Raw genomic sequence first — 65,805 nt, 5'->3', positions numbered from 1 at the left:
AATAACTTTATTGAAAATAGAATATGTTTTTGTTTACAAACTATGAGTTTTAGGACATAAAACCCAACAGCATGGTGTCAGCTCTCCACCGCCCTGGGCTATGTGGCCTAAGCGAGCTACCCTGTGGCACATGCATGTCTCAGGTTAGAGCGAGTGTTTCGAGACAAGTATCCCAGACGACTTCCTTTAAAATGGGTCTTTCAAGGATAGTACCAGACAGCATGGGTGTATCGATTTTACGCCCAAACCCGTTTAGAGATTGAATTATGCACCCACTATCGAGTACGGAGTCCATAAATGACATGACATGGTCACAAGAGGGTCAATGTCTAAGGACCAGGCTGACTTGATGACTCCAAAAACATGGGTAAATTTTTTGCGAAATAAAACAAACAATATTTAAAACATAATATTCATTAAAACTAAATAGTTTTCATACATGAGTAATTAAAACTAGACACAATAGTTAAAACATAAAATAAGGAACGACACAAAACATTTTAAAACAAAAAGGGTTGAAGGACGACGGGTGAGGCTTGTCTATGGCACCTGCTCTAGAGTCCGCTCCCGACCTTGACCAGCTTTTTATTACCTAAAAAAAAATGGAAAATAAGAAATGGGTACAAAGACTCAGTAAGTAGCCTACCTGTAAGCTCTTAATCGTGTCCTTGATATACTAGAGTACCACATTCTTTCTTGTTTTGTTCCGGTTTTTTGTTGTAAGTACTTAGGCCTCTTAGTTCTGTTCTTGACTTGGGGTTCTTATCATGATCTATCCTGAGGACCTTGGTCCTTGGTCCTTGGATTTTGAAACCTTGGTTATCCTCTAAGGGTCATAGTACTATGGTTCATTTTCTTGGTTCTTATCCTTAGAACTTGGATCTTGATCCATATTCTAGTCCTTGATCTTCATCTTGTTCTTGTTACTTTCTAGGTTCTTGTTATGTTCTTGATTCGTTCTCCAAGACACAACCCCTAGGATTTATGGTACTAGTCATGAACTTGACAACCTGTGTTCAAGGCTTCATGCATTCCAAAGCGACACAGTCTTAACCTACATCCAAGATTTCATACGTTTCAAGTGACGTAGTCTGAACCTGCATCTTAGGCTTGCTCTTCGATACGGTCTGAAAACCTATGTCAAAAGCTTCATGCATTCCAAGTGACATAGTCTTAAAACCTACTGTCAAGGCTTCATGCATTCCAAGTAGCGTAGCTTAAGTCATGAAGATGTTGTACTGTGGGAGGTCTTAGGAGGTTCTTGATTCGTGGCTAAGATAACTTACTCTCTTCTAATTTCATTGTGGCCCTAGATTACTCCCCATGATAGACCATAAAGATCATGTGATCAGTGCATACATGAACATGGCATCCTACAAATCTTTGGGTAACCATAACATGGTGCAGGGCATCTCATCTAGGTGGGGAAACATGAGGCAAAAAATGACACCCTGCAATGAAAACATGGTGCAGGGCATCCCACCTCGAAGAGGAAAACATGGGCCTCTGAAGCACCGCGTGGTGGGAGGTCATGGGTCACAATTGAACATGATTAGAGTAGCATTTTAAGTTTTTGAGTTTGAGGACCTTGATCCCTTATCCTTGAGTGGTACCTAGCATTTTTCTTACTTTGGTTGTTATGGTGCATATGTGGTATTGTTCTTCGTTTTCAATCTTTTAAGTTTCTAAGGTTCATAATTCCTTAAAGCATAAGTTGTAACGTGCATTCATAAACGTATGGACCCATCACAACAACAAAGTTATTCTAGAAGGTCATAGAGTCACGATGAATTCTGGAGAGGGTTCTAGAAGAGTCTTGAGGTGTTTTTTGTGTCCTAACATGGTTTAAGTTCCAAATTTAGTCTACTCAACTTGAAATCTCAAACATATCTTCATGTCCTTAAGAATAGACTTTATAGAAAGTAACAGGTCATTGAAGCCCCTTGAAATATCATAAATAGTCTTAAAGGCATTTTGGTAATCTGAAATTTTTATGGAAAAATCCATAATTGTTTTAAAAAAAATTTCATTTCTCGTTGGTCATTTTTTCTTTTTGATTACCTTGAAATTCCTTCTAGATATAAGGAAAAATTCTTTAAAATTTGAAAAAAATAACATTTTCATCCTTTTGACTTACCTTTTTTTTTCCAATCATTCTCCAACAATCTTATATCCTTAAAATTAAATCTTTCTTTGTATCTTTGGGTCTGACATGAGTGGCTTATTTTTGTATAGCTGATTTCGTTCATTTTTTGTTGTTACACAATGCCTTGATAGAGCTCGAATAGATAGATGTTTGGGATGCTCTAATGTTATGAACGACACATGGGTCTATCCTCGATGACATGACCGAGTGAACTTTGATGCCCGACAATACGCTGTGACTTAGGATGGCGTCAAGACACATAGGCCATGTTAATTGGGAACCAAGATGATGTTGGACGTGACGATGCACATGAGAGACCTTGGCCCCGAATAAAGGCAAGGTTGAGTCGAATGACTTGGTCTAGTATAGAGGCAAGTTGGTTGTGTCGTACATGATTGAACGTGCACGCGTAGGTGTTGTGTGTGACTGAACAAGCTTGATTTTTGTTCAATTGATGTTCGGTTGGCGAAGACAAATCTTGCCTAAGGTTCAACGAAGTCACAAAGTCGATCGAAAAATGAATATGGGGCCTAAATTTCCCTTATGACAGGTCGTGAGAGTGTCAAGATCATGATGCCACACGACTGAAAAAGTAGGATCGTGACACTAAGCATAGGGGACCTCAACCAATCTGACTCGTAACCCATCAAATGTATTTTATTCCATGTTTTTAGTTTAGATCACAAATATTCTTAAACTTTATATTTTATCACAAATATTTTCATTAATAGTTTTTAACAATACTTTTAATCTAAAAAAAAGATGTTTTACGTTTAATTTTGGATGGAAAGTATTATTCCTCTGTTTCATATATACCAATTGAACTTTTAAAGTGTTTCAATAATATGGATAAATTTAAAAAAAAAAGAATTAAAATTTAAGAGTGTTTATGAATACTTTTCAAACATGGTACTAATAGTTATTTTCATATACTAATGGTAAAGGTACTTTTGGACTTTTAAAAAAAAGTTATAAAAGCATTGATATAACTTTGGAAAGATCAAATATATTTTTGAAACACTTTTGAAAGTTAAAGATTATTTTTTTAAATCATCTTGAAAGAGGGTATATTTAAAACAATCTATTAACAATTTTCATCTACAACCAACAATAAGGATTCCAAATTGAATCATCAACCACACGATTCAAGGATGTGTAGGATGGAACACCACTTGAATCAAAGAAATTAACATCTCTGTATATCTCTATATATTTGAAACAAACAAAGTATTAACTGTTTCATCTACGATAAAGATTTTTTTTAAAAAAAAATTGTTTGATGTTTAAGAGTTTTTTTTATGAAGGTACTCTTCAAGATTTTTTTTTTTTTTTACCGGTGGAAAAACTTTTGAATTTTTTAAATTTAATCTTTAATATTTTAAAATTATGAAATTTATCTTTAATAGACTTCATCCATATAGTACTTCAAAATTTATCTTTAATAGACTTCATCCCTATAGATACAATTTGTGTTTTGTAACTATTGTTGTAGGCAAACTCTATGAGAGGTAGGTGACTCCTCCCAAGAAGTCCATGGCACATGCCCCACCATGTTCTCTAGGATCTAATTCAATTGTTTGGTTTATCCTTCAGTTTGAGGATGAAAGGTCATACTAAACTTCAACTACATCCCAAGTGCCTTCTACAAACTCTTTCAAAGTCGAGATGTGAACCTCGCATCTTGATTTGACACTATTGAAACTGGTATTTCTTAGAGTCGAACAGTCTTTTCCATTTATAATTGAACCCACTTCTCTACTGGGTATGTTGTCTTGCCGGATGAAATGGGCCGACTTAGTTAATCTATCAATGATGACCCATATAGTAATGAACATTTTCTTTGTCTTTAGTAACTCCAATATAGTCCATAGTGACATATTCACACTTCCGTTGGGGCACACTTACAGATTGCAATAGTCTTAAAGGTCCATGTTTTGGTGCCTTGATCTTCTGGCAAGTCAAGCATCGACTTACATATTCTGCAATGACCCATTCCATCCCTTTCCCAATTAAAGTCCTGATACATTTAAGGTTTTAGAGCATCAAACCACCAAGATCCACCATAGAGCCAATGGTTGATGAGGGCATCCCAACTTATATGCCGAAAGCATAATGACCTAGATGGATCAAAGAGATTAGGAAATGGAAGCTAAGCGCACCTAGAACCTTGAGAAAACTCTGATAGTTGACTTACAATCTTGGATAGAAGTGAGATTGGTAAATGGACATATGAGCTTGAGAGGACTTGATTGACTCAAGCTATGCAATTGGCTAATTCTAGGTCAAAAATAGAACACATATTCGTAAGAAACATTAAATATTAAATAAGAGAAGATTCGATGAGATTATACTAGTACATTGCATATTGAATATTTTTGTACTTATTCTTGCCTTATACCAGCCGATGAGAGGACTATTAGATCTGTCTCTTATGTTGTCTTTTGTTTAAATTTTTATTTTTTGGACTTCGAAATATTTTACAAACATTTTTATATTAACTCCCACGAATTTATTTTGTACGTTTTTAAGCGTAAAAATAATAGTGTTTTGATTTCTTGCATTTTGTCGCCCGTTTTAAGCATGAAAACTTTTATGGTTTTTTTATTTTTTTTTTATTTTTACATAGACTTTATATAAAGTCTATGATCCTTATACTAACATTTATTAACAGTAAAGAAATAAATTATAAATAAATAAATAAATAAAATAAAATAAAAAAAGTTAAATTTTTTTTTTTTGACCTTTTAATAAAATAAAAAAATACTTTATTCTTCAAACCAAAGTGTTGGGTCGTTTGGTAATTCAATAAAGAAGAATTTGAAGAGAACCGTCTATAAAAAAATACAGCTAAAAAAAAATTATACTATCAATATAGGGATGAAATCAGTCTATCTACATCTCATAGAACATCTCCAAATCCGTTAATTTAGTCTTTAATGTTTTAAAATTACGAAATTTATCTTTAATAAACTTTAAGAATCTTAATTAGGTCCCTTTGTTAAAAAAAAATTAAAAAAAAAATTGTTTTGTAACTAAAAGTTGGAGTGCCATTTAATTATTATTTTATTTACATATTTGGGAATATGAACATGTTAGTGTTTTGGGTTACTTTATTCACTTCTTCTAATATGTCAATAAATTATGTCCACATCTCTAAATATATTTAATTTACAAATAATTTAATAATATATTATCTGACATTCATTTTCAAAATTGAAGCGGGTAAATATTAGAAAATAAATGGTTAATTAAATTCCTTTAAAATAATGAGGATTAAATGGAAAAACATGTTTGAGGACTCAAAACATATACTAACTAATTATATCTGTAACAAAATATATTATTTATGCTTACAGAGAATGTGAAAAAGAAATTAAAAAAAAAAAAAATCTCAGTCAACATGAAAATGAATCGCCCACCGTGGGGCTCGAACCCACGACCACAAGGTTAAGAGCCTTGCGCTCTACCAACTGAGCTAGACGGGCTTATTTTCTAAATTGGACTTTTATTTTATATATAACCTATTTTTAACAATTTCCATAGGCACTAAGCTAACGTGGATGTTAGTACCTATTGTGCGGTACTTGTGTCCAATGTCATTTTTATTCTACTTTTTTTTTTCTTCTAACAATTTATAGTTCAATATTTATATCACAGGTAGGTTTAGATATTGCTTTACTAATATATACCACATACGAGTTTAACGACGATATCAATTGAAGAAGAAAAGTATAAATTCGGTCTAAAAATCTTTAACTTATATGTATGTATACCTAATAAACTTAATCTTTTTCGACACCGTGACAAAGAAACCCTTGTTATCTTGAAAACAACAATGGTGTAAAAACTAAACATTATTTTGAAAGTAAAAAAACCTTATAACTTTTTAGAAGTGAGCGATCCATTAACAACATTACAAAGAAGGTTCCATCATTTTGAAACAAATTTAACATTTTTTTTTTTTTTTTTACACCTCGTTTCTTTCATTGCTTATAAGCAATACAGCTCTTCTCACAAATATATGAATGCGTGTGCAAAAATTCAAAATGTCATAGAGAAAAGTAATATTTGTGACCTCCCATATCAGTTGGAGAGGAGAACGAAACATTTTTTTTTATAAAGGTGTAGAAACTTCTCCTTAGCCGACGGAAACAATCCTTATAAGGGGTGTAGAAACCTCGAAACATTTTTTATAAGGGTGTAAAAACCTCTCCGTATAAGACACGTTTTAAAAACTTTGAAGAAAAGGTTGACACAAAAGTTTTTCAACGGGTAGAAGATAATTTCTAAAAAAGACCCACTAAAAAGGGAGTATGATGGGGGCTATTNAAAAAAAAAAAAAAAAAAAAAAAGGTTAAAAAGGTGGCAAGACTTTAAACAGGGGATGTCCTCGTTAGAATTTGGTTTGATTCTCCACCTAGCTTAAGCTCTCACCCAATTGTAAGGACTCATAGTTGATGATCTGAGTCAGGTTTGCTACAAATTGGCAGACCATGAACACATAAAACACTTCATTGGGACTTGGGTGTTAAAAATATCAATTATTGTAAGAATCAATGGAGACGAGTGACATGATTACAATTGAAAGAGGTATTATAATATGAATACTAAATGACAGACAAGTATTGGTGTTTGAGTCCATGGTTAAATGTGACATTAATAGTATTGCTTCCATAAAGAGGGGTATTCAGAACTTGGTCTACACCGAAGACCATCCCCTGAATAGTGATTAAAGAGAGAGCTTGGGGCATTCTTGTTAGTATAGTTAACTCTACAAATGAAAGAACTCTCGTGTTTTTGAGTACCAAATTTTTGGAATTTCTAAACGTGCTTTCAAAAGACCATCTAAGGGGTACTTCCTTCCGAGTGGATTTCAATATCAGAACAATGAACAATAGAAGAATTGAAAAAAACAAATTTTAAAACAAAAAATTGATGCGACAAATGGATTGTATATATAGTTTTGAAAAATGATGAAAATAATAGAAAGGGGGAAGAGTGGGAAAAGCATTAAAGGCGGCGTGGAAAGCGATCGCACAACTTCCGCATCACTTTCCCGCTCTACGCCAAATGGGACCCACACGCTTACTTTCCCTTTATTATCTTTTTCCATTTTTCCTTTTTTCTTTTCTTTTCCCAATTTTTGTTCGACATTTATGTTTTGCTTACGTCATCTCCCATCTCCTAACTTCCCACATTTTTTTCTTACCCTCCTCCCCCATCTATTTCTCATTAAATATCAATATTTTCTTACTTCCAACAACAATTGAATTCCAACCTAAACCTTTCAAAATCAAATTAATTATATGCATTATTATCGTAAGACACAACCAGCATTTAAAGGGTTAACAATGTCTAAAACAAGTACCAACATCCTTATACCATAAAAAGTTACTTGTTAAACAGAAATTTTTAATGGTCCAAAAAAAAATGAAGATAATAATAAAAGGTATAAAAGATGGAAAAACAACCTTAAAAATTGAGACATTGGAGAAATAGCCACTAAGTTTAAAAAAATTGAAAAACTAGCCTTAAACAAGAAAGAAAGAAGCAATTTTGGTGAAGGAATGGAAGGTAAAAAGTGAAACGGCCTAAGATGATACTTTTGTCNAAAGCACAACCTTTTGCAAAAAAAAAAAAAAAAAAAAAAAAACTTCCTCTCAATCTACATAATAATTATTATGGAGTCGGGGATTGAGTAGACTTGTATCGAGCCAATTAAAGAAAGTAAATTTGGGTGAGATGGTAGACCATTTTTCTATAAATTCCAAAATCATAATCAATGGTTCTTATCTTGTTTAATTTTTTTATAAATTTCTTTTTAACTTTCATTAATGAACCAAATTAAGATATGAACTAGAGAAGGAAGAACTAAGAAGCGAGTTACATAAAAGAAAATTAAAAAAAAAATGATGATTTATGTTGGTTTCGAACCTGCGCCTTAAAAAGAAGCAAAAGAATTAAAAATAAAAGAGGGTCTCCTAGCCGAATAAGAGCCCAGGACACGCGGGAGAATAAGTTGAGCATAAAAAGTGCAGCTGCCAAGACTCAAAGGTTTGAAAAAAATGGAAAGGATGTTGCCGGCTAGTCTCTCCTGCACTTCAATCTGAAGAAAATGGATAGAAACAAAAGCTTGTGGGTTGGGGCTTCAACCCACGCTCCCAAAGCTCACACACATGCATCGATGTTGCATGTCATGAGTATGCTTGTCCATAGCGTATTGTCGGTGATGACGTGTCAGATGTCATTGTCATGCTTGTACTGAGCATGTTGTCCATGACCACATGTCCATTTCAAACCTCTTCTATTTTCATTCATGTTGGTTGTGTTGTCTGTGGTAGTGTGTTAGATGTCCTTGTCATGCTTGTCTAGAGCGTGTTATCCATGATCACATGTCTATTTCAAACCCCTTCTACTTTCATTCATATAGAATAGGTCTTCACTACTCTTATTATATCAATTTGGGGGGTCTTTACTAGAGGTTAGTTTATCTCCTAAATCTCGTAATTAATTAATTATTATTATTTTACTTACAATTTAATATTTTCCCTCGTATAAAAATCCAAGGTTATTAAGTATGTGTTTGACATACAAGAGGATCATGTTCAAGTAATAACTTAAAAGTGTACATTATATGACCTACTTTATACTCGTTACAAATGATTTAATCCAAATTGTTCATGGGGAGACATGTACGTGGGTTCTCTTATGCAATGAGTTTGTATAAAATTGAACCAATAAATATTTAATTTCTCTTTATAAATCCGTTAATTGAAAAGTTGATTAGAATGTTATTATCTATTGATCTAGAATTTTAAATTACCGAAATCATTTAAGTATCAAAGAAGAATTTTGGGGTTTAGATGATTGTTTGCTTTTGCTATTGAAAATGAGATATGTACTGTAGGTAATTAATTGAATTCTCTCTATTTTAGCATACAAAAGTGTACTGAGAATGAGGACTATATTATTGAATTATTTCCATGTGTTGAACATGTATAAGTGTAATGAGATAAGAATAGGGCACTAGAGTTAAAGACAATTTTATAGTGATTTAAGTCAGGACTTTTAGACCGAGCTCTAGGATAGTAAGTGGCGATCAAAGGTCAAGACCTTAGTGCTCCCAAAACCATATTAATCCCATAAGCTAATTTAGAGAGTCAGGGAGATTAGAGTTCAAATTTTAAACTACCTAGACAACTTAAAAACCTAGTTAACCTCTAAGACACCTCGGAAAGATTAAGAAAGCTTGTCAGGCCTAGTAGCCGTGTGAACAGTATCACTAGAGCTTTCACCTCCTATTTCGTCTAGTACATTATTAGCTTTATCAATAATCTAGATGCACTATATAGGTGCAATCTAGTACATCAAATCGAATAACACTTCTGCCAAACAATAAGTATATTGGTATAGTATTGTCAAGCTTGACCAAGTCAAATTTGAAAAAGCATCGAGACAAATAGGTGTCATTGTCTTGTAGAAATAACCTAGGGCCTTTGTTCAACAAGGGCTTTAGACCGTAAACTTGTTCTTAGATGAGATGAAAGACCACACAAGTAAACTCACTAACTGATCGACACACAGGGTCACTTCCCCAAACTTTTAGATTCCAGGGTGGTTTCTATGAAAGGGTCAATAATTAACCTTACACAGAGATATTTAGAGAGAGATGTCATACTGTCGTATAATACATGTTGAGGTCACATCCACTCAGGATACCAATCAGTCACTACTAAGACATGGTAAGCTAACTGGCCGCATCCATAGTGTCCCCAGAATAAGGTACTCAGTCTTGANGAACTTGATCCACTCTTATGTCTCTACATATAGTTCAAGTAATCATACTATAGCCAGAGTGTTCTTAGTTTATTGGATTTAGATTAATGATCGTAAAGTTCACTTTATTCAATAACAATCTTTAGTGAATAAATAACAATAATAACTTTATTGAAAATAGAATATGTTTTTGTTTACAAACTATGAGTTTTAGGACATTAAACCCAACAGCATGGTGTCAGCTCTCCACCACCCCTGGGCTATGTGGCCTAAGCGAGCTACCCTGTGGCACATGCATGTCTCTGGTTAGGGCGAGTGTTTCGAGACAAGTATCCTAGACGACTTCCTTTAAAATTGGTCTTTCAATAATAGTACCAGACAACATGGGTGTATCGATTTTACGCCCAAACCCGTGTTAGAGATTGAACTATGCACCCACTATCCAGTACGGAGTCCATAAATGACATGACATGGTCACAAGAGGGTCAATGTCTAAGGACCGGGCTGACTTGATGACTCCAAAAACATGGGTAAATTTTTTGCGAAATAAAACAAACCGTATTTAAAACATAATATTCATTAAAACTAAATAGTTTTCATACATGAGTAATTAAAACTAGACACAATAGTTCAAACATAAAATAAGGAACGACACAAAACATTTTAAAACAAAAAGGGTTGAAGGACGACGGGTGAGGCTTGTCTATGGCACCTGCTCTAGAGTCCGCTCCCGACCTTGACCAGCTTTTTATTACCTGAAAAAAAAATGGAAAATAAGAAATGAGTACAAAGACTCAGTAAGTAGCCTACCTGTAAGCTCTTAATCGTATCCTTGATATACTAGAGTACCACATTCTTTCTTGTTTTGTTCCGGTTTTTTGTTGTAAGTACTTAGGCCTCTTAGTTCTGTTCTTGACTTGGGGTTCTTATCGTGATCTATCCTGAGGACCTTGGTCCTTGGTCCTTGGATTTTGAAACCTTGGTTATCCTCTAAGGGTCATAGTACTATGGTTCTTGATTCTTGGTTCTTATCCTTAGAACTTGGATCTTGATCCATATTCTAGTCCTTGATCTTCATCTTGTTCTTGTTACTTTCTAGGTTCTTGTTATGTTCTTGATTCGTTCTCCAAGACACAACCCCTAGGATTTACGGTACTAGTCATGAACTTGACAACCTGTGTTCAAGGCTTCATGCATTCCAAGCGACACAGTCTTAACCTACATCCAAGACTTCATGCGTTTCAAGTGACGTAGTCTGAACCTGCATCTTAGGCTTGCTCTTCGATACGGTCTGAAAACCTATGTCAAAAGCTTCATGCGTTCCAAGTGGCATAGTCTTAAAATCTACTGTCAATGCTTCATGCATTCCAAGTAGCGTAGCTTAAGTCATGAAGATGTTGTACCGTGGGAGGTCTTAGGTGGTTCTTGATTCGTGGCTAAGATAACTTACTCTCTTCTAATTTCATTGTGGCCCTAGATTACTCTCCATGATAGACCATAAAGATCATGTGATCAGTGCATACATGAACATGGCATCCTACAAATCTTTGGGTAACCATAACATGGTGCAGGGCATCTCATCTAGGCGGGGGAAACATGAGGCAAAAAATGACACCCTGCAATGAAAACATGGTGCAGGGCATCCCACCTCGAAGAGGTCGAAAATATGGACCTCTGAAGCACCGCGTGGTGGGAGGTCATGGGTCACAATTGGACATGATTAGAGTAGCATTTTAAGTTTTTGAGTTTGAGGACCTTGATCCCTTATCCTTGAGTGGTACCTAGCATTCTTCTTACTTTGGTAGTTATGGTGCCTATGTCGTATTGTTCTTGGTTTTCAATCTTTTAAGTTTCTAAGGTTCATAATTTCTTAAAGCATAAGTTGTAACGTGCATTCATAAACGTATGGACCCATCACAACAATAAAGTTATTCTAGAAGGTCATAGAGTCACGATGAATTCTGGAGAGGGTTCTAGAAGAGTCTTGAGGTGTTTTTTGGGTTCTAACTTGGTTTAAGTTCCAAATTTAGTCTACTCAACTTGAAATCTCAAACATATCTTCATGTCCTTAAGAATAGACCTTATAGAAAGTAACACGTCATTGAAGCACGTATAGACCTTGAAATATCATAAATAGTCTTGAAGGCATTTTGGTAATCTGAAATTTTTATGGAAAAATCCATAATTGTTCTAAAAAAATTTCATTTCTGGTTGGTCATTTTTTTTTCTCGATTACCTTGAAATTCCTTCTAGATATAAGGAAAAATTCTTTAAAATTTGAAAAAAATGACATTTTCATCCTTAAAATTAAATCTTTCTTTGGATCTTTGGGTCTGACATGGATGGCTTATTTTTGTGTAGCTGATTTCCTTCATTTTTGGTTGTTACACAATGCCTTGATAGAGCCCGAATAGATAGATGTTTGGGATGCTCTAATGTTATGAACGACACATGGGTCTATCCTCGATGACATGACCGAGTGAACTTTGATGGCCGACAATACGCTGTGACTTAGGATGGCGTCAAGACACATAGGCCATGTTAATTGGGAACCAAGATGATGTTGGACGTGACGATGCACATGAGAGACCTTGGCCCCGAATAAAGGCAAGGTTGAGTCGAATGATTTGGTCTAGTGTAGAGGCAAGTTGGTTGTGTCGTACATGATTGAACGTGCATGCGTAGGTGGTGTGTGGGACTGAACAAGCTTGGATTTTGTTCAATTGATGTTCGGTTGGCGAAGACAAATCTTGCCTAAGGTTCAACGAAGTCACAAAGTCGATCGAAAAATGAAATGGGGCCTAAATTTCCCTTATGACGGGTCGTGAGAGTGTCAAGATCATGATGCCACACGACTGAAAAAGTAGGATCGTGACACTAAGCGTAGGGGACCTCAACCGATCTGACTCGTAACCCATCAAATGTATTTTATTCCATGTTTTTAGTTTAGATCACAAATATTCTTAAACTTTATATTTTATCACAAATATTTTCATTAATAGTTTTTAACAACACTTTTAATCTTAAAAAAAAGATGTTTTATGTTTAATTTTGGATGGAAAGTATTATTACTTTGTTTCATATATATATACCAATTGAACTTTTAAAGTGTTTCAATAATATGGATAAATTTTTAAAAAAATTTGAAATTTAAGAGCACGGAAAGTTCATGAATACTTTTCAAACATAGTACTAATAGTTATTTTCATGTACTAATGGTAAGGATACTTTTGAACTTTAAAAAAAAAAATTATAAAAGCATTGATATAATTTTGGAAAGATCAAGTATATTTTTGAAACACTTTTGAAAGTTATTATTTTTTAAATCATCTTGAAAGAGGGTATATTTGAAACAATCTATTAACAATTTTCATCTACAACCAACAATAAGGATTCCAAATTGAATCATCAACCACACGATTCAAGGATGTGTAGGATGGAACTCCACTTGAATCAAAGAAATTAACATCTCTATATCTTTATATATTTGAAACAAAGTATTAACTGTTTCCATCTACGACTGAGGATGAAGATATTTTAAAAAATAAATAAAAAAAAAAATTGATGTTTAAGAGTTTTTTTATGAAGGTACTCTTCAAGATTTTTTTTTTCTTTTTTTGAACGAGTGGAAAAACTTTTGAAAGTTCACGTGTATTTTTATTATTTTTTTAATTTAATCTTTAATATTTTAAAATTATGAAATTTATCTTTAATAGACTTCATCCATATAGATACAATTTGTATTTTGTAACTATGGTTGTAGGCAAACTGTATGAGAGGTAGGTGCTCCTCCCAAGCAAGAAGTCCATGGCACATGCCCCACCATGTTCTCTAGGATCTAATTCAATTGTTTGGTTTATCCTTCCGTTTGAGGGTGAAAGGTCATACTAAACTTCAACTACGTCTCAAGTGCCTTCTACAAACTCTTTCAAAGTCGAGAGGTGAACCTCGCATCTTGGTTTGACACTATTGAAACTGGTATTTCTTAGAGTCGAACAGTCTTTTCCATTCATAATTGAACCCACTTCTCTACTGGGTATGTTGTCTTGCCGGATGAAATGGGCCGACTTAGTTAATCTATCGATGATGACCCATATAGTAATGAACCTTTTCTTTGCCTTTAGTAACTCCAATATAGTCCATAGTGATATATTTACACTTTCGTTGGGGCACACTTACGGGTTGCAATAGTCTTAAAGGTCCATGTCTTGGTGCCTTGATCTTCTGGCAAGTCAAGCATCGACTTACCATTCTTCAATGACTCATTCCATCCCTTTCCCAATTAAAGTCCTTATACATTTGGGTGTTTTATAAGTTGATGGTATAGGGTGAGTCATGGGCCTTAGTCAATAATTCCTCTAAAACCTTCGTTTGATCCACCATAGAGTTAATGGTTGATGAGGGCATCCCAACTTATATGCTGAAAGCATAATGACCTAGATGGATTAAAGAGATAAGGAAATGGAAGCTAAGCGCACCCAGAACCTTGAGAAAACTCTGATAGTTGACTTACAATCTTGGATAGAAGTGAGATTGGTAAATGGACATATGAGCTTGAGAAGACTTGATTGACTCAAGCTATGCAATTGGCTAATTCTAGGTCAAGAATAGAACACATATTCGTAAGAAACATTAAATATTAAATAAGAGAAAGATTCAATGAGATTATACTAGTACGTTCCATATTGAATATTTTTGTACTTATTCTTGCCTTATACCAACCGCTACTTATTCTTGCCTTATACCAACAGCTGAGAGGACTTTAGATCTGTCTCTTATGTTGTCTTTTGTTTAAGTTTTTATTTTTTGGACTACGAAATATTTTACAAACATTTTTATATTAACTCCCATGAATTTATTTTGTACATTTTAAGCGTAAGAATAATAGTGTTTCAATTTCTTCCATTTTGTCACCGGTTTTAAGCATGAAAACTTTTACGGCTTTTTTTTTTTATTTTTTACATAGACTTTATATAAAGTCTATGATTCAAAGTCTTAAAAAAGGAATTGTTATACTAACATTTATTAACTGTAAAAGAANAAAAAAAAAAAAAAAAAAAAAAAAAAAAAAAAAAAACTTTATTCTTCAAACGAAAGTGGTTGGGTCATTTCGTAATTCAACAAAAAAGAATTTGAAGAGAACTCGTCAATAAAAAATATAGCTAAAAAAAATTGTACGGTCAATATATGGATGAAATCAGTTTATCTACATCTCATAGAACATCTCAAAACCCATTAATTTCNATCCGTTAATTTAGTCTTTAATGTTTTAAAATTACGAAATTTATCTTTAATAAACTTTAAGAATCTTAATTAGGTCCCTTTGTTAAAAAAAAATTAAAAAAAAAATTGTTTTGTAACTAAAAGTTGGAGTGCCATTTAATTATTATTTTATTTACATATTTGGGAATATGAAGATGTTAGTGTTTTGGGTTACTTTATTCCCTTCTTCTAATATGTCAATAAATTATGTCCACATCTCTAAATATATTTAATTTACAAATAATTTATCTGACATTCATTTTCAAAATTGAAGCGGGTAAATATTAAAAAATAAATGGTTAATTAAATTCCTTTAAAATAATGAGGATTAAATGGAAAAACATGTTTAAGGACTCAAAACATATACTAACTAATAATATCTGTAACAAAATATATTATTTATGCCTACTGAAAAAGAAAATTAAAAAAAAAAAAAAAAATTCTCAGACAACATGAAAATGAATCGCCCACCGTGGGGCTCGAACCCACGACCACAAGGTTAAGAGCCTTGCGCTCTACCAACTGAGCTAGACGGGCTTATTTGCTAAATTGGACTTTTATTTTATATATAAACTATTTTTGACAATTTCCATAGTTCTTATTGAGCACTAAGCTAACGTGGATGTTAGTACCTCTTGTGCGGTACTTGTGTCCAATGTCATTTTTATTCTTTACTTTTTTTTTTTTTTCTAACAATTTATAGTTCAATATTTATATCACAGGTAGGTTTAGATATTGCTTTACTGATAAATATAAGATAGCACATATGAGTTTAATGATATCAATTGAAGAAGAAATTCGGTCTCAAAATCTTAAACTTATATGTATGTATACATCATAAACGTAATCTTTTTCAACACCGTGACAAAGAAATCATTGTTATATTGAAAACAACACTGGTGTAATTTCAAGTTAGGAAGAAAAATGAAACATTATTTTGAAAGTAAAAATGTGCTGCCACGTATATAAATATAAACCTTATAACTTCTTAGAAGGAGCTATCCATTACCGTCATTAGTAGCATTTACAAAAATATAAAACGAAAAAAGTAAACCTTATAACTTTTTAGAAGTGAGTGATCCATTAACAACATTACAACAAGGTTCCATCATTTTGAAACAAATTTAACATGTTTTTTTTTTACACCTTGTTTCTTTCATTGCTTAATAAGCAATAGAGCTCTTCTCACAAATATTTGTTGGCTCTATTCTAACCTCTTAATATTTCTTAAGATGAATGCGTGTGCAAAAATTCAAAATGTCATAGAGAAAAGTAATATTTGTGACATCTCACCTGAGTTGGAGAGGAGAACGAAACATTTTTTATAAGGGTGTGGAAACTTCTCCACATAGCTTAAGCTCTGACCCAATTGTAAGGACTCATAGTCGATGATGTGAGTCGGGTTTGCTACAAATTGGCAGACCATGGACACATAAAACACTTGATTGGGAGTTGGGTGTTAAAAATATGAATCATTGTAAGAATGAATGGAAAGAGGTATATTTGTTTTAAGTATTATAATATGAATACTAAAAGATGGATTAAAAGAGAGAGGTTGAAGCATTGTTGTTAGTATAATTAACTCTACAAATGAAAGAGTACCAAATTTTTGGAATTTCTAAACGTGCTTTGAAAAGACCATCTAAGGGGTACTTCCTTGGGAGTGGATTTCAATATTGATATTGAACGATGACAATAGAAGAATCGAAAAAAAACAAATTTTAAAACAAAAAAAAATTGATGCGACACTGAGAGGAAATGGGTTATATATAGTTTTGAAAAATGATGAAAATAATAGAAAGGGGGGAAGAGTGGGAAAAGCATTAAAGGCGGCGTGGAAAGCGATCGCACAACTCCGCATCACTTTCCCGCTCTAAGCCAAATGGGACCCACACGCTTACTTTCCCGCTCTAAGATAATAATCTTTTTCCATTTTTCCTTTTTTTGTTTTCTTTTCCCAATTTTTGTTCGACATTTATGTTTTGCTTACGTCATCTCCCACATTTTTTTCTTACCCTCCTCCCCCATCTATTTCTCATTAAATATCAATATTGCCACTCCCTTTCTCTCTAACCAATATTTTCTTACTTCAACAACAATTGAATTCCAATTAAAGAAAGTAAATTTGGGTAAGATGGCCGACCATTTTTCTATAAATTCCAATTTCTTTTTAACTTTCATTAATGAACCAAATTAAGATATGAACCAGAGAAGAAGAACTAAGAAGCGAGTTACATACAAGAAAATTAAAAAAAGCTTTCCAACCTGTCCATTTCAATTGTAGACTTCTATGTTGCATGTCATGAGTATGCTTGTCCATAGCATATTGTCGATTGTCATGCTTGTACTGAGCATGTTGTCCATGACCACATGTCCATTTCAAACCTCTTCTATTTTCATTCATGTTGGTTGTGTTGTCTGTGGTAGTGTGTTAGATGTCCTTCTCATGCTTGTCTAGAGCGTGTTATCCATGATCACATCTCCATTTCAAACCCCTTCTACTTTCATTCATATAGATTAGGTCTTCACTACTCTTATTATATCAATTTGGGGGGTCTTTACTAGAGCTTAGTTTATCTCCTAAATCTCGTAATTAATTATTTATTATTATTTTACTTACAATTTAATATTTTCCTTCGTATAAAAATCCAAGGTTATTAAGTATGTGTTTGACATACAAGAGGATCATGTTCAAGTAATAACTTAAAGAGTGTACAGTATATGACCTACTTTGTAATCGTTATAAATGATTTAATCCAAATTGTTCATAGGGAGACATGTACGTGGGTTCTCTTATGCAATGAGTTTGTATAAAATTGAACTAAGAAATATTTAATTTATCTTTATAAATCCGTTAATTGAAAAGTAAGTATCAAAGAAGAATTTTGGGGTTTAGATGATTGTTTGTTTTTAAAAATTGTCCTTTTTTTTTTTTTTTTTGGATATTGCTTTCGAAAAAAATACTGTGAAGGAAGCCCTAGAGAAAAAATTCTTGGGATTTAGATGAGATTTCAGAATTGTATGTCTCATTTTGCTATTGAAAATGAGATATGTACTCAGGTAATTAATTGAATTCTCTCTATTTTAGCATACAAAAGTGTACTGAGAAGGAGGACTATATTTTAGGCGATTTGATTGAATTATTTCCATGTGTTGAACATGCATAAGTGTAATGAGATAAGAATAGGGCACTAGAGTTAAGACAATTTCATAGTGATTTAGGTCAGGACTTTTAGACCGAGTTCTAGGATAGTAAGTGGCGATCAAAGGTCAAGACCCTAGTGCTCCCAAAACCATATTAATCCCATGAGCTAATTTAGAGAGTCAGGGAGATTAGAGTTCAAGTTTTAAACTACCTAGACAACCTAAAAACCTAGTTAACCTCTAAGACACCTCGGAAAGATTAAGAAAGTTTGTCAGGCCTAGTAGCAGTGTGAACAGTATCACTGGAGCTTTCGCCTCCTATTTCGTCTAGTACATTATTACCTTTATCAATAATCTAGATGCACTATATAGGTGCAATCTAGTACATCAAATCGAATAACACTTCTGCAAAACAATAAGTATATTGGTATAGTATTGTCAAGCTTGACCAAGTGAAATTTGAAAAAGCATCGAGACAAATAGGTGTCATTGTCTTGTAGAAATAACCTAGGGCCTTTGTTCAACAAGGGCTTTAGACTGTAAACTTGTTCTTAGATGAGATGAAAGACCACACAAGTAAACTCACTAACGGATCGACACACGAGGTCACTTCACCAAACTTTTAGATTCCAGGGTGGTTTCTATGAAAGAGTCAATAATTAACCTTACACAGAGATATTTAGAGAGAGACGTCATACTGTCGTATAATACATGTTGAGGTCACATTCACCCAGGATACCAATCAGTCACTACTAAGACATGGTAAGCTAACATTAAACCTAAAAAGCAATAAGGTTGGTTCACATGTGGTCGAGTAAACATCTTTATTTTCATTATTCATTTCCCATTTTATTATACTTTCATTATTAAAAAATAAAATAAAATATTTCCTACCAAATTCATTGTTGCATTGTTTTAAAAAAAAAATTAAATTAAATTAAATTAAAATTTGGGTTAGATTATAAAAAGGGGGAAAAAAAAGGCATGTAAAGGAATCTTAAATATAAAAGGCAAGAAAGAAAAGAAAGTGTTAAAAAGGCTTTATTTAGTAACATAATAATAATAAATAAATAAATAAAAAGGGTAACAGAAAAATTGGTGTTATTGATATATCCATTGAATTTAAAACAAATTGCCTTCTAAGTTCATTAATATTCCTTTAAATATTTAATTTATTCCCTACAATATCACATAGCAAAGGAAGACAACCAAGTTTAATCAAACGGTTGACTTAATTAATACATAAAAGAAAAAGAAAAGGAAAAAGAAAAGGAAAAAGAAAAAGAAAAAGAAAAAGAAAAAGAAAAAGAAAAAGAAAATGGGTACTTTTTAGGCTTTTAGAGAAGAGCGCTTGTTTCTCTGTTTATTTCCAGCCTCCTCTTCAAACCCTTTCAATGAGTTTTGGATTTTATTTGATTTCACCCATTTCAAACATGAGTTCCGCTACTCACCATCTCCTCTCCGCCCCACATTTCAAGGATCTCGCCATTAAACTCTTCGGCCGCACCATCCCTTTGCCGGAATCCAACATTTCCGCCGCCCTGCAAAATCTCGTATCTATTTTCATTCGCTCTCTTCTTTCTTTCTGCCTTTAATCTCATTGTTTTACTTATTTGTTTCTGTGGGACATCTCTCCTATGAATGTATTCAATCTTAACTTCATTTTGTTTCCATTTCTCCATCTTCATTTCTTCATTTCTCCCTGTTTCCTTTCCTTGTCTTTTCCCTTATTTGGAAACATTGTATTCAGGATGGTTGCAACCATTTCAAAGAAGGTGAGCACTGTGTGTCGGGTGCAGAAGACTCCAGGTCCAGCGTTTTAGTACGCGATGATGAACAAAAGCAAGCCTCGAAGGAGGAGGAAGTGCATTTCAAAGAGCAGCAGGGAGATGGTAATGAGGAGAGAGTTTTGAAGAAGCCAGACAAGATCATTCCTTGTCCTAGATGTAACAGTTTACAAACTAAGTTCTGTTACTTCAACAACTACAATGTCAATCAACCTAGGCATTTCTGCAAGAACTGCCAAAGATATTGGACTGCTGGTGGCACCATCAGAAACCTTCCTATCGGTGCAGGACGACGAAGGAACAAGCAATTGCCATCTCAATACCGACCTATAATACTATCATCCTCCGAGGGACTTGCGACATCTCGGTTCGAACCATCGGATTCGACGAATCACCATCAATTGATATCAGGCCTTCAGTCTCCTGCTTTCAGGCCTTCCAATGCCAATGCCACTCTTCTGAAGTTTGGACCTGAAGCACCACTTTGTGAATCCATGGAGACCGTGCTCAGTCTTGGAGACCAGAAGAGGTCCATTCAGATTGGCTCTGCATATAGCAGAGACAGTCCTGATGAACCATCCTCCTGTGGATCCTCCTCCATGACAACGAATGAATTCCCTAAAACTGTCGTCGACAGGGAAGCAGCCAGACTGTCGGGTTCGAGTAATGAGAACACTTCACCGAACACGGTTCGTTGTTACCCCGTTCCACAATTGGTTTTTCCATTGAATCAGGGTGGGAACGGTATAGTTTCATCAGCAATGGCTAAAGGTTCAGATGGCACGAGTATATCCAATCCAGTTCAATGGCTTCCTGCGACAATGCTGGCAGTTCCAGGCTATTGCACGCCTAGCCTTCCATTACAATTTGTGGCAGCATCATATTGGGGCTGCACGCCTGTATGGACCGCAGCTGGTGTCCATGCATCTCAAACATCCGCAGCTACCATCGGCAGCTGCGCCACGAGTTCATCACCGACACTCGGAAAGCATTCGAGAGATGCAAGTAGCAGCTTGACAGAGGAAGAGGAATCAGAGAAATACGTGGTGGTACCAAAGACAGTACGGGTTGATAAGGTGAGCGAAGGGTCGAGGAGTCCAATATGGACGACATTTGAAACTACAGAAAGTAATGCAGATGGCAAAGAGCATTACAGGGAGGCTCCTCATCTCTTGGAAACAAAAACTGGAAGCTTTTACTTGTAGATTTTCCTTCAGACCACATAGAATGTAATTCTTTTTTTTCGTGACTGTTTTAAAGCTGTTCATATAATTCTGAAAGCCTTGCCAGAAATTTGGTACATATGATGTTTTTGGGTCACACAGTTAAGAGAATTAATCTTCCATTCTTCCATTGCCTCTGGCATCATCTGAGATCAGTAATTCTAGTTTGGTGCTTCCATGTTGTACCATGATTCAATTTGGTTTATAATTATGGATATCAATATTGAGGTTGGAAGGGGTTGCGAGGCAAGCAACCAAACAGATTGGAAGATGTTATTACTCCTTTAATTTAGAAGTGGGGTTTGTTGTGAGAGGGTGTTGGGAAGGTAGCACAACATTCAAGGAAACATTTACTCCTTTCAACGTTACATCATTATTATTATTTTTTTATCAACTCTAACACGTTTGAACATTATTATTTTCAAATTTATAGATTAACCTGGTGTCATCAAGTTCACCTTTAGAAAAAAAAGAAAAAAAAAAAAGAAAAAAAAAAAGAGGGTTTTTGGTTGAAGCAATAGAAAAAGGTAAATAAAAGGTTGTTTGGCTTCCCCAAAATTGTGATGATGGGAATGCTTCCTTTTTTATGAGAAGTGACTCAATTCTCCTCTCCATTACTGCCTCCAAAAGCTAATTAGTATATCTTTAGCAACCTTTACAAAAACATGACCAACAAAAAGAGGTCAAAAAGTTTTTGCTTTTCCTTTTTCTTTTTTTGCTTTCTAAAACTCAAATCAACCGTTCTTGGTAAGCAATCTTTATTGGTTCGAACATGATATTTGTTAACGTCCATGATCTTAACATACCAATATTACTTCATATCTTAAATTTTATATCAATCGATCTCTAACGGATGTTTATCCTTTTTTTCTTTTTTTCTTTTTTCTTTTTTTCTTTGTCTTTTCTTTATATGTATATGGAAGTAAAGGGAAGAATAAAATTTAAAAAGTGATATACAGAAAGGAAAATAATGGAGAGATAGATGGAAAAGGAAAAAAGGAAAATGTGTTACAAAGTTGGAAAGAGAAAAGAAAGAGATAAAAAGGAAGGGAAGTTAAAAAGAGAGAAAAGCGGAGGGGCTAAACTTTTTATTCATACATTTAAACAAAAATAAAAAGACAAAAAAAGAATTCAAATTTCAATAAAATTGTTCGATTTGTAATTAAATATTGAGAACTAATCTCACGGACTATAGAAGGAAAAAGTGTAAAAAAAATTAAAATATTAAAAAAAATGGAATTTGATAAAATGGCTCGAGTTGGCTTGAGGTAGCTTGAATCAAATATAAAAAAAAATCATAAAATTGTACCATAGTTTTTGAGGGAAGGTTCATGTATTTCTCGACAAACTCCTACGTAAGCATTTGGAGAGGCCTTAAAGTTTTGAGCAGATCTCTTATATGAATTTTAGTGCTTGAGGTACAAGTTTTCCAACAATTTTATTCTTTAAACTCACGTAGCATGCTTTGCCTATGTAGCGTAATGACTAGTGTACTAAGTTAAGGCGCTCACTCATAGAGTTATGGTGGGACAATATGTTATCTGCTAATATGAACATCAACCATGGAAGGTTAGCTCATGGACACTCCCATAGAACCATAAAGACACCCTAGTTTAAGGTGAGTGCCCTCGGTGTGTCGACCAACTATTGTGTTAATCTATGCGATCACACTACCCCTCTGTTTAGGAGACCCTTGGAAATTTTCACAATTTTGGGGATCCTAATCGTCCCTACACACTTCCTTAACAAGCTTAGCCTAGCTTGATTGCACTAATATTAGAGTGAAATTGGTAGAGACCCTAATGACACCATTTATACTATTAATAGCCTAAAGAGATACCTTAATCAATTCTTGGATGTTGTGGAGGTTTATTAGGTCCTTAGGAGCATCTAGGAGGTTTAATTCTCATCTCAGGTTTCCAAGACACCGAGGACTAGCTCCTTGGGACTACTCAAATTTTTAGGTGCACTCAAGTCTAGACCTTCGCTGCTCACATTCCTGGGGTGCACAATCTACTAAAAACATACTAACCTAAGTCAACATGTAAACTACTCTAGTTGTAGCGCTCTAATCTTAACTTGGTTATCTCATGGATGCGTGTTAGAGAGATATTCATATCGATCATCTAAAGTATGGAACACTATGTATGAATGAATAGATATGTTTTATGTGCTTTAGGTGATTGATAGGAATATCTTCCTAGTAAAAAATGCATGAGATAATCAAGTTCAGATTAGGACTCCACAACTAGAGCGACTTACATGTTAACCTAGATCAGAACGTTCAAGTAGACCTAGCACCCTAGAATCGTGAGTGATGATTAGAGTTTTAGACCTAAGTGTACCCAAGGATTGGTTTAGCCCAAGGGGCTAACTCCAAGTGTTTTGAGAAACATGAGATATAGACTAAACTGCCTAGGCACCCCAAAGGACTTAATCAACCTCCACGACATCTAAGTAGGATTAAGGAAGCTTATTGGAACTCTCAAACCACTTGAGTTACTAATGAGTGTAGGATCAGGACAAGGTTGACACCACGATCTCGTTAAACTTGTCCTAAAGAGAAACTAGGGACTACATAGGTAGTTAGCTCGACGAAGACTCTTATTAAATGTAGAGACAAGTCAAGGCAAATGTCATGACTCCGTAAATCGATCTTGGAAGAAAATAAATACTACATGGGTAGTTGTGAAGGAAAGTGCTTCTATTGAATACAGAAACGGGTCAAGGCCAACGCCGTGACTTCGTAAGTTGGTATTGGAAGAGACTAGGGGCTACACAGATAGTTGTCAAGGAGAGCGCCTGTATTGGGTAGAGGGACGAGTTGAGGCTGACACTGCGATGCAGTAAATCAATCTTGAAAGGGGACTAGGGAGTATACAAGTAGATGACTCATGATGAATCATTTGGAACTTCAAGACCTACACAAAAACTCAGATAATTGTAGGAAAGGGCTTGAACTTCCTAGAGTCTAGAGGAAAGTCATTGAAAATCTACTAGGAATTGGATGTGATCCGAGCCTATTTTATTTTATTTTTTTTTTTTGTCAGGTATCGGTCGAGGTAGGAGAGTATTTGAGAGCTAAGTGGTCACAAAGAAGTGTCAACTCGAGGCGTAAGTTAGTTTGTACTTTTGTGGGTCGTCATTTATATTCATCTGTATCTCACTCTCATTCACTGTTTGTAATAAACTTGAACAATACATATTTTGCATGGTTTGTGTTTTGTATTTTGTTTTGACAACAATGGCGTATGTTTTTAATTCTCATTTTTGTACTTTTACTTTCAACTTAATTTCTACTTTTAGTTGCTTTCGTCTTTTCTTTTAGTCACAATCTCAAATTCAAAGTCTCGAAAATTGGACAGTGATAAACCATTCATTTGAAGATGACAAGTACACTAGAAAACACATGGTTGAATATCCATTTGTGAATTTTGAAAGTCTTAATGTGAAATATATATATATTTTTTCATTTTAAATAAATCTATAGTGATTGGGTAGGAATTACTTTACAATCACATTTTTTTTTTAATAATCCCCCTCTAAACAGATTATTTAGAAAATAATTATTAACAAATTTAATTATTTAAATTATTATCTATTTGGTTTCTAAATTTAAATTATTAAATTATTAAACCCTAAACTTTCAATTTCGTTTTTGGTAAGTTTTTTTTTTTTAAATTTAAAAATGGTTGAATAAAATTGAAAGTTAAATACGTTAAAAAAAGGTGATAGTCAGTTGGGTTTCAACCATTTTAGGCCCAAACGAGAACAAGTCAAACTAATCAAATTTTATGAATAAAAATAAAACCAACCTGCAATAAGCTTTAGAGACGATTGGTTTGGTTTCTGTATGGGTTTGGTTCTTCGGTTTTGGGCTTAACGTTTATTTATTTGAACTTAGGAAATCGTTTTTGGGCCCAGAAAAGCCCAGTTCTGCAAAACATGTGTTCAAATAGTGAAACGTGACGATGAGGTTGCTACCACAGCACGACTAATGGCGTTATTGAGACTAAGGCCGATGAGGCGTTGTGATGATTCAATGGCCGACGGAGGGGCATTTGTGATGCTACAATCATTGACATAACGATCAAATTGTTGCACAATAGAACTTTAAACGAACGAAGTTGTTGTATGTAACTGACCAATAACGAAGTTAATTAAAAAAAAAAAAAAGAAGGAAAGAGAATTAGGTTTTAGAGATTTCTAGTTGATTTTAACTAAAATGAATGACATAAAATTACACGCCTACAAATTTATTGATAGTTTTTAAAATTAAAAAATTAAAATCTAAAATGATATTTATATATAGAAGTTGGTTGAGAAAGTAGTTAAAAGAAAAGTCAGGAATGCAAGTGGCAGGTTTGAGCTAGAAGACAGAAATAAAGAAAGAACACTGCACGTGAATGCTTAGATGTTGACGCGTGGCATTTCTTTACCGACCATTTTTTAATGTCGGCCAGATCGCGGGGTTGTGTAATAAAAAAAGAAACAATAAATAAATATGGGCCCTTCCACCTTCCCAAAACGTCGGCAAACGAATCATGTCCACGCGGCAAGGTATGAGTGGCCAAAAAATGATGAAACTTTCTTTATTGCTCAAATCATATTTTAAAAAAAAAATAGTTAAATTAGAAAGTCTCCTAAAATGAAATAATTANAAAAAAAAAAAAAAAAAAAAAAAAAAAAAAAAAAAAAAAAAAAAAAAAAAAAAAAAAAAGTGTTGAAAGGTACGGTGTAGGAGTAGTGGGAGACGCGGTATTGGCGCGTAAACATGTAAGAAAAAGAATCGCAATTATTAAAGCGATATAAAACGTCAAAATCAAGGATATTGGATAAGTGAATTTATTCGTTAATAAATATTATTTTGTGGTCCAAGGGATTGTGGTTGGGGATCTATAAATAAGGCTCCTCCTTCCCATTCAAGTTATTGGATGTAGCAAAGAAAGAAAGCAGAGCATCATGTCAGGGATCATGGAGAAAATAGGCGAGAAGCTCCACATCGGAGGAGACCACAAGGGGGAGCACAAGGGCGAGCACCACGAGAAGGACAAGCACGAGCACGAGAAGGACAAGCACGAGCACGAGAAGAAGCACGGCGAGAAGTCGGAGCACCATGGGGAAGGGCACAAGGAAGGGCTGATGGAGAAGATCAAGGACAAGATCCATGGGGGGGATCATCATGATGAGAAGGGTGAGAAGAAGAAGAAGAAGGAGAAGAAGAAGAAGGGCGAGCACCACGAGGGCGGCCACAGCAGCAGCAGCGACAGCGACAGCGACTGATCTGATCCTCTGTTTCTGCGTCTGTGTGTCTGTGTGTCTGTGTGTCTGTGTGTCTCTCTCTAGTTTCCTTTCAATAACATCAATATCTAATCTTTGTGTTTCTCCGGACTTGGTATTATCCACTGCGCTCTATTATATAATAAAACCCTCCTCATCTTTCTAATTTTGCTTTTATCTTCACCAAAGATTTGAGGAGATGATTTAAGGTGAGGAATTAAGGAGAACCCAAAGATTTGAGGAAATTTGAGAAACAAACAAAAGTGGACGAGAAATTCAACACTATTACCCATCGTTCATTAAAGAGGCCTTTTGTTCATTAAAGAGGGGGCAAAACTTTTCTATAACTCTTCTTCCCTTCCATTTATTGGAACCACATCTACAACTTTGTTCTTGCACTTTTAATATGATGAGGCTTGTAAAACCGTGAAACCATATAAATCCCCACTTTGCTTTAATTCAATTAAGCTTTGCTTACCTGCCTATGCAAGATTATGAATTGTTCATGAATTTATGTTTCATACATGATTCATATATAATCAAGTTCAATGTATTGAAGCATATTAACAATTTTAAAACTCTAACTAAGCTTCATTGGAAGGGTAACAAAAGTATGGAATAGGAACGATTACAATAGACAAATAGTGATTCATATAACTTGATGAAAGCATGGATGGATGATTATGAGCATGTTAGGAATGCATGAATATGTTGATTGATTATCTTCCCCATATCATGTATGGTATTATGTTTTATGAGATGATCAACTAACCTTTATTTGTGACCTAATCTAGATAAGGACAACGGTCATATTATTAGATAAAAGAATTTGAGATCTCGAGTAGTACTTGAGATGAGTAGTATATAAAAGTGTAGATCTCAAGTAGTACTTGAGATGAGTACTAGATCTTCAGTAGTACTTAATATGAGTATTGTATGAGAATTATAGTATATAAAAGTGTAGATCTCAAGTAGTACTTGAGATGAATACTAGATCTTGAGTAGTACTTAATATGAGTATTGTATGAGAATTATGATCTCCAGTAATATCAATGAGTACTATAAAAGAGTATTAGTGTCCAAAAATAGTCGAACTCTAAGAATACATGATATGCGTATACTACTACAAGGAGAATGGAGATAGCTAAGGTCTTCTAACTTAGTAATCTAATGACTAGATTATATGATTATATTTACATTTAAGTGTTCCATAGCTTATTCTTAATCTTAATCGTGTCCTTCATAGTATATTGTTTCTGTATGATATGAACAACATGATTGAGGAAAATGATGGGTTTAGTAGCTTATTTTTAATAATAATAATAAAAAAATACATTGAGATGGAGTCGAGATAGAAAAGTTAATTTTATAACATGAAATTCACTCATTCCCATATATGGTAAATAGATGAGTAGTTCTGTCCATGATGATTTCAGAACTTAAACAATGGGGTCATACTCTCTCATTAACTCAAGAGAGACTTAGCTTACGGTTTAGTTGTAAACAAATTGTCCATTAGATGGTAAATGATACTTCAAGCGTAAGATGTAATTACATAGGTATAACACAATTTTGACGTAGCTGTAATTACACAACTCATACCGGAGCGACTTACTTGTAATGACTAAACCCAAAATATTTTATAATGGATAAGAGTATAATTACAAACAAACTTAAAGTTGATTTCATTGTAGGAATGAAATGCTACTAGCGATTGAGATATTTGTTGGTGATGAAAATGTGATGGAGCTCGAAAACTATGAAGCAATAGAGTTTTTGGTGTATATTTCATTACATATAAATTGATTTTAAGTGTATTTTTTAAATATGTTTGTAGGTAATATTCTTTAAATTTTAAATAAACATTTCTTGTATGAACCAAAAAATACTTTTAAAATTATAACCATATTTTCGAATGTCAAAATAAACCTGTAATTAGAGGTAACACGGTTAAATAAAAAGTAAAATAAATAAATAAAACATGTTAATTAATAAAAAATAACTGATTCCATCTCTTCACTAACCTCTCAAGACTTTTCTTCTAACAAACTTCAACTAACTCCTTTTCAAATATTCACAATTCTTCTTTTAAAATAAACTTGTATGAGTAATTCCAACAAAGCAGCAGAATAATAAGGTTTTCAAGTTTAAGCAGATTTAGATTTAGATGTAAGGAGAGATTTCATTCGCAATAGGCTAGTAATTNAAGGAGCTTCCATCACATTTCAACTTAAAATCCACACATGCTTATTGGAAGGGCAAAAACAACAAAGAGCCACACTAAAATTTTAAAAAAAAAAAAAAAAAAAAACTTGTGAACAACATAGAAAACAAGAAACAAACAGAGAAAGGGAAAAACAAGAAACAAACAGAGAAAGGGAAGATGAGGAAAATATTAAGGGAAGATGAGGAAAGTATTAAATTGTTAGTCACATATAACTGACATATATAAACATTCAAAGACTACAAAGTCTTTAACGTCCCCATGAAGTCTAACATAAATGTTATTGCAAAATTTTGTTAGGCTCATATGGGTTGAATTGAATTTTGAAAGGCAAAATCAAACTTTAATTAAGGATAAATTGGTGACACCAATTTTGTAACGCTAAAAAAAAAAAAAGGTCAAAGTTAGAGGGGCAAAAGGTGCATTTTCCTCCTCAGCCCATTATAGGGGTCTTGGGGATTCTCCACGAAAAAACTGTGAGAAAGAAAGTTGAGAGAAAACTTGAGAGGGAAAAGTAAATCGCCAAAGTCCTTGTTGGAGAATCACCAGCGAAATTCATCCTCTACCGAGACTTGCACTATGGAGCTTCTTCTTGGAGAGAAGAAAGACTCATGTTGTTGAGGTTCCATCTTCTGTCAAGATCCGAGAGAAATCCGCAAGGTAAGATCTCGAACGTTACTCTTCAGATCTGAGATCTTTGTTTGGGAATAGAGTGTTAGAGTTTACTATCTTCATCTAGGGAAGATCCACCGCTGATTTTGTAAGAAAATCGGACGAAACGTTGAGATATGAGAATCTTTTCAAGAACGGTAAGAATGTTATCGGACCTCTTTCCGACGCTCATAACTCATTGTATGATTAAGTAAAAATCAAGAAAAAAAATATTGGCACGTAGGTTATAGTATGATCTAAAACTTTGTTGAAGAAGTCATTACGGTTTGAATTAGGAATCGAGAGATAGAAAAATGAGAAGAATGTTGGAAAACTAATCGGAAACCTCGTTTTTCTGCTAGGAGGAGAGAGAAGGCGACGGCGTGCCATGTATCAATCTGCAAGAAGTTCGCGTGCGCCAATAACCACCGGACAAGCGTCGAACGCCACCTGGGGAGACGCGGCTCCAACCTTCCAGCGACACGCGTCCGCAGCCAGGCAACCCGACCCATGTTTCTCAACTGACCCGGTACCTGCGCAACGAAACGAACTGCAGTGACCCGCAGTCCACCTGAAACCACTGCACCCAAACTGGACCGACGACCTGCAGATGCAGAAAAACGTGTGCGCGTGTCACTCGCGCATGGAACCTACGAGTGAGCTTGTTCCGGCGCGTGGTTGGCGCGTGGAAGTGCGTGTAAGCCTGTTTTATTCCGTTCGACTTCTATTTTCCATATTTTCCTCCCGAATCCAATCATAACCCTATTTTATATGAAATAGGATCTAATTGAGGAAAAATCCGTACTTTTTAATACACTAATTGTGTGGAAACGCTACGTAAGGACACACATCATCCAGGTAAGTCACCATTGATGGTGTTGTTATAACACATGCAGAAGCAATTTGGATCTTAGGCACTCTAAGTACCTCAATTATAGTAAATTAGCTAGCATTTTCATAAGTATTAAAACTCAAGGAGTTTAAGTATTAACCTTTTGTAGTTCAAATTCATTTTTCTTCACGACCCAGTTTCGAACCACCACTAGTGTCTTCTCTACTATTCTCCAGACTTAGAACGGAATTGTGGAATCCGATGAGTGACAAAACTTGAAAGGGATTTAGTATATGTGAAGAGAGAGTTTGTGAGGGTTTTTCTAAGGTTTTTCCAAGAAGACTTTACATGTACCTTGATCATTCTATTTCTAGAGTCATATTTGCATGTTCATGCAAAATTGAGATAACATGGATTTTTCTGAAGTCAATGGTTGACTTTCTCCATTTTAATTCAACAATTAATTTAAATAAAAGTAATATTAAATGATTAATTAAACAATTTAATTAATCTTTAACATTAATTTAAATGCCAATCCCAATCAATTTCGACACATCTTGATTAAAATATTTAAATCTTATTTAAATATCTCATATTCTTTCTTTTTGTTTAGTTCATAAATAAAACAAAAATGCGTTTAAATATATCGTATATATTTAGCGCATATTCCCTAATTTGCATTCGAACACTTCGAACTCACTTGTCACACTGTTCTATGGTTTAGTCTAATATGAGCTAGGAGGAGGACCTAATGGACCTACAGATCATGGGCTCCGACGATCCGAGATTAACTGGCTAAACTCATTAACCTTGTTAACCAACATTCGTTAACTACTAGTAAGTCGATCCTTCACAGGTTGTTCGTAACTAGAGCTGGGTCAATTTACCGTTTTACCCCTAAAGTTACTTCTTGTTCCTTATGTCTCACTGATCCTCTAATGAACAATTGGTTTGTGGTCCAACCAGTAAACCGAATCCCTCTCAGGCCAATGAGAGGGTGGGGCCCCTTGTTCAAGACCTGGAGTCAGTGCTTAAGGGAACTACCTTTCTTCTATCCCTAAAAGTGGGTAGGAGTGAATTCCGTCTTGCACCCCACGTCCCCAGCCATTCACCCAGTCTTACCCCTGAAATGGGAGGCCTGTTGAGTCGGCGAACTAGAGCCACTCTCACCCATGCAAATCTAAGGATAATTCTGAATAAACAGGATTAAGATCGAGTTACCTAGGTCATCAAATAAGAAAAATCAGTCTCAAAAGTAAACGACATTATAAAGTGAGAGTGATTTTCTTCATGGTCCGATCTTATGCAATACTCATTGCATAGGACACCCCCACTCACATGTCTCTGCATGTACAATTTAGCGATCACATTGTTTATATCATATACAAAAGTGGGCCACATCCATAGTGTCCCCAGCATAACGTACTCAGCTCTATCCCTGTACTATAGATCATTTTGACTATATACTTGAACTTGATCCACTCTTATGTCTCTACATATAGTTCAAGTAGTCATACTATAGCCAGAGTGTTCTTAGTTTATTGGATTTAGATTAATGATCGTAAAGTTCACTTTATTCAATAACAATTTTTTCTGAATAAACAACAATAATAACTTTATTGAAAATAGAATATATCTTTGTTTACAAACTATCAGGTTTAGGACATAAAACCCAACAAACTCCCACTTGGACTAAAACTCTAGTGGGGTTTTATAATGTTGAGTAGAGAGAAAGACATAAATACAATAAACTAGGGCATCACATACTCATGCCTTTTCTCCCACTTGCCCTAGATTACATAACTCGTAGTCCTAGAATCACTAGGTGCCCTTCAAACACTTTAGTCGTGAGGGGGTTTGTAAATGGATCAGCAATGTTGCGCTCTGAAGCTATCTGTGTGACGATCACATCTCCTCGTTGCACAATCTCCCTTATGAGATGATATTTGCGCTCAATATTTTTCTATTGTGGTAGCTAAATGGCACCAAAGAGATTTGGACCCTATCTCGGGCCTGGACCTAGAAGGGGAAGAAGAAGAGTCGCTCAAGAAACTGATGTTCCGTCACCTGAGGCAGAACAACTTGTACCTAAACCTCAAGAGGAGGTTGATGAAATGCCCCAATGGTTCGAGAGTCCTATACCACGAGCACCAAGATTAGGAATGAGTCAAAAGAGAGCAATGACTCAAGATTTACCTGACGTAGACTCTAATGCTCCTTCTCCTGAGGTGGTCCCACCGATGCCCACCACAATAATGTAGAGGTTCCACCTAGCCAGCCAACAACTAGCCTCACTACATATGTACTACAGGCATTTATGTTAACCTCCATGGAAAATCAGGCTTAGATGACTCATATGATGCAGACACTAGTCACTAAACAGGCTACAATGCAATAGACAATACAATAGGCAACAATGCAACAGACAACAATGCAACAGGCAGCAATGCAACAGATAACATTGCAAGGGACTAGAGACTCGGGGACTATGACTATGGAGTCTCGTTATCTGAAAGACTTCCAGAGGCATAACCCGCCTTCCTTTGATGGTGGAAAAATAGATCCCGTCGCAGTAGAAAACTGGCTCGAGGCTATGGAAACAACCTTCTTTTACATGAACTGTCCGCTGGAATATCAGGTTCATTGTGGAACTTATATGTTGAAGGGAGAGGATCATTTCTGATGGAAGGGTGCTCAAAAAATTATTGCAGTACTTGGAGAGTCTATTTCTTGGTGTCAGTTCAAAGAGGCTTACCTCCGCAAATACTATCCAATCACTTCCAGGAGGAAGTTACAGGCAACGCTTCATTAACTCAAGGAGGGTGACGAATCTGTGGAGGATTATGATTTGGAATTCACTAGATTGGCAAGATTCTCTCCTATATTTGTCAACACTGACGAGCTCAAGGCTAAACGTTTTATCGCGGTGTAAGGGAGAACATTAGAGGTTATGTGGCATCTCAGGCATCCACAGATTATACAGCAACCCTCAAAATGGCAACCCTCATTGATGCGCCTCGTATTGGGAAATTACAGTCAGGGTCAAAAATCCCACATAGCAGTTCAAGGGTAAAGGATAGACTGAAACTATCCTAGGACTAGCAGACCACCCCGTGGTGGCAATGCCAATCGCGGAAGAGCCCCAGCATAGAACAAGACTAATTGCCCTCAGTGTCTGCGTCCTCACAAGGGGGAGTGTCGTGCTGGAACTAATGCATGTTTCAGTTGTGGCCAAACATGGCACTTTGCAACGAATTGTCCTCGGATGACAAATCAGAACACTAATCGATATGTAATACAAAATCAAAGGGGCCGGGGTGCCCGACAGCAGCATGGACGAGCTGTAGCCCATGCAACGACAAGCAGGCAAGCCGACGCGCCTGACGTAGTTGTTACAGGTACACTACCCATTTTTGGTCATTTGGCTTTTGTACTATTTGATTCGGGTTCTACATACTCGTTTGTGTCTGAAGAATTCGTTGGTTACTCATAAAGTTAAGGGAGGTAGTGTGACAGTGTTGGGACGTGTCATAGAAGCTACTTTAATAGTATTAAGTATGAAAGACTTTGATGTCATTTTGGGTATGGATTGTCTAGGCGAGAATCGCGCTCTTATAGATTGTGAAACTCGAATAGTTGCTCTCAAACTTCCGTCAGGGGATAGTTTTACTGTANTTAGATCCAACAACAATAAGCCACCTATGCAAGACCCAAAGGATAAAAGAAGGAAATTATGAGGATTAAGCAAGGAAATGGGGTCTTAGTAAGTCATTTCTAAATCCTAAGAAGTACTCTTAAGGACTCAAGACTTTTGGAGAACGATTGGGAAGGAAAGTGTAAGCGAAAAGAACAAAAAGGTCATTTTCCCAATTATCAAGGATCTTTATGGATTTTTAATTTCTTATCTAAAAGGAATTTCGAGATGTTCAAGAAGGGAAAAATGACCAACAAGATGTGAAGAATTTTTAGAAAAATTATGAATTTTTCAGGAAAATAATATTAAAATATTCAGAAAGTGCACAATTACCATAATACCCCTGGAAGAATGGATAATTACGAAAATGCCCCTCTGATCAGAATCAGAGCAGCTACGGTGACCATTTGAGAAAAATCTCTCGAAACTCAAATATCAGCCGTTGGATCTTCCCCAAAATTGGGTATGATCTAGAAGATAGACAAATCATCACATCCAACGGCTATTATGCAAAACCAAAGTCGGTGAGGCTCTGACCGGAGTAGATATTCCGGCGGATTTTCTAGAAAATCCAATCGCCAATTCACGACGATTCTGGAGCTTTCAATGTCGGTTTAAGCTCCGCCTATAAAGTCTGAAGTAGGGGCAAGAATATGGAACAAGACTCGAGCAAGGTCGAGCACCCATTTGAGAGTTATGAGGGTTTAGATTTTGGGTGTCCTACTCTCGGATTTCTTCTAAATTCAAGAGCAATTCTCCACCATTTCCTTTCAAACTTGTTCCTATAGCTTCTAAACAAGATTACCCACAAGTTCTATGAAGGAATGGAGTGCTGAAACATCATAGAACAAGATACCCAAGAGATCGAAAATTGGGGGTGTCGGGTAACTTGCAGATCGAGAGTGGTTCCTCAAAATTAAGATCCCACACTCAAAGTCGTTCCTCCAAACCAATTCATTTATCTTGAGGAAAGAATAAGAAAGAGGTTTCGTGAAGAAATCGAGCCTCGAAAACCCCTAGAATCGGCTACCCGATAAGAAATCCCCTATTTTAGCTCGGGCGAGGAAAATGATTTTGGACGAACTTTGGAAGCAAATATCTTAGGCTACGATCCAAGAAAAGGTACGAAATCTATCCCTATCTCTTCCTTATAACACCCTCTTTAAGTTTCATGAAGGAATCGAGGGGAGATAGAAGCGGGGGAGGGTGAGTTACAGACGGCGGCGCGAATGGTCACGCGCGTCTTCTTCCCGTCTGGAGGAAGAAGCCCTTTAAGCCGCTGAAGACGGAGTGTCTTTTTGCAGGTGCAACACGTGTCACCGAGGGAGAGGGACACCTCTCAGTTCCCTCTCGGGTTGAGGCGTAGGTTCGGGGCGTGCGCGTGTCGCAAGTGCTATAGTTTTGGGCAGATGTGTCTGTTGGGCTTAAGTCTCGTGCTGCAGGTGGATTGGGCTACAGTGGATCTTGGGTTGTCTAGCAGTTTGAGCCGAATGGTTAATGGGCTGAGCTGGAATGTCTCTCGGGTCGAGGCTGGTTGTTACGGGTTGTGGGTTGAATCCGACCCAGATCCAGACCCGAGGGATCCTTTCTTCTTCACTTGACTTTGCAACTTTGTGGCTTTCTTTCTCTCAACTCTCCGCAGTCATTTCTGATATCTTTTCTCATCTCTTTTTCTCCTCTACTTCTGGTTGACCGAGTAAAAACAGTCGAAGGAAATTTGTTGGAAGAAAATGAAAACAAAAAGCGTAAGAAAATAATAGAGAGAAGGAAACTTGGGATTTGACTTAGCTAGAAAAAGCGGTTATTGGTTTCTCATTAGATTCACTCATTTAAATAACTATTCTACCCAATGGCAATGGCCGAAAGTGGTCAACTAAATCTGTACCACTCACCTACAAATGGCCACCTAAAAATGGTCAAAAGAAAATATTCAACCAAATGAGTAAAAAAAGTGTAAAGGCTAAATAAAGAAACAGAACTCTTTTATCTAACAATCTTCTCCTAAAACCTGTGGTATATTTTCTTATTATTTGGACTTTGATTTTTGAACGGATTTGCTCAAATTTTATCCGCTCCAGAGACTTGGTGAAGATGTCTCCAAGCTGCTCCTCTGTTTGGACGAAGTCAATCTTGATAAGCCCCCGATCTACACACTCCCGGATGTAATGGAACCTGATCTCTATGTGCTTTCTCCGGTCGTACAAAACTGGATTCTTGATCAGGGAGATCGTAGCTTTGTTGTCCACGTAAAGCATTGGTGGATCGTTTTCTTTTCCGATGAGTTCTTCCATCAGTTGCGCAAGCCAGACCCCCTATGTTGCTGCCGTCGAAGCGTCCATGTATTCTTTTTTACAAGAAGATAAAACAACTACTTTTTGTTTAGTTGATTGCCAGCAAATCGCACTGCCTGAGAGGAAGTAAATCATCCTGTTGGTTCTCTTACGATCATCAACGTCACCGGCCATGTCACTATCACTATAGTTGACTAGCTCAAGCTTCTCCTTTTCTCTCCCTGCACAGTATTTCACACCCCAATCTCTTGTTCCGGCCACATAGTGCAAGATGCGCTTGATAGTCACAAGATGCTCCTCCCTAGGTTCTTCTATAAACCTAGTCATGTATCCAACAAAATAAGCAAGGTTAGGGCGTGTGTTTACCAGATAAGCAAACATGGTGGAGTCGACTGCCGTCGTAGTGCCGGCCTTTCTCAGCTGGAGCCGGGTCTCCATTAGCGTCCTTGTAGAGTTATTGTCTGCTAGCCCAGCTGTGTCTAGCAGCCTCTTTTCGTTCGCACCTTGACAGATGGTGATGCCGGCAGTACTCTGTTGTACTTCAATGTCGAGGTAGTAACTGAGCACGCCGAGATCGCTCATCTTGATGTTCTTTGACATCTCCCTCTTGAATGTCTCAAGAACTTCCATGTTGCCTCGAGTGATTATGAGGTCGTCAATGTACACTCACACGATCAGCCGTTGCTTGCCATAGCCATGCTTGAATATGTCATGCTTAAAGGCATAGTGCTTGAATTTCAGCAACAAAAGGGTATTGTCAAGCTTCGCATTCTAGGCTCGTGGTGCTTGCCAAAGCCCGTAGAGTGCTTTGTGCAGGTGTAGGACCTTGTCGGGGTTGTCGTTTTCTAGGAAGCCAGGTGGTTGTCGGACTTAGACGATCTTCTTCAGCTCTCCGTTGAGAAAAGCGGACTTCATATCCATGTGGTGGACCTCCTAGGAATGATGTGCAGTGATTGCCAACAATAGGCGGACAAATTCCAACCTTGCCACCAGCGCGAATACCTCTTCGAAGTCCACTCCTTGCTTCTGAACGTAGCTCTTTGCCACCAGACGGGCCTTGTGCTTCACAACTTCTCCCTCTTCGTTACGCTTCAGTTTGAAGACCCATTTGAGCCCTATGGCTCGGTGTCCCGGCGACATGTTCTCTAGACTCCACGTTTTGTTCTAAGTGATGGACGTCATCTCCTCCTACATTGCCTTCAACCAGCACGGGTTCCTTTCTGCTTCGGCGAAGGAGTTTGGTCACCTCTTCTTCGAGATCGCGCGCCGCGAGTCCAAGTGGTTCACCTCTCCCACTAGGTATTTCATCCTCCGGTACTTGGCCACCAGATATGGTGGTGTTACTATAACACGTGCGGAAGCAATTTGGATCTTAGGCACGCTAAGTACATCAATTATAGTAAATTAGCTAGCATGTTCAAAAGCATAAAAACTCAATGAGTTTGAATACTAACCTTTTGTAGTTCAAATTCTTTTTTCCTCACGAACCAGTTTCGAACCACCACTAGTGTCTTTCCTACTATTCTCCGGTCATAGAATGTNCAATGTCGAGGTAGTAACTGAGCACGCCGAGATCGCTCATCTTGATGTTCTTTGACATCTCCCTCTTGAATGTCTCAAGAACTTCCATGTTGCCTCGAGTGATTATGAGGTCGTCAATGTACACTCACACGATCAGCCGTTGCTTGCCATAGCCATGCTTGAATATGTCATGCTTAAAGGCATAGTGCTTGAATTTCAGCAACAAAAGGGTATTGTCAAGCTTCGCATTCTAGGCTCGTGGTGCTTGCCAAAGCCCGTAGAGTGCTTTGTGCAGGTGTAGGACCTTGTCGGGGTTGTCGTTTTCTAGGAAGCCAGGTGGTTGTCGGACTTAGACGATCTTCTTCAGCTCTCCGTTGAGAAAAGCGGACTTCATATCCATGTGGTGGACCTCCTAGGAATGATGTGCAGTGATTGCCAACAATAGGCGGACAAATTCCAACCTTGCCACCAGCGCGAATACCTCTTCGAAGTCCACTCCTTGCTTCTGAACGTAGCTCTTTGCCACCAGACGGGCCTTGTGCTTCACAACTTCTCCCTCTTCGTTACGCTTCAGTTTGAAGACCCATTTGAGCCCTATGGCTCGGTGTCCCGGCGACATGTTCTCTAGACTCCACGTTTTGTTCTAAGTGATGGACGTCATCTCCTCCTACATTGCCTTCAACCAGCACGGGTTCCTTTCTGCTTCGGCGAAGGAGTTTGGTCACCTCTTCTTCGAGATCGCGCGCCGCGAGTCCAAGTGGTTCACCTCTCCCACTAGGTATTTCATCCTCCGGTACTTGGCCACCAGATATGGTGGTGTTACTATAACACGTGCGGAAGCAATTTGGATCTTAGGCACGCTAAGTACATCAATTATAGTAAATTAGCTAGCATGTTCAAAAGCATAAAAACTCAATGAGTTTGAATACTAACCTTTTGTAGTTCAAATTCTTTTTTCCTCACGAACCAGTTTCGAACCACCACTAGTGTCTTTCCTACTATTCTCCGGTCATAGAATGTGATTGTGGAATCCGGTGAGTGACTAAACTTGATAGGAATTTAGTATATGTAAAGAGAGTGTTTTGAGAGATTTTCTCAAAAATTTTCAAGAAGAATTTCCATGTACCTTGATCACTCTATTTATAGAGTCATATTTGTATGTTCATGCATGTTTGAGATTACCAAATTTTGACACTCAAAATTTCACTCAAATTGGGATTATGTGACAAGTATGCAAGTTTGAGTTAACCAAATTTTGACACTCAAAATTCCACTCAAATTTGTGGGTTTATTTGGCAAACATGCAAATTTGGTTAAACCATATATTGACACTCAATATTCCACTAACTCAAACATGTATTTTTCCATCAAGTGAAGTCAACATTTTGACTTTCTTGATTTTAATTTAACAATTAATTTAAATAATTAGTTTCAAATCAAAATAATATTAAATGATTAATTAAACAATTTAATTAATATTTAACATTAAACCAAATGCCAATCCCAATAAATTCCGACACATTGATTATGAATCCCTATTCATAATTAAAATATTTAACTCTTATTTAAATATCTCCAATTCTCTCTTGTTGTTTAATTCATAATTAAAACAAAATGTGGTTAAATAAACCGTATATAATTAGCATATATTCCCTAAGTTGAATTTAAACACTTCGAACTCACTCGTCGCACTGTTCTAAGGTTTAGTTCGATATAAGCTAGTAGGGGGACCTAACGGACCTACAGATCATGGTCTCCAACGATCCGAGATTAACCGGCTAAACTTATTAACCTTGTTAACCAACATTCGTTAACTACTAGGACACTCTACTATAGCCTAGTAATTGCACTCCCCTCACTATATATATATTTCTATACATTTGATATAACCATGATTAGTAAGTCGATCCTTCACAGGTTGTTCGTAACTAGAGTTGGGTCAATTTACCGTTTTTACCCCTAAAGTTACTTCTTGTTCCTTTCTTGTTCCTTAAGTTCCCCTGATCCTCTAATGAACAATTGGGTTGTGGTCCAACCACCAAACCGTATCCCTCTCGGGCAAACGAGAGGGTGGGGCCCCTTATTCAAGACCTGTAGTCAGTACTTAAGGGAACAACCTCTCTACTATCCCTAAAAGCGGGTAGGAATGAATTCTATCTTGCACCGTATGTCCCCAACTATTCACCCAGTCTTACCCTTGAAATGGGAGGCTTATTGAGTCGACGAACTTGAGCCACTCTCACCCATGCAAATCTAAGAATAATTCTGAATAAACAGGAGTTCATAGTTAGCTCAAGATTAAGGTCGAGTTACCTAGATCATCGAGTGAAAAAATCAGTCTCAACAGTAAACGACATTATAAAGTGAGAGTGATTTTCTTCATGGTCCGATCTTATGAAATACTCATTGCATAGGATACCTCCACTCACATGTCTCCACCTGTACAATTTAGTGATCACATTGTTTATATCATATACAAAAGTGGGCCGCATCCATAGTGTCCCCAAGATAACATACTCAGCCTTATTCCTGTACTTTATATCATTTTGACTATATACTTGAACTTGATCCACTCTTATGTCTCTACATATAGTTCAAGTAATCATACTATAGCTAGAGTATTCTTAGTTTATTGGATTTAGATTAATGATCGTAAAATTCACTTTATTCAATAATGATCTTTACTGAATAAACATCAATAATAAATTTATTGAATATATAATATGTTTTTGTTTACAAACTATGAGTTTTAGGACAAAAAACCCAACAAGATCATCATCGTGATCGGCATCCAGCATTGAATCTGCAGTATGTGGTGTTGCGAACTCCACTAGTTTATTGGGGTTGGGGTTGGTGTAGGTGTGCCTAGTGCAACTGCTGGCGACGGTGACGGTTCCCGATGTTGCGCTCCTCCTTTTCTCTTAACTCGGTGATGAGGTACTCCATCGTGAATTGATTTGGGTTTTGGTCTGCCTCGGTCATGTTGTTCCACTGCTAGAAGGTGCTCACATCGAAAATGAGTCGCGCAACACATGAGCTCGCCCCCCCGCAGGATCATAGAGCTTGTACGCCTTGCTCCCGGGTTCGTAGCTGAGGAAGATGACCTTCAGCCCCCTGGATCGAGCTTGGCGAGGTAGGGACACGCGATCTTCATGTATGCGACACAACCGAACATTCGAAGATGATGTACCGCTGGCTTCTTGTTGTACTAGGCCTCGTGTGGCGTCTTCCCATCGAGGCTTCACGCTGGTGACCGGTTGTGGAGATAGACGGTCGACATTACCGCCTCTCCCCAGAACCTCCCGAGCATCTCGGCCGTCATCAGCAATGACCTTGCTATCCCGACGATGGTCTGATTTTATTATTCAACCACCTCGTTCTATTGGGGGGTGTAAGGCGCCGTTAGATGCCGCTGTATGCCGAGCTCGTCGCAGTACTTAATGCAGCCCGCTGAGGTGAATTCTCTGCCTCAGTTTGTGCGCAGCACTCACATCTTCTTCTCGCACTCGACCTTTGCTCGTGCTTGAATGCGCTTAATGGCCTCTGCCGCCTCACTTTTCGCTTGCAGCAGGATCAACTACATGAAGTGGCTTTTGTCATCGACTAGCAGGAGGAAGAAGGTCTTGCCGCCTGGGATCGCCGGCTTGATGGGCTCACAGATATCGGCTTTCACTAGCTCTAATGGCTTACCGGTGCGGTAGGATGCCTGAGACGGAAAGGGGGTGTGCCTCTGCTTGCGATGAGACACCCGTCGCACAGCCTATTGACGCCTTCGATTGTCGGTAAACCGTATACCATCTCCTCCTTGTGTAGTTTTTGTAGAGCAGGAAAGTTTAGGTGCCTGTCCCTTGCATGCCACCTCCAAGCTACTTCTTCGGTCTTGGTCGAGAGGCTTTCTGGTTACTCTATCTCAACCTCTAAGATGTAAAAGCGGTTTGTCATGCACCGAACTTGCATGTGTAGCTGTTGTCGATCATCGAAGATTTTGAGTAGCCCTCACTCGATGGAGATGAAATAGCTAGCCTCATCGAGTTGTCCCAGGCTCACAAGGTTAGCCTTGAGCCTCAGGATGAAGTAGACGTTGGTCAGCTTGTGGTGCTCGCCTCCATTGCCGACAAAGAGGATGGTGTCGCACCCTTCGATCTTGATGATGGAGCTGTCACCGAATTTCACCATCCCGTGAATCCCCAAGTCGAGCTCGAAGAACATAGACCTGGCCCCGCTCATATGGTTTGTTGCCCCGTGTTAAGGACCCATCGCCGGTGCTCGTGCTACTCGTTTGAGCGTACACTCGCTCCTCCTTCAGCTAAATTGGCTCCCCAGCCAATGCCTTTGTCACGCCCAGCTGGAGCTCTTCATCGGGATCTATTGATCCCTCACCGATGACGCTCACTAGAGCAGTTACGTTGTCGGTTACTTTCGTGGGTTTTGAATAAAAATTGGAGATGTCGGAGACATTGGATAGGACCGATGCGCTCACCATGAAAAGAGCCGACTCTTCCTCCTCGGATTGGGCCACATGGGCCTTCTCCTTGTTCTTGAGCTTGCTCCAGCAATTTTGACTCAAGTGGCCTTTCTTCCCATAGTTCGAGCACTAGATTGACCCGTCATTAGTTAACTTCTTCTTTTGATCCCTTTTTTTCTCGTGCGTGCATCCGTGAGATTTTCACTGCTTATTGCCACCTTTACTGCCGAAGGACCCGTTGCTCTCACCAGAGTTGTCACGGAGTTTTAGGCGTACAAGTCATTCCTCCTCAGTGAGGAGTAGATGACCCTGCATTCTTCTTCCGCTGGCAAGCCCCATGATCCACATTGAAAAATCATCGATGGATTCACCATCCTTAAAGCGGATCTCCGATTGCTCCTTCTGCAACTACTCGATGTTGGACTCCCCACTCGCTGCACACCAACCTGACGGGATTCGATCCCCTCTTAGGGCGACTGCGGTGCGCTTGATGGAGAGAGATGCCAGCATCTCTGGAGGCACAGACCGCAGTATGGCGCAAACACTAATCGATCCTCTCGATAATCGATCGTATCTGCTTCCTCCGGCTCAACGGCATGCCACAATCCTTGCGCCTGTAGGTTGATGCACATCAACAAGGTCCACTAGTTGTAGTTGGACCTTGTCAGCATCAGGTACTGCACAGAGGCGGTCGTCTCCTTGATCACTCGCTCAATGACAACTCGAGGTTCGTCTTCGCGACGTTGGCCTCTTAGTGGCAGTGATGGAGATGCCAACACTCGGCGGTGACGTGGAGGAGTAAGTGAGCCTGCCCGAGATGGACCCCACGATGTTTGTATTTTCGCGCTTTGCATTTTCTTCTGCTTGAAACCTGAAACCTGTGTGTTGTTAAGTCGACGTTTTAACCAATTGAGCTATTCAACTTGGCTTCGATAAAGTTATCTCCTCTGCAATGATATACCACCGGTAGATTAAACCAGGCTCTGATACCACTTGTTGTCTTTTGACAATCGACGTTGGTGAGAGAAAATCGTTGACGGAGAAAACAGTGGAAGGAAATTTGTTGGAAAAATATGAAAATAGAATGCTAAGAAAATAACAAAGAGAAGGAAACTTGAGATTTGACTTTGTTGAAAAAAGCGGTTTTTGGTTTCTCATTACATTCACTCGTTTAAATAACTATTCTACCCTAAAAATACGAAATACGAAAATATTTAGTTATATGTAAAATAGTTATACGAAAATATTTGGGATATGGTTTCTCATTACATACGCGACGTTCTATTGGGGGGTGTAAGGCGCCGTTAGTTGGTTTGGAGTTCCATCACGGTTAAGTCATTCTATACCAAATACGAAAATATTTTTTTTTGAGTTTTGCTTCAAAATAGAAGAAAATAAATGATAATAGAGATGATAAAAAATAAAGAAAGAAAAAGAAAGGAAATAACATAAATGAAAATTTTGCTCGAGAATTACGATCAAATGACATAATTTTGGGGTCACGTATTTGAGGTCGCGCATTTGTCGTATTTCTCGTACAATAGCATAATTTGGGGGGGGGGAGGGGAGAAACGAACGTCGCGTATTTCGAGAATCGATTTACGACAACCAAGATGGCGTCATATTCCCCGACTTTTGGGAGGTGTGTTATGAAGTCCAGAGACACACTTTCTCAAGGCCTTGTTGGTACGGGTAGAGGTTCCAAGAGTCCCGAGACTTTGGCTTTCTCGACTTTGTCCTGTTGGCAGATGAGGCACGTCTTGGTGTACTACATGATGTCGTCCTGCATATTTGGCCAGAAGTACCATTTTTTTTATTAAGGCATATGTTCGTTGCCACCTAGGGTGTTCGGCCCACAAAGTATCATGACATTCCTGAATGAGCTTCTTCCTCAATTCTCCTATTCTTGGAACGTATAATCTGCTTACCTTTATCATTAGAAGGTCTCCCTCGACCCAAAACTGTCGTGTCTTCCTAGCTTTGGCTAGTTCAATGACGGCTTTGGGCAATGGGTCTTTATGTAAATGTTATTTGATGATGTCGCACATCGATCCATCGATCTTACTTGAGTGAATATGGGCTAACATGCACAAGGCCACATGTTCGCCCTTCTGACATAGCACGTCGGCTGCTTGGTTACTCTTTCCTGCCTTGTGTTCAAATTTGAAGTTGAATTCAGCCAACGATTCCTGCCACCTGGCTTGTTTTGCCGTCAATTTCAGTTGATCGAAGAAGTGGCAAATGGCACTGTTATCCATCTTCACTACGAATTGTGATCCCAAGAGGTACTATCTCCAGACTCATAGGCAATGAACCACAACCAGCATTTCTTTTTCGGAGACAGCGTACCTCCTTTCAGCATCATTGAGCTTTTGACTTTCATAAGCGATGAGGTGGCCTTCTTGAATAAGGACAAAGTCGGAAGCATCTGTCTCTATTTCAAATGGTTTAGTAACATCTACTAATCCGAGGACAAGACCCTTCATTATGGTTGCCTTCAGATGTTCAAAGGTCATTTGACATTTATTTGACCACGACCAAGGGTGGTCTTTCTTCAGGAGTTCTATTAATGGGGCGGCTCGTCGTGAAAACCTTTCGACGAACTGCCTATAGTAGTTTGCCAATCCTAGGAAGGATCGCACATCGGATACGGAAGTAGGGATTTTCCACTCTTAGCTTTTATCTTATCGCTATCCATACCGATCTGTCCACAAAGGCCCCATATCTTGTTAAGCCAAAGGGCATTATCAAGAACTCAAAGGCCCCATATCTTGTTACACACGTCGTCTTGGGCTCGTCCCCTTCGGCGATACGTACTTGGTAGTACCCTGATCGTAAGTCCAACTTCGTGAAGTATTTGGCCCCGTGAAGCTGGTCAAACAAGTTGGATATTATCGATAATGGGTATTTGTTGTGCACCGTCACCTTGTTTAAGGCTCTATAATCTATGCACAGACGCAACGTCCCATCCTTCTTTTTCTGAAATAGTATGGGGGCTCCGTAAGGTGCCTTTGCCAAGTGGATGAATCCTGCTGTCAACAATTCATCTAGTTGTTTCCTCAATTCGGCTAGCTCAGGGGGAGCCATTCGGTATGCATTCTTCGCTGGGGGGTTAACTCCGGGGAGGATTTCACTTTAGTGATCAGTGCCTCGACGGGGCGGTGGTGTTTGTGGTAAGCTCTCTGGCATTATGTCATCATAACTGTCTAGTACATCCTTGATTTCGCTTGGAATAGTTTCCTTAGTGATCATTCCTTCCATCAGGGGTATAGCAATAAATGTAGGTTCCTCTCGTGCGAGTCCGCTTTTCAATTGTATGGCCGAGATCATTCTAAGATTACCTAGTTGCTTGATGCTTGCAGTTATTACTATGGGGTTGTGGTCGGTGATCACCTAGCATTTTGCTAGTGGCATTGGGATAACTTTGTGTCTAGGAGGAAGTCCATCCCAAGTACCACGTCGAAGTTGTCCATGCGAACCATGACAAGGTCCATTTCTCCTGTCCAGGTCCCTAATATGAAGGGGACTCTTTTGGAGACTCCAACAATAAGCAAGGCGTCGGAGTTGACAACTTTAATTTTTTCGGGGTCCTTTTCTATGGTGAGTCCCAATCTTCGTGCTTCTTGGTCGGCAATGAAGTTGTGGGTCGCACCTGAGTCTATCAAGGTGCTCTTGCTTGATCGAGAGTTTATTGTTGCATCTATGAACATGAGCCCTTTCTTTATTATCTCTTTTGGGTCGACCTTTNTAACTGTCTAGTACATCCTTGATTTCGCTTGGAATAGTTTCCTTAGTGATCATTCCTTCCATCAGGGGTATAGCAATAAATGTAGGTTCCTCTCGTGCGAGTCCGCTTTTCAATTGTATGGCCGAGATCATTCTAAGATTACCTAGTTGCTTGATGCTTGCAGTTATTACTATGGGGTTGTGGTCGGTGATCACCTAGCATTTTGCTAGTGGCATTGGGATAACTTTGTGTCTAGGAGGAAGTCCATCCCAAGTACCACGTCGAAGTTGTCCATGCGAACCATGACAAGGTCCATTTCTCCTGTCCAGGTCCCTAATATGAAGGGGACTCTTTTGGAGACTCCAACAATAAGCAAGGCGTCGGAGTTGACAACTTTAATTTTTTCGGGGTCCTTTTCTATGGTGAGTCCCAATCTTCGTGCTTCTTGGTCGGCAATGAAGTTGTGGGTCGCACCTGAGTCTATCAAGGTGCTCTTGCTTGATCGAGAGTTTATTGTTGCATCTATGAACATGAGCCCTTTCTTTATTATCTCTTTTGGGTCGACCTTTCATTGGAGGGCTGACAAGAATTTAAGCGCACCCATTCGGGGGTTGTCCTAATCTTCCCTCCTGTCTGGCGTAGTCTCGACTCCTATGTTATTGCTCTCTTGAATAGACACTTGGAGTGCACTAAGAGAAGCTTGATGAGGACAGTAGGACAGTTTGTGGGGGCCTTTACACAACAGGCATTGTAAAGGTGCCGTCGGGTAGTTCTTTTGAGGGTAAGGTCCTCGAGATGTCCCCGCTTGGTTATTCTGAGGAGGTCTATCTGTCCTCCCACTTGGTCTTTCGTTACTTATGTTTAGTCTATTAAGGCCTTCATTTCGATGACTTGGCGGTCTATATGTTTTGCCCCCAGTGTTTGGGGCTTGTGTTGTTCTTCTTTGGAAACTCGCTTCGTTCCCAAAGTCTAGGAGTCTCTCGGTGCTGACGATTGCGGTAGCTAGGTCTTGAACCTTTTTCTCGTGTATTTTAGTTTTGGCCCACGATTGTAACCCATTTATAAAGAAAAATACATTGTCTNGCCGAGATCATTCTAAGATTACCTAGTTGCTTGATGCTTGCAGTTATTACTATGGGGTTGTGGTCGGTGATCACCTAGCATTTTGCTAGTGGCATTGGGATAACTTTGTGTCTAGGAGGAAGTCCATCCCAAGTACCACGTCGAAGTTGTCCATGCGAACCATGACAAGGTCCATTTCTCCTGTCCAGGTCCCTAATATGAAGGGGACTCTTTTGGAGACTCCAACAATAAGCAAGGCGTCGGAGTTGACAACTTTAATTTTTTCGGGGTCCTTTTCTATGGTGAGTCCCAATCTTCGTGCTTCTTGGTCGGCAATGAAGTTGTGGGTCGCACCTGAGTCTATCAAGGTGCTCTTGCTTGATCGAGAGTTTATTGTTGCATCTATGAACATGAGCCCTTTCTTTATTATCTCTTTTGGGTCGACCTTTCATTGGAGGGCTGACAAGAATTTAAGCGCACCCATTCGGGGGTTGTCCTAATCTTCCCTCCTGTCTGGCGTAGTCTCGACTCCTATGTTATTGCTCTCTTGAATAGACACTTGGAGTGCACTAAGAGAAGCTTGATGAGGACAGTAGGACAGTTTGTGGGGGCCTTTACACAACAGGCATTGTAAAGGTGCCGTCGGGTAGTTCTTTTGAGGGTAAGGTCCTCGAGATGTCCCCGCTTGGTTATTCTGAGGAGGTCTATCTGTCCTCCCACTTGGTCTTTCGTTACTTATGTTTAGTCTATTAAGGCCTTCATTTCGATGACTTGGCGGTCTATATGTTTTGCCCCCAGTGTTTGGGGCTTGTGTTGTTCTTCTTTGGAAACTCGCTTCGTTCCCAAAGTCTAGGAGTCTCTCGGTGCTGACGATTGCGGTAGCTAGGTCTTGAACCTTTTTCTCGTGTATTTTAGTTTTGGCCCACGATTGTAACCCATTTATAAAGAAAAATACATTGTCTTTCTTTGATGTGCCCCTGATATCTAGCATCAGGGTCGAGAACTGTCTGACATAGTCCCTTATGCTTCCAGTTTGTTTCAGGGTTATTAGTTTTTCCATTGCGATATGTTCTACGTTTTCGGGGGAAAATTGGTCCCTAAACTCTCTCTTGAGGTTNGCGAACCATGACAAGGTCCATTTCTCCTGTCCAGGTCCCTAATATGAAGGGGACTCTTTTGGAGACTCCAACAATAAGCAAGGCGTCGGAGTTGACAACTTTAATTTTTTCGGGGTCCTTTTCTATGGTGAGTCCCAATCTTCGTGCTTCTTGGTCGGCAATGAAGTTGTGGGTCGCACCTGAGTCTATCAAGGTGCTCTTGCTTGATCGAGAGTTTATTGTTGCATCTATGAACATGAGCCCTTTCTTTATTATCTCTTTTGGGTCGACCTTTCATTGGAGGGCTGACAAGAATTTAAGCGCACCCATTCGGGGGTTGTCCTAATCTTCCCTCCTGTCTGGCGTAGTCTCGACTCCTATGTTATTGCTCTCTTGAATAGACACTTGGAGTGCACTAAGAGAAGCTTGATGAGGACAGTAGGACAGTTTGTGGGGGCCTTTACACAACAGGCATTGTAAAGGTGCCGTCGGGTAGTTCTTTTGAGGGTAAGGTCCTCGAGATGTCCCCGCTTGGTTATTCTGAGGAGGTCTATCTGTCCTCCCACTTGGTCTTTCGTTACTTATGTTTAGTCTATTAAGGCCTTCATTTCGATGACTTGGCGGTCTATATGTTTTGCCCCCAGTGTTTGGGGCTTGTGTTGTTCTTCTTTGGAAACTCGCTTCGTTCCCAAAGTCTAGGAGTCTCTCGGTGCTGACGATTGCGGTAGCTAGGTCTTGAACCTTTTTCTCGTGTATTTTAGTTTTGGCCCACGATTGTAACCCATTTATAAAGAAAAATACATTGTCTTTCTTTGATGTGCCCCTGATATCTAGCATCAGGGTCGAGAACTGTCTGACATAGTCCCTTATGCTTCCAGTTTGTTTCAGGGTTATTAGTTTTTCCATTGCGATATGTTCTACGTTTTCGGGGGAAAATTGGTCCCTAAACTCTCTCTTGAGGTTTTCCCACGAGTCGATGGTGCACAATCCATTCTCGATGTCTTGCACCTTCGTACGCCACCAAAGTTTTGCATTGTCTATGAGATGCATTGAGGCNTCCTTTTCTATGGTGAGTCCCAATCTTCGTGCTTCTTGGTCGGCAATGAAGTTGTGGGTCGCACCTGAGTCTATCAAGGTGCTCTTGCTTGATCGAGAGTTTATTGTTGCATCTATGAACATGAGCCCTTTCTTTATTATCTCTTTTGGGTCGACCTTTCATTGGAGGGCTGACAAGAATTTAAGCGCACCCATTCGGGGGTTGTCCTAATCTTCCCTCCTGTCTGGCGTAGTCTCGACTCCTATGTTATTGCTCTCTTGAATAGACACTTGGAGTGCACTAAGAGAAGCTTGATGAGGACAGTAGGACAGTTTGTGGGGGCCTTTACACAACAGGCATTGTAAAGGTGCCGTCGGGTAGTTCTTTTGAGGGTAAGGTCCTCGAGATGTCCCCGCTTGGTTATTCTGAGGAGGTCTATCTGTCCTCCCACTTGGTCTTTCGTTACTTATGTTTAGTCTATTAAGGCCTTCATTTCGATGACTTGGCGGTCTATATGTTTTGCCCCCAGTGTTTGGGGCTTGTGTTGTTCTTCTTTGGAAACTCGCTTCGTTCCCAAAGTCTAGGAGTCTCTCGGTGCTGACGATTGCGGTAGCTAGGTCTTGAACCTTTTTCTCGTGTATTTTAGTTTTGGCCCACGATTGTAACCCATTTATAAAGAAAAATACATTGTCTTTCTTTGATGTGCCCCTGATATCTAGCATCAGGGTCGAGAACTGTCTGACATAGTCCCTTATGCTTCCAGTTTGTTTCAGGGTTATTAGTTTTTCCATTGCGATATGTTCTACGTTTTCGGGGGAAAATTGGTCCCTAAACTCTCTCTTGAGGTTTTCCCACGAGTCGATGGTGCACAATCCATTCTCGATGTCTTGCACCTTCGTACGCCACCAAAGTTTTGCATTGTCTATGAGATGCATTGAGGCTACTATCACTTTTATGTCGTCGGTACAAGTCGTTGTGGCTTTGAAGTACTGTTCGACATCAAAGATGAAGTTCTTTAACTCTTTGGCGTCCTAATCGCCTTTGAAGAGTCTGGGGTCTGGGAACTTCAGTTTGTTGAATCCTGTATGAGTTTGCCCAGCCGTAACATTCTCCACGGCTTTCATGGTCACCCCAATTCGGGTGTTCATGTCGGCTATCTTTTCTTGGATGACATCGGTCGTTGTTTTGAATTCGTCAGCTAATCCATTGAACAAACTCATCATGGTATTTTGTAGCACGTCGAACTCTTCGCCACGTCTCTCCTTGTGCGTGATAGAGCTATCAGGGCTACCAGAAGGTCTTGAGCTGCTCGTAAGAGCAACTCTTTCTTTCAGCGAGAACACTCGAAACATTAGTTCTGAGATTGACAACACATCCAGGCGGTTGCCCATTGCGTCGATTTCTACGATTTTTCCATTCAATTCCGTCACCCGTGCTTCTAAGAAGCGGATGGTGTCAGGGACTTCTTTGAGGAACAACATTTCCTCCTCTATTAAAGTAAGCCGGTCGGCATGTGATTTGGGTGTCGACTTTGTCATCGACATAGTTTCAGTTTTCTATGTCACGGAGTTAACAAAGCTCTGATACCACTTGTCACAATCGCACTCTTGATGGCAGCGGACTTGCGATTGTGCGGCACTCACTTTCCAACGACAAGTGAGCTAAGCCAATTCGTTCTTACGTCGCCTACGGTCAAGCGACGTATGCTCAAGCCTCTGGCCTCGGTTTAAGAAGAAGGTTTTAGAAAACGAGGGCAGAGAGAGATTTTGAAAGAGACGTTATATAAGCAATCAAGAGAGTAAAAAAGTACCCCACGAAAAGTGTTACCCTTTAGAGTACGACTCTTCTTTCAGAACACACAATACAGAAAACTAATCAAAAGTACTACTTTCTGAACACATAGTCCTTGAAAACGACCAACAACAAAGAAAGTCGGACTACTCAACTTCCTCATCACACACACTTACACAAACTCGTTGAACACTCAATAATTCTCTTAACCCCTGAGCACCACTCAACTAGCTGAAAATGTGAGACGACTAAATGTACTAAAAAAACATAAAAAATACAAATAACAACAAATAATTGGGCTCGGGCTCTAGTATCATTCAATATAGAACACGATCAAGTCTCGGGAAATGGCGCATTAGTTATATCAACCTAATGAAATAATCCCACGATAGACGAAACACTGAAAGATAGACCAGTGGTGACCTCTATTTACGCCGGTCTTCAGATAAGGTAGTTGGAACCCATGCGTTAACTTACAACGCCCGACTACTCTGATCAAATGCTGGAGGAGACACGATCACACATTACATGCTAGAGACCATGATAATAATACGGGTGAGTTATCCTCTTTAACATTCATTGGATGCGAATTACAAGGCCACTAATCTGCTTTGTATTCGACCTTTACCTTCCATTGGATGATAATTTGAATAACACACTCTGGAAAGTTATCGACCCTTGTAGACACCGTAGAAAATGCAAAGATGGGGAAGACTTAGCGTGTGGCGGATCCTCTTTTTGGAGTGGCTACCCATTGCTCTTTTTGGAGTGGCGGATTATTGGTTTTCTGTGTAATATACATTGCTAATTACCCACAATTCCTATTACCGGGAGACAGGAAAGAAAGAAAAAGAAAGAGGCTTTCCGCATATTATTTATTTTTTTGCTCACAGTATATAACTTTGGTAGGGAGAAGTTGACAACTAGTCATATCCCTCTACAGTACGAGGCATTCATGTTTGGCAGGCCTAGACATGATTTTTCCGAAACGTCATACTTCCTAGAAATACAAAAGTAAAACACTAGAACATGGAAAAACAGAAAAGATTTGGCCTGTCATGGGCAACACGCCTTGGACGAGCCTTACCGTGACAACTAGCACACACCATATTGTCCTGCCAGTGAGGTAGCACCTACACCTTTGACACTAGTTATCACTATGTAGAGCTAGCAACCAAGTCTTGTGAACAGTAAGAGTCATTCATCTAGAGCTTAAAATAAAGTCCTTGGTCTCCTACTAGGTCGAGCCTCCGATGAGAGCTTACAAGTAGCATAAGTTGTCTACATTTTCCTTTTCAGATGTATGATGCTGCTGGTCAAGATGTGGGGTGGTCGGGAGTTCAGTAGCACAGAGAGATGAGATGTCGACCTGGGGCGTTTGTCTTGTCCATGTGTTTGTAGTTGTCATATTAGATTTACATCTTTTGTAATTCAACCCTATTCCATCTTTAATGAGCAAACTGAAATATGTACATGTATTCAATTTTAAATTTGCGGTTTAAATCNTTATTTCTCTCATTAATTTAGAGAGGGAGAAATGAATTTTGTGGAAATGGGTGGCAGAGAGTGTAAATTAAGGAATATCTCCGTTGGTATGAAGCCTTTTGGGGAAGCCCAAACAAAGTCACGAGAACAAAGTGGACAATATCATACCATTGTGGAGATCCGTGATTCCTACCCGTTTTCTCATACATTTATGTTGCATTGCTTAGTCCATCAGTCACGTCTAACTTTTCGTGCCACAAAATTTAGGTTGTGACGTACTAACGAGATACTATTAGACAATAATAGTGTAGACTGTTGGATGATGGAAGTCCCACATCGGCTAATTTAGGGAATGATCATGGGTTTATAAGTGAGCAAAGCCATGAGAGCTTATGCTAACTCCATTGGTATGAGGCCTTGCACTTTGTTCGAGGGGAGGTGTTGGATGATGGAAGTCCCACTTTGTTCGAGGGGAGGTGTTGGATGATGGAAGTCCCACATCGGCTAATTTAGGGAATGATCATGGGTTTATAAGTGAGCAAAGCCACGAGAGCTTATGCTCACTCCATTGGTATGAGGCCTTTTGGGGAAGCCCAAAGCAAAGCCATGAGAGCTTATGCTCAAAGTGGACAATATCATACCATTGTGGAGAGTCGTGTTCGTCTAACATAGACAATCAATATGGAAAGCATACAGAAAAAAGAAACTCTTATTGAGGAAAGAGTATCGTAGGTAATTTACTTATATGAGTATACAGTATTAGAGGTCATTTAGTTATATGTAAAATAGTTGAGGCAGTCACTCATTCAGCTTTGATGGGCTCTGTAGTAAGACCATATCCCAAGGAGAAAAGAGGATCATAGTTAGGATCTCCAAAGTTCATTGGCAATTGATCAACAGTCTTGAACCACGTTTGGGGAAGTTTTCCAGTAAAACCGTAATCTCCAAACAATACATCAGTAATGCCTTTTCCTTCAGTTCCTGGAAGCCAAGCAGCAACAAGTGCATCCATTGAAGAAATATAAGGTTCGATTACTACAGGCCGTCCTGAGAATATAATAACTACACATTTCATTGCGCCACAAACATCTGTGATGGTGCTTGGACCAGGGTCGGGAATTGTCAAATTCAAGCTATCACCATTAGTTTCTGCATATGGATACTCTCCCACTACAACAATGCCATAAGCAAACTCATGTGATTGGAGACTATCCTTATTTGGTTGTTCCTCAAAGGTAACTTCTGTTTCAGGATCAACCGTTTCTTTTATAGCATCAAGCACAGTTGTACCTAACAAAAGGAGATGATATAAATATCATACACAATGTCCCAATAATTTATAAGGAAAAACTTCACAATTATATTGTAATATTTTCATACCACTTGTAAGGTTGTTGCCACTAGCTCCTTGCCATTCGATAGTCCAACCACCACATTGATATCCAAGGTTGTTTGCATGGGTGCCAGCAACAAGTATTTTTTGTGCCTTCTTTGGAAGAGGAAGCAATGGTGTTGAAGTCGATTTTCCATTCTTTAATAACACTAGTGATTTTCTTACGGCTTCTCTAGCTAATTCTCTATGTTCCTATTGTGAGAAAAACATGAGTTAAAACATAATTTCTATATTTTATTTCATAATATTAAAGACATATTCCATATAGTTACCTTTTTACCAATCTCATTAACCAAGCTGTAGTCAGCTAATGGGTTCTCAAATAAACCCATAACAAATTTGACTCTCAAAATTCTCTTCACTGCATCGTCAATTCGACTCATAGGAATTATATTAGTCTTTACCAAGTAGGTAAGGTCATCGATGAATTCTGTGTAGTTGTACGGTACCATTATCTGTATTGAAAGGTCTATAAATGAGCAGATAATTGTTTGTTGAAATACATTTTAAAGTGTTGAGCATATTACTAACCATGTCAACACCAGCCGTAACGCTTGCTATGATGGAATATGTATAATTAGCATGTGGTGGAGATGTAATCCTATCAATACCCTGCCAATCTGAGATCACAAAGCCCTAAAAAGACCGAAGCAATATTAAGCTCACTTTTTATCAAATCATCAAATGTTTGCAACAAAGTGACAATCACAAAGTAGAATCAAGAACCCATATTACCCTAAAATTAAGAGTGTTCTTGAGAAAGTCAGTAAGGAGTTCTTTGTGGGCATGCATTTTCTCTCCATTCCAACTTGAATAAGAAGCCATAACGGTTGCAATTCCCTTAATGATCGAGTGATAGTAACCTGGCATGTGAATGCTAAGTAAGCTATGTCTGTCTATTACTGTGTCGTTCTCGTTGATACCCTTAGTTGTTCCACCATCACCAACGTAATGTTTTGCACACCCTGCCACTTTGTCTCTACGCATAAATAAATGAAAATAGTGGTTATTTTCAACACCTATACGGATAAGGAAATTGATTAATATTTGAAGACTCACTTCCCACCGACATATGGAACACCCTTGGGAGAATCAGGTGGAATCTCTCCTTGTAAACCTAGTATGATCTCAGTCATTTCTTGAACAATCTTAGGGTCTTCACTGTAGCTTTCATAACATCGACCCCATCGCGGATCTTTACAAACCTAATTAAAATACAAAAACCTCCAAAATAAATCACATGACATAACAAACAACAAATAGTAACAGAAGTGTTAAGATGATCTTTATCTATTGAAACAAAAAGTTTCAAGTTACCGCTATACAAGGCGCAAAAGCATAAGGAATGCCAGTAGCTCTGACTTCAAGTGCAGTAGCACTCCCAATATTCTTCACGAGTTCAGGGTCTCTGTTTGTTTAATCAAAGGGAAATCATTTTTACATGGATGAATAAGCTATATGATTAGTGTTGAATAAAAATAAAAAATAGAAAGGGAGTATTTATGTAACCTAGTAGCTCCAAGTCCAACGTTGTGAGGGAAGATGGTTGCATTATAGACATTGTTGTGGCCATGAACAGCATCAATTCCATATATCATTGGAATTCCTAGCCTACTCGACAAAGCTCCTTTTTGGATTTCATTCACCATGTCCACCCAATCCTTAGCTGCAGCATCCTTCGATGGGGCACTACCGCCACCACTCAATACACTCCCTACATTTAATATTATATTGTTCAGTATTAGTATTTTAAGAGAGCGAGGAGAGCATTAGATTTGGAGTAAGATATTTACCAATGAAATAGTTTTTCATGACATCAGCCGAAGCATTAACCCTTTCAATTTGCACCATTTGACCTATTTTTTCCTCCACAGTCATCCGACCAAGTAGATCGTTGATTCGGACATTTAATGGTTTCGTTGGATCTTTGTATTTGAGCTGTTCTCCTGTTCCCAATGTCTCCGACAAAAACATGAGAAAAAATCCCATTAAAACAATGAGAACCTTGGTCATCTTGGATGGATCCTTGGCTGAACCCCAACTCTAAAATAGAATTAACAAGCAAAACAAACTTTAATTACATTGTCTTCTTAATAGCTAGTGAAGCCACTTAAATGAATACAAAATTCTTAAAGGTAATTACCTTGAACAACACTACCAATCAATCTTATAAATAACCTAAGAGAAAATGGCCAGAAAAAGTACCTACAAAAATTACCGAGGGACAACAAAAGGAGTATTGAACACAAAACAATCCTTCTCTGCCAGGAATAAGAGTGGGATGTAGAGAAGACCCGATTTGTGTGCATATAATTTTTGAAGTATTTATACAATAAGTTTTTATGGTATTCCTATTTTTTATCCTTCTCGGTTAAAAAATAGCCATTCAGATCACAATGCTAATTTTAGTGAAATTTGTTGCACCCTTTTTTTTTTTTTTTCTCTTATTTATCTATTTATAATTAAGTTGCAAATTTAGTTTTTATGACGTGTGGGTGTGGAAAGCTAGAAGTGAGTGAATTGCACGTAGAGATAGGCAAGGGCTTATAATTTAATTGGTTGAAAAGTCTTCGTCCTTTTGTTAGCTGCTTTTAGATCAACGCACCTTCATGTATAGTCTATGTCGTTAAATGCCACTACTATATTGAGTATGTTTCGTGAACATGCATTCAATCCATTAGTGACTTTTAATAATAAAATGGGTTTATGAAGTTTTATCAAATTTGAGACAAAATTTTAATTTTATTGCAACTAATAGAGTCGTTACTATATGCATGACATGATCTTTTTATACGAAAATATTCATAAATAATTTATAAAACGATGTCATGGAATTAAACGTTTGCATTAAATGCCTCAACAAAGCAACAAAATATATGAAATGTGAAATATAAATAACAAGAAGAAAAGATTATAATGATGCCCTAATCTAACCGAAGAGCTACCAAACAAATAAAATGTCACTATCCTAACACATTTCATGGTCTGCACCTCAATGTCACTGTCATCCGTACAGAGGTGCCTTTCCCATCCGTACAGAGGTGCCTTTCCTTTACTAGAAATATAAGAATAGTACAAGGCTAGGGTATTTTTAGAAATACTTAGTACGTGACGCACGCATGGGATGAGAGAATGCAAATACATACAAAATGATGAGACCTACATTTAAAATTGTCTTCTCTTAGGCGACTTTCCAATCTGATCAAATTGGATGTGTAATACTTCTCTACACATGACCCACAGGTGCGAGCATGGGCTCATAGGTGGACTCGCATACCCCCTGGGCCTACTAGTTGGGCTAGCTTCTCTCGGCTGTTGCTAGAAATCCAGAGGAAATAGCAACCATTACTACATGGTAAAAATCATGGTCATTTCAATTGTACACGTCCGTACTATCATAAAAGAAGTATCCTGATACACGTGAACATACAATTATGCATAAGGTCCCCTTATTTTCCATCCTAATAAATCATGCAAGGCAACCTAACAAGGATCATGGTGTTCCAAATGTTTCAACTGGATCTATTATACGATCCAAAACCAAAAAGATTCAACAAGCATTCATTCTTCATCTACAAAATTGGATAGGCTTGGTTTAACCACTATTTTATGTGTTACAAGCTGATTCGATTGAGAGAGGATTATTTAGAGCTTCAAAAGTAAATATTTGACCAGTTAAGCATTGGATAAAATATCTTATAAATTGCTTCTTATAAAATTTTATTTATTATTTTTTCATAATTTCTTGGAGTGGACCAGAGGGTGGTAAGTCACTTAAATGACTTCTTTTTTAGGAGATGGAGTGAGAGTAAATTATGGCCTTCTTTTGTATTTATTTGAAGAGTTCATTTTTTTGTTTTGTGGTGAGAGTTGAAGCATTGGATAAAATTTCTATAAATTGCATTTGATTGATGAATTCTTATAAAATTTTATTTATTATTTTTTCATAATTTCTTTTAGTGGGCAAGAAGGTGGGAAGTCACTTAACTGATTTCTTTTTTAGGAGATTTAAAGGGGAGTGAGAGTAAATTATGCTTGTTTTGCGGTGAGATTATAAATTCACATATGAAATTGAGCTCTCAAATCAATTTGAGTATATTTTTGTGTTTGTGATAGATTGCATTATTTTTGCCATTTCTAAGTTTGTGATAGATTGCATCTGAGCTTGATCAAATTTGATTGGGGAGTGACTCAGAATAACGTTCCAAATCTTGATCTTTCATTAAGAGGTAATCTAATTCCAGCTTATCTCTTGATTGACCCGAATTTTGTATAAGGAAGAGTTAATTTTTTTTATTCAAGGTTATTACTTCAACAAAAAGTTTGGATCGTTCAGAGATTAGGGTTGTCTTATCAATTTGGTATGAGAGCCTAGGTTGCATTTTTGTTTTTGTGATCACTCTGATTTTATCTTTTATTTATGCCATTGTTTATCTTTTTGATAGATATGTCCATTTATTTTATTGCTGTCATTTCCACTTTTTTTTCTAATCTTTTGACTTTGTTCTCATTTTATTGTTAAAGATTATATTTCTATCTTGAAAAAAAAAAAAATTAGAAATTTGCTCCTTAATACTGTGATTATAAATCTTTATCATTCAACCGTTTGCATGTTTATTTGAAAATCAAATAAACTTCGATTCACATTTTTTCTTAAAAGATTATATATATTTTCATAATTTACACTTTCTTTCTCAATTTGCCTAAATTCGGTCAAAAAGAAAGATTATTCTCATAGTCAAAATCTTAATGACCTTTCTTTTTCTTAATTTATTTTTTAGTCTACAATTCTTTCCAAATATATGTGTCTCTTATTTGTTTGATCATTTTTATTTTATTTTGGTGTTATTAATTTATCTTGATTTTCTTCGATAGCTTCCTATTATCATAATTGCTTTATTCATATATTAGACTACCTTGATCATAATATAGTCACTTGCCCAAATAGTCTATCTTGTGTGTAATAAACACGAGTGTCCCTAAGTGTAAAATCAGTGAGATGAGTGTGTGAGGTCCTAAATGTATTTAACTACTGTTTGTACAATCATGAACCAAGACGGAGAAAATGGAGGGTAGATCAATGAAGCTAGGTGGAGAGAAGCACAGGTCGGAACCATTATTCGTTTGAATCAAGTTAGTAGTACGTTGACAAACTGGATGGAACGAATTAAAATAGCTTTAGGTAATCTTCAAGGAAGGGAAGTACTATTGAACGAAGGAGTTGAAAATGAGGAACATGACAATATCACCCTTTTAGCGGGACATAGTCCTAGGGGAGGAAGAGGCAGAAGAAGAGGTAGAGAAATTTTTGCACAAAAAAGATTTGAGAGGGAGTACCAATATGAGAGAGGAGAAGAAAGAGGAGTCGGGGGAGTAAAGCTTAAAATTCCTACTTTCTATGGGAAATCCGATCCAGATGAGTATTTGCAATATGAGAGAAAAACTGAACATGTTCTCGATTGCAATAATTTCAATGATGAAAGAAAGTTGAAGTTTGTCGTGGCTGAATTTTGTGATTATGCAATTATATGGTGGACATCTTTGAAATCAAAAGGGAGAAATTATGAAAACCAGTTGAAACGTGGGAGGAATTGAAGACATTAATGAAAAAAAAGTACATTCCTAGCATTATTCTCGAGTACTCAAGCAAAAACTCTATACTTTGTAACAGGGATCCAAAAGTGTTGAGGAATATACAAAGAAATGGAGGTCCTTATGAATAGAGCATGCATTGATGAAGACAAGGAGGATACAATGGCTAGATTTCTTTGTGGTTAAATCGAAATCTTGCTCATCAAGTGGATAAGCAAGCGTACTTTGATATGCAAGAATTATTATACATTGCTGTCAAAATCACAAGGCAACTAGATTGGGAGAGAACTCCAAGAGGTATGCTATTTCTAAGTTTACTACTTTTAACCCTCGGAAAAAGGAGGCAAATATTGAAAAGATAGATTTCAAGGTTAGAGGCAAGTATGAACTTGACAAAAAAAACCAAGCTGAGAACTTCAAGGGTAAAGAAAAAGTGGAGGAATACAATGAGCTTCGAGAAAGAAATAGAGACATCAAATGTTGGAAATGTCAAGGAATTGGTCATATTAGTCGTGATTGTCATAACAAAAGAGTCATTATCATCAAGAATGGACAAGTTGTCGCAGTTAGTGAGGAAAGTGACCAAGATGAGCTAGTTGAAGAAGCAATCCAGGGGAATGAGGAGGAATTGGAAGATAGGGAGTCATTTGACACTTGTTACAAGAAGACTAATTAAAACTCAAGTTACGGAGAATGATGTTGATGATCAAAGAGAAAACCTATTTCACACAAGGTGTTTAGTAAATGAGACTCCTTGTAGTCTTGTTATTGATAATGGAAGTTGCACCAATGTAGTAAGTACCATGTTGATAAAAAGGTTGCAAATTCCAACCCAACATCATCCTAAACCTTACAAGCTTTAATGACTCAATGACAGTGGAACAATGAAGGTAGTTTCTCAAGCTTTAATATCTTTTATTTTGAGAAAATATAAAGATGAAGTTATTTGTGATGTGTTACCAATGCTTGCTGGAGACATATTGCTTGGCCGACCTTGAAAAGGTATTCTTTTATAAAAGATCGTAGAAAAACCACTAAAGTATTCTTTTATAAAAGATGGTAGAAAAACCACTCGTACTTTTGAGTTCTACAGATGTATTTGCTGGTCAATTAAAGTTGTTTGAGAAAGAAGAATTGAAAGAAAAACAAAAAAAAAAAATAGTAAAAAGAAAATAAAAAAAGAGATGAAATTGANAGGTAGGCATCAAAATTTCCAAAATATAATTTAAATAGATTATATTTTTTTTTTTATTTGTATATGTACAAGAAATTATATTTGGTCTCTAACGATGACAACTTGTCTTTATCTAGTATGTTCAATCTCTTTCACAGGAATTTGAGGACGTGTGCCAAGATGAAGTATCTAAAGGACTACCTCCTATTAAAGCTATCGAACATAAAATAGACTTCATTCCGAAGGCTATCATTCCTAATAGGTCAGCTTATAGAGTCAACTCAACTGAGATTAAAGACATTCAGAGGAAAGTAGAGAAGCTCATGGAGAAGGGCTATATACGAGAAATTTTGAGTCCATGTTTTGTACTCGTAATTAATTATTGGGATTTATGTCCTAAAGTCTTGTAATTAATTATTTAGTTTCTAACCATAAGTTCTATTATTTTATTTGAATTTAATTGTTATCCTTTGTATGGAAATCTAAGGTGAACAGTACGTGGTTAACATGCAAGAGGATCGTGTTTAAGTAATAGCTTAAAGGGTCTATATAGTATATGGATAAGGTTAGGTGCCTCATCCCTGTAACACTATTGATATGACTCACTTTATAATCGTTAAAAATGATTTGATTCAAATCGTTTATGTGAAGACATGTAAGTGGGGGTATTCTATACAACGAGTTTGTATAAGACTAGACCAAGAAATATTTTATTTCTCTTTATAAATTCGTTAATTGAGAAGATTAATATTTCACATAATGATCATATGCAACTCGATCTTAATCATGAGTGAGTTATGAACTCCTTCCTTTGAGGACTTGTCATTTAATTTGCATAGGCGAGAATAACACTTTTAGCCAATTCAATATGCCTAACATTTTAGGGACGGACCAAATAGGGAGTTGGGAACCTAATATCATGAGATGAATTCACTTCTTTCCATACAAGGAAAGTAGATGAGTTGTTCTCTTAAGTACTGATTTCGAGACTTGAACAATGGAGCCCCACCCTCTCATTGGCTTAAGAGGAACTTGGCTTATGATTGGATCATAAACAAATTGTCCATTAGAGAACTAGTGGTACTTAAGGTGAAAGATGTAATTACAAAGTTAAAATGAACTTTTGACACAATTGTAATTATGATGACTCGTGAAGGATTGACCTGCTTGTAATATATCAATGGACATAACTTTTCCTACAATTCATAAGAGTGCAACTGTAAGTCTACCGTGGTCATCTATAATTAATAAATGAAAATGGATTAATTAAAGAGTTTAATTAATTAATTTTGTATAATTGGAGCTTATAATCTTAGGTCCATAAGGTCCTTGGTAGCTCATAGTAACGCAAAAATGTTCAATTTAATTGAAAGAAAAATTTGAAGCGTTCAAATTTATATTTAATATATTAGATATATTAAATAAATAAATAAATAATAATTTAATTTCAAGGGTTCAAATTAATATTTAATATATTAGATGAGAAAAACTATATTAATTTGAAGGGTTTAAATTAATATTTAATAAATTAGATATATTAAAAGGGAAAACATATTTATTGTATTTAATACCATTAAATATTAAATCAATTATGTATATTGATACCTCAAATAAAAATATATTTAAAATTTAAATGAAATTCAAATTAGTTAAATATATATTATAATATCTTATAATATTTAAATATGATTTATAAAGATATTATATCTTAATATATTAGATATTCAAATATATTACTTGACAAATATTCTCCAAGAGTCCCTATAAATAAGGCTTTAGGGTTGACCCGAGTGCACACGAATCTCTCCCATTTTTTCTCGAGAATGAAACTAATCTCTAGAGAATTCTCTTGAAACTCTCTTTCTCCAATCCTTTTGGTATTTTCTTTCAACAAGCTCTCACAAGCCTTGACCTTGTGTTCGAGTCATAGCAAGGAAGATCTTGTGGAATGTGGAAGAACTTTCAAACTTGTAATACTTCAAAGAGTCTTGCAAACTATGGTTTCTACAAAAGTAGAGTTCTAATTGTTTTGTTTTAATTCTTAATAAAAATCAAAACGGTTCCCAATGCCTTCACTATATGGATGAAGAGTTCATTCTCCATCTTATTGGTGCCAAAGAAAGATTGAACATGGCGGATGTGCGTGGATTGTAGAGCCATCAACAAATTCACTGTAAAGTATCGACATTCTATTTCTAGGCTAGACGATATGTTTGATGAATTGCATGGTTCATGTCTATTTACAAAGATTGATTTGAAATTTGGATATTATCGAGTTAGAATGCATGTAGGAGATGAATGAAAAACAAGTTTCAAAACTAAGTTTTGATTCTATGAATGACTTGTTATGCCTTTTGGGTTAACTAACGCTCCTAGTATATTTAAGCGCTTACTGAATAATGTTTTGAGAGAATATTGGGGAAAACATGTTGGTGTGTATTTTGATGATATTTTAATTTATCCGAAGACTTTGCCTGAGNGACCTTGTGTTCGAGTCATAGCAAGGAAGATCTTGTGGAATGTGGAAGAACTTTCAAACTTGTAATACTTCAAAGAGTCTTGCAAACTATGGTTTCTACAAAAGTAGAGTTCTAATTGTTTTGTTTTAATTCTTAATAAAAATCAAAACGGTTCCCAATGCCTTCACTATATGGATGAAGAGTTCATTCTCCATCTTATTGGTGCCAAAGAAAGATTGAACATGGCGGATGTGCGTGGATTGTAGAGCCATCAACAAATTCACTGTAAAGTATCGACATTCTATTTCTAGGCTAGACGATATGTTTGATGAATTGCATGGTTCATGTCTATTTACAAAGATTGATTTGAAATTTGGATATTATCGAGTTAGAATGCATGTAGGAGATGAATGAAAAACAAGTTTCAAAACTAAGTTTTGATTCTATGAATGACTTGTTATGCCTTTTGGGTTAACTAACGCTCCTAGTATATTTAAGCGCTTACTGAATAATGTTTTGAGAGAATATTGGGGAAAACATGTTGGTGTGTATTTTGATGATATTTTAATTTATCCGAAGACTTTGCCTGAGCATATGAAGTATGTTAAGTTAGTTTTGTTACGCTTACAAAAGAGAAAGTTTATTCTAATTTAATAAGTGTAATTTTTGCATGGAAAAAGTTAACTTTTTTCCCTTCATTGTTCGGTAAAAATGGGGAGAAGTAGACAAAGAGAGTTTAAAAAATTAGGGATTGCCAGCACCTAAAAAAAATAGAAGGGAAGTTAGTAGTTTTCATGGGTTAGCAGGAGATTTATAAAAGATTTTAGCACATAGCTGCACCATTGAATACTTAGGGAAAAAAGAAAGTTGTTTTTAAATGGGGATATGCAAGAGAATGCATTCAATGAGTTTAAGAAGAAATTAACCAACCCTTTCATAACTTTGATAAAACATTTGAAATTAAGTGTGATGTAACTGGTTTAGATATAAACAATGAACTATCTTACCTATGATAAAAAAATTGTTTTCTTTAGTTCACACATTGCACGTGTGGCAAAACTACTGATGGCCCAGAGAATATGTGATCCATTATGAAAGTTTGAAGTATCTTAAGGGTCAAAGCAAATAGAACCGTAGACATGAAAAGTGGGTGGAGTTTATTAAAATATTTCCTGCATTATCTAGAAGGTACAATCTCTTTACTTCTATTAGTGTAAAAATTCTTGAATTTTAGCATATTAAAGAATTATATAGGGATGACCAAGACTTTGAAACTATTTATGCATCTTGTCTTGTAAGAAAGATAATTATTATATGTTTCATGAATTCCTATTTAAGAAAAGTAAGCTTTGTATTCTTAAATCTTCTATAAGAGATTTGCTTGTAAAAGAAGCATATCGTGATGACTTAATGAGATATTTTGGGATTAAAAAAACTCATAGTATGTTGCATGAATAATTCTTTTAGCTAAGGATGAATCACGATGTTCATAAGTTTTGTAGCCAATGTTTTAAATGCAAAGAAGCTAAATCTAGATCACAACCAAATGGATTCTATACTCCTTGGAAGGTACATAACCAACCTTGGACTAATATTTCTATGAAATTTGTTTTTGATTTTCCGCACACAAAAAGGGTAAATATAGTATTCTTGTTATGGTAGACAAATTTAGTTAAATGACTCATTTTATTGCATTCAACAAGGATGTTGCAAACTATGTTGCTGACTTATTCTTTAGAGAAGTAGTAAGATTACATGGAATCTCGAGAGTTATTGTTAGTGATAGGGATGTTAAATTTTTAAGTCACTCTTGGGAAGTATTTTAGGGTAAATTGGGTACCAAATTGTTGTTTTCAATTACATGTTTGATAGGAGGTGGTTAATAGAACATTAGAAGTGTTGCTCAGAGCTATTATTTCTCAGAATATTAAGTCTTGGGATGAATGTTTGTCATTTGTAGAATTTGCATATAATAGAGCAATTGATAGTACCACACATCGTTCTCCTTTTGAGGTTGTTTATGGATTTAATCCACCTATGCCTCTTGATTTTCTTCCTATTCCTTCTAATATTTTTGTGTGAAGTTGTAACGACCCGGGAAAAAAAGAAAAAGAAAAAGAAAAAAAGAAAAAAAACTCGATCGCCGAGTTTCGTGGACCCCACGAGAAACGACAGCCACACCTCGCTTAGCCTTCAGCCCACGACTCCCAGAATCGATCAGAATACCTGCAAACAGAGAAAAGAATGAAAAAACGAGAGAGAGAGAGAGAGAGAGAGAGAGATTTTGAATAACATCGACGAGTTTCCAATCCCACCAACGAGCCCCAAACCACCTTAAAACCGACGCCAAATGCTCAGTTTCCACCACGAGAAGGATCCCTAACGAAAGCACAATAACTCAAGGTACATTTTGTACCTTTTCGTAAGCGCCGTCATCGGTAACCGAGGTCGAAAAATTGGGTTATCCTAAACGTTCTTAGATCTGTGGTTTTAGGAACTTTTAGGCCACTAAACTTCGAGGAAGGAAAGAAGGACGACAATAGAGAGGAAAAGGAAGAAAGAGGACCGAAATCGACAACGGAAATGTCGCGGGAAGGAGAGAGAAAATGCGCCAGAAAATTGGCCGAAGTCGGGTAAGGAAGACGAGATCCACGGATCCAGGTCAACCTGAACCCAAAACCCGATAGAGCAGC

The 65,805-nt window shown here is 37.4% G+C and overlaps 3 protein-coding genes and 2 non-coding genes across 5 annotated transcripts; 2 read left to right on the top strand and 3 right to left on the bottom strand.

Moving 5' to 3' along the window:
* Positions 1-5,558: 5,558 nt before the first annotated feature.
* Positions 5,559-5,631, bottom strand: TRNAK-CUU. The gene has a single exon. It is a non-coding gene; the product is annotated as a tRNA-Lys (tRNA).
* A 10,017-nt stretch (positions 5,632-15,648) lies between these two features.
* TRNAK-CUU lies at positions 15,649-15,721 on the bottom strand. The gene has a single exon. It is a non-coding gene; the product is annotated as a tRNA-Lys (tRNA).
* A 3,965-nt stretch (positions 15,722-19,686) lies between these two features.
* Positions 19,687-21,468, top strand: LOC111799811 (cyclic dof factor 3-like). The gene is made up of 2 exons (XM_023683291.1): positions 19,687-19,881; positions 20,079-21,468. Exons 1-2 carry the CDS (start codon positions 19,723-19,725, stop codon positions 21,318-21,320), a joined length of 1,401 nt encoding a protein of 466 aa, XP_023539059.1. The 5' UTR covers positions 19,687-19,722; the 3' UTR covers positions 21,321-21,468.
* Positions 21,469-26,249: 4,781 nt separating this feature from the next.
* LOC111799693 (protein SRC1-like) lies at positions 26,250-26,784 on the top strand. Its single transcript, XM_023683137.1, has one exon. It carries the CDS (start codon positions 26,301-26,303, stop codon positions 26,619-26,621), a length of 321 nt encoding a protein of 106 aa, XP_023538905.1. The 5' UTR covers positions 26,250-26,300; the 3' UTR covers positions 26,622-26,784.
* Positions 26,785-53,214: 26,430 nt separating this feature from the next.
* LOC111800655 (beta-glucosidase BoGH3B-like) lies at positions 53,215-55,916 on the bottom strand. The gene is made up of 9 exons (XM_023684453.1): positions 55,681-55,916; positions 55,397-55,601; positions 55,205-55,295; positions 54,947-55,092; positions 54,623-54,866; positions 54,419-54,523; positions 54,160-54,342; positions 53,875-54,079; positions 53,215-53,784 (listed from the first exon to the last, which is right to left on the bottom strand). Exons 1-9 carry the CDS (start codon positions 55,898-55,900, stop codon positions 53,297-53,299), a joined length of 1,887 nt encoding a protein of 628 aa, XP_023540221.1. The 5' UTR covers positions 55,901-55,916; the 3' UTR covers positions 53,215-53,296.
* Positions 55,917-65,805: the final 9,889 nt, after the last annotated feature.

Source organism: Cucurbita pepo, chromosome LG08 (genome assembly GCF_002806865.2).
Source record: "Cucurbita pepo subsp. pepo cultivar mu-cu-16 chromosome LG08, ASM280686v2, whole genome shotgun sequence".
Taxonomy (NCBI): domain Eukaryota; kingdom Viridiplantae; phylum Streptophyta; class Magnoliopsida; order Cucurbitales; family Cucurbitaceae; genus Cucurbita; species Cucurbita pepo.
This window is presented reverse-complemented; position numbering and strand designations above follow the sequence as displayed.

What these genes read in the sequence shown, in the direction of transcription:
- LOC111799811 (XM_023683291.1), top strand. Translation starts at nt 19,723, where the DNA reads ATGAGTTTTGGATTTTATTTGATTTCACCCATTTCAAACATGAGTTCC. An exon ending in CCGCCGCCCTGCAAAATCTC is followed by an intron (nt 19,882 to 20,078) that starts GTATCTATTTTC and finishes CATTGTATTCAG; the next exon opens with GATGGTTGCAACCATTTCAA.
- LOC111800655 (XM_023684453.1), bottom strand. Translation starts at nt 55,900, where the DNA reads ATGACCAAGGTTCTCATTGTTTTAATGGGATTTTTTCTCATGTTTTTG. An exon ending in GTTCCATATGTCGGTGGGAA is followed by an intron (nt 54,867 to 54,946) that starts GTGAGTCTTCAA and finishes ATTTATGCGTAG; the next exon opens with AGACAAAGTGGCAGGGTGTG. An exon ending in TGGCAACAACCTTACAAGTG is followed by an intron (nt 53,785 to 53,874) that starts GTATGAAAATAT and finishes TCCTTTTGTTAG; the next exon opens with GTACAACTGTGCTTGATGCT.
- LOC111799693 (XM_023683137.1), top strand. Translation starts at nt 26,301, where the DNA reads ATGTCAGGGATCATGGAGAAAATAGGCGAGAAGCTCCACATCGGAGGA.